This window comes from Colossoma macropomum, unplaced genomic scaffold (genome assembly GCF_904425465.1).
Source record: "Colossoma macropomum unplaced genomic scaffold, Colossoma_macropomum, whole genome shotgun sequence".
NCBI lineage: Eukaryota > Metazoa > Chordata > Actinopteri > Characiformes > Serrasalmidae > Colossoma > Colossoma macropomum.
This window is the reverse complement of record NW_023494799.1, coordinates 25,557,932-25,630,020: the sequence shown is the minus strand read 5'-3', so window position 1 is coordinate 25,630,020 and position 72,089 is coordinate 25,557,932. Positions and strand designations below refer to the sequence as shown.

General features: G+C 37.8%; 2 protein-coding genes across 2 annotated transcripts; one reads left to right on the top strand and one right to left on the bottom strand.

Moving 5' to 3' along the window:
• Positions 1 to 42,069: 42,069 nt before the first annotated feature.
• Positions 42,070 to 48,724, bottom strand: mrpl46 (mitochondrial ribosomal protein L46). Its single transcript, XM_036586662.1, has 4 exons — positions 48,236 to 48,724; positions 45,250 to 45,451; positions 44,667 to 44,837; positions 42,070 to 42,732 (listed from the first exon to the last, which is right to left on the bottom strand). Exons 1-4 carry the CDS (start codon positions 48,584 to 48,586, stop codon positions 42,485 to 42,487), a joined length of 972 nt encoding a protein of 323 aa, XP_036442555.1. The 5' UTR covers positions 48,587 to 48,724; the 3' UTR covers positions 42,070 to 42,484.
• Positions 48,725 to 48,750: 26 nt separating this feature from the next.
• Positions 48,751 to 66,275, top strand: mrps11 (mitochondrial ribosomal protein S11). Its single transcript, XM_036586663.1, has 6 exons — positions 48,751 to 48,932; positions 49,768 to 49,893; positions 50,576 to 50,674; positions 51,009 to 51,138; positions 53,488 to 53,553; positions 65,952 to 66,275. Exons 1-6 carry the CDS (start codon positions 48,844 to 48,846, stop codon positions 66,057 to 66,059), a joined length of 618 nt encoding a protein of 205 aa, XP_036442556.1. The 5' UTR covers positions 48,751 to 48,843; the 3' UTR covers positions 66,060 to 66,275.
• Positions 66,276 to 72,089: the final 5,814 nt, after the last annotated feature.

The following is a 72,089-nucleotide window of genomic DNA, read 5'->3' as shown; positions in this document are numbered from 1 at the left end:
GTTCGCCGAACAAAGTTAGCAGTTAAAAACGCATGTTCAACATGCTTTCAACAACCAGCTTTGGGGTGCGATCACGTTGGCCCCATGCTGAGAGAAGCCAATAAAAAATAATAAACTTACCTATGCCCAGACCTTTAGTAAACGTCGTTTAGGGTGTGGGCATCGCTACACAGCTAGCCCATCAGTTGTGTTAGCCACTCATAATAGCAAGACAATATAATGAGTCAAGTCGAAAACGTAATAAAAGTTAAAATGTGTGCCCTGCTATTACAGCGGAAATTAGAGATTAAACGAGATTGACAACACCAGCCAGAAGATTTTACCATGGCTAACTGCAAGTATAGCTAAAAACACTCTTCTGCTTTCCTTGTCTGCCCTTGCTATGCTATCACTTGAATTCATTCATGGATTGATTGACTTTGAGAGAAAATTTTTTGACAAGTTTGTCAAGGTGAAAGATCTTTGTGCATCTTTTCTTTTCGAGCAGTAACTGTGACGTCAGAGGTGAGTCTTTCTGCATTATTACAAGGCGTGTTATTTCTAATGCCCAGAAAGCAGTGTGTTTCCCTGCTCTGATATTCTGCTTTGGATATGTTGTTGCAAACCACAATGATCGTACACTGCTAGATAATTTTGGATTTGTAATCTGATGCTGTATAACAAAGTTTTGTAAAATCTAATGTCTTTATCATATCACTTATATTCCTGTCTCCACTTCCACCAACTTCTGCACCACATTACATTCATTTGTGAATTGTGATTACCTTTATAATACCTTTATCTATCAGTGTTGTTTAAAGAACACATATCTGTATGTCCAAATATCAGGGATAAAGATAGGTTGGAAAATGGTCATGTAAAAATAACCTTTGACCATTTTTGGTACACAAAACTTCATAAGAGAAGTTTAGAGACAAACAAAAAATGTTCTGGGCCCTTTAAAGCAGAGAAGTGAGATACAGTGTGAAGCAAAAGTGAATTCTATTCAGTACCTTGAAAACTTCCTCAAAAGCAAACTGCTGTTGTATCTCTCAGACGTTTGTCTATACTTTGTTTATCACATAGTTTATAGCAGTTAGTTGGAGAGCAAGTATTTCACAAAGCTGTTAAAATGTCAGTATAACCCACAGAAACATAAAGGAAGAAGAGGAAGGGAAATGGAGCCATAAAGCTGGAGGGCAGTGATGGAGGCTATGGGGAATGAAATGATGGCCGTCATTTGCCACCGGCGCCACGGCCAGTAGGACTGCCTTCGTAGTTTTTCATTTTTACGGTGTAACTGTCTAAATTATCTCCTGGCTCACAGCAAGTTCTCACCCTCCGCTCTCTTCCATCAAAACGTGTAAGATGCGCCTCCAGAGGGTATCGAGGAGAAGATCTCCTTCACAGCACCTACTGCACACTTCAATTAGAACCTGCAAGGAGGAGCACTACACCATCTGCAAGGCAGGTCAGAGCCTTGGCACAGATTAGTGCATGCACGCCAAACCGCAGTTCATCAGTGTCGAGAAGTGAATGAGATTATGATGGGGAAGTGCTGATTTGACAGAAATAAACCTCTGTCACTTGGATGTCAGAGAGCAGCACATTTCAGATACATCATGAACTTAGGGAGATATTAGGAAGCCCAGGTGCTGAGCTGGCCTGGAGATGATTATCATATTCCTGCATTAAGAGCCACGCCCAAATAAAGCCGCACCTAACCTTTAATGAATATCTAGACTCTCTTCAGTGTTTCTTTCTCTCTCACACCTAGGTTCTCTGAAGAATGCACTTAAATGGGCCGAATCATGCATCACACATTTCATTTAGTTTTTGTTTATGAGGTTTTATTTACCAAAAAAAGCCATAATTTATTTGTACGTGACAAGGTCAGTATTCAACAGGCTGTTTATGTTACTGTGCTTTTAAGACTGATATATGTAAATGAGTTCAGTTCTAATTGGCTGTCTTGTATTCTGCCTCATTCAAAAAGCAGTCCAGGCTGAAGTTGGAATAATCCTTATAACCAGGTTTATAACCAGTAATCCCTATGAATAGGCGGGGCTATATTGTTATAGGCTGAATGGAAATATTTGTTTCTATTTCCATCTATTCATCTATTCATCTATCTATCTATCTATCTATCTATCTATCTATCTATCTATCTATCTATCTATCTATCTATCTATCTATCTACTGAACAGCCATTGCAGTATTTTCTATCATGTTTTATGATGTTTGACAGTATCAGAGCAGTAATTCTGTGTGGTGAAACTCTGCTGTGGCTAAATAAAGTGCTGTTTTCAGTATAGAGGTGGTGTGGCTGATTTTAATATGTTAGATGAGGGGTCAGTCATTGCTCTGAGGGGAGCTAAGGTGCACAGGTGCAGTGCTGCAACACTGCTGAGGGCTGCTGACACTGCGCTGCGCTGCAGGCATGGGTCAAAGATAAACACACACAAACAGGTCTACTTTACCATCTGTGTGATTTATTTTGAGCGCCGCCTCTGTATGAGGAGAAGAGCTAGCTACAGAAAGCTTGTGTATTTGGATAAAGGACCAATGTTTCTTCACAACAGTGTGACAAAAAGCCCCAAAACATCAAGAAATTCATGAGCAAAGTGTCCATGATGCTGTCAAAGCTCCTGCCTCTCATGCAGCAACAAACACTTCAGACGTCTGGTTCCTATCGCCACCCTAGTGAACCACTCTGAACGGCTCTTAAGGGTTTAATTATGCAGAAATTTAGAAAAAATAGTGAAGAATTCCCCATTTTGTATACAGATCTATGTGATCTACTAGGCCAAACACAAGTCAGATGTGGTCTAGGGGCTACAGTGGGCACGTTGATGATATAGTGCATTGTGCAGCGTGCAAGGACTGGCAGTTTCAGTAGAAAGCCCTGCTGCTCCTCCCATTTCTAACAGCTGACCAAAACCAATTATGCTACTGATTCTCTACACAGTCAGTGATGAAAGGATTATGATTCATTAGGTTATGACGGTCACTAATGTCGCTGTGTCCTACACTGCATCCTATTTCAACCGAAACTGCTCCATGGGGACTCCAGCTCTTTAATGCATTGTAGCATCTTCCGCTGTTCAAGGTGACACAGATTTCACACAAGTCAGGGTGCTTTATTATCCAGCTGCAGTAGACCACAGCTAAAGCATACATACGCAAAGCTTTCATCTGTTCTAACAGCTTGTTCTCTCTATTGTCTGTTTCTGCTTACAGTGAAAGTACTGTTTACTTACTGAAATAGTTATTGCACACATAATAATTTATATTGTCACTGTCAGAAAACCTTGTTTCTCCAAAGTGGTAACTTTACAGCAGAAGGAAAAACATTCATAACTTTAAATGTAAATAAATATAAAGTGATTTTATTCCAGGCAGGTTTGGACTGTTTCTGTTGGTTCATTTATCCTAAAATTTGAATGCAATGTAAAGGGCTGCTGGTATTTTCAAATAATAAAATACAAGACTTTGTTCCAACAGTGATGATATGCAATTAATGGGTAACTTTCAGTACATGTATAGTTAATATGGACAATATAGAATATGCCTCTCAGGAATTACATTTTATTTACTTTTATTTATCAGTATTTTTTTTTTGCATTGTTTTACTTTGTCTTTCTGTATATTTTCCTTTATTTGTACACTTTTGACATATATAAGTATATACACATATCACCTATATATATTTATATATATATATATATATATATATGTATATATATATATATATATATATATATATATAAAAGTCTACAAATAAAGGACAGAGGACAGGAATGAAAAATTACTACTACTATTATTATTATTATTATTATTATTATTATTATTCATTTACATTCTTTAAGATCTCATGGGTGCCCTCTAAGACGTACAATAACATGCAATTAAACAGTAAAATGTAAAAAAAAAATTTCAGTTAACATTAAGAACAAAAACAATGTAACTTGATTAGAGCATATAAATTCTATAACACCAATAAATAAATAAAATATAAAAAATAAAAGAGGGCAGAAATGAAATAAAACAAAAATCCCACACAATTCTCATCTCTCAGATTAAATCGAAGCAAATAATTGAATTATTATTATAATTATATGTAAACTGAGATAGAATTCATTATTGTTTTGGATGTAGGTTTCCTAGATATGGCTGAGAGAAATGTCATATAGATAGCAAGAAATAAAAATGATGGATTCTATAGAGCGCAGAGAAACAAATAAGAGACTTTCTGACACGCTCATTAACTTTGATCCATAAACAAAGCTGTGCAATTTTCAAAGCTGTTCATTATCTAATGCACTACCTGGCCTTTTAAAAGCAGGCAGAACGACTTCTGGTGCTCAGCGAAGAACAATAGTGGCTTCGACTAATTGCGAAGCGCAAAAGGATCAAAGCCCCGCAAAAGTAATTATGAGACAACACAATACACAGCAGCGTCTGAGCGTCTGAGTGTGAGTGCAGCATAATGACAGCCGTCTGCTCTCCTGAAGCCCTGCTGTGTGTGTGTGTGTGAGAGAGAGAAAGAGTGTGGACAGAGAGGCCACAGCAGGGCTAAACACGTCCAAGCTTAACTTGCACATACCAGCTGTGTTTGACCTGAGGAGTGACATCCATGTGCTCAGCATTTAATCCCTCTCTCTCTCTCTCTCTCTCTCTCTCTCTCTCTCAGGTCAGTTCAGGTTAAGTTAGCTTCAGTTTGACAGTATCAAGTACAATATTGCCAAAATACAATATCAACATTAACAATACAAAATCAACAATAATGATTTTAGTATAAGCAAAACCACATCAATGATAGCAATATTATTATTATTATTATTATTATTATTATTATTATTATTAGTAGTAGTAGTAGTAGTAGTAGTATAAATGCATCTTTTTAAATCATAATAATAATAATAATAATAATAATAACAACAATAACTTACTCTCTCTCTTTCTCTCATTTCTCTCTCTTTCTCTTTCTACCTTGTCTCTCTCTTCCTCTGTCTTTATCTTTCTCTTGCTTTCTCTCTGTCTCTCTCACTCTCTCCCTCTCACTGTACTCCCTCTTTCTCCCTAGCTTTTCCTTCGTTCTCTCTCTGTCTCTCTGTTCTCTTTCTCCCTCTCTCTTTCTTACTGTTTCCCTCTCTGTCTCTCTCTTTACCTCATTCTCTCCCTCTTTCTCACTTTACCCCTTTATCTCTCTCTTTTTTCCTCATTCTCTCCCTTTCTGTCAGTCTCCATTCTCTGTCTCCCTCTCTCTTTCTTACTGTTCCCCTCTTTATCCTTCTCTTTACCTCATTCTCTCTCTCTCTCTCTTTCTGAGGTGACAGGTCACTGTGGGTCAGGCCAGTCAGGTCAGATCCCTCTGCCTGTCCAGCTGTGCTCTTTATTGGACGGAAGAGTGTGTAACAGTAAAAGAGAGAGTCTCATTAATTGAACATTAATTACAGATGGGAGAGTTAACTCCAGCAGCCCTCAGAGCTCCACTGCTGCATCACAGGCACACATTCAATTAATAAGGCTTTATCCAAACACTCACATGTTCAATTAATAAAGCATCATCCCAACTGCTGCTTTAAGGCTCTGGCTCATACAGGCACAGCGCTGATTAGTTAATAGCAGCCTATTAGGACACGTCAAAGAACATAACACTCTAAATGTGACATGTTTTCATTACAGTGCAGTGAACTGAATGACAAAGCGCGGTACAAATGATGAGGGAGCTTTAAGATATTAAATACTTTCTTTATTCAAATTAAAGGTGATTAACTCTTTAAATGGCCAAATCCAGCCAATGAGTCCCAAAGTCCATTCACCTTAAGACACCTTCTTCAGCTTAAGATTAACTTAATAACCAGTATGCACTGCAGTCCATGTAGTAGTATTATGAATAATCAACTTTATAAAACGGATAATTCCGGTCCTAAAAGCTGATTGGCTGAGCTGCGTTCAAAGCCATTGTGAAATCCATGACATACACATACCTATGACCGCCTCACAACAACCGAACTTTGTATTACTGCACCACAACATGTAAACAAACCCTTGTGCTATTGCTTGAATAATCTTTCTCTCATGTTGCTCGCATGGACCACAGAGTGCACTGATGAAGTAAGAACCCGTTTTTTGTTTAAACTGAGGGGCTGAAAACGTATGTTCTTAACTAGAACTAGGCTGGTCAGCTAGCTAACAGGCTAAAAGTTAGCTAACAGCCTAAACAACTCCATCATTAATATCACAGGCTTGAATTGAAGTACTTACTGTATGATTAACTGTAAAACGGCAGTGTAAAAGTCTAAGAAATGTCATTTGAATGTCTTGCATGCTTCAAATGTTTGTGTTTCAGTTAAAAGTAGTGTCAAACCGAGGCTCAATCCCAAATGGCTCTCTACTCCCTAAATAGTGAGCTAGCTAGTTTAGAAATTCTAGCCTCTACAGCCAAATGGATGACCAAACGTTCTCCTCATTCAGTGGTCCATGGTTGATTGACAAGATACCATACTCTAAAGGAACTACATTTCTTGGCGGAATACTTGTTTATGTCACTTATTAATAATAAGAACTTATTAATTAAATTACTTTCTGAAAAATTGTGTATTTTACCGTATTTTACGTTTGCCGCTGTTTTATAAAAGCAATAAGCCACTTGAGGCTGTGGCTTGCTGCAATTTTATCACGGTGAAGGGTGTTCTTAGAGATGACGTGAAGTGGAGTAACACACGGCCTCTCATATCTTATTGCTTTAAAGTCCATTATATTACCAAGTTTCAAATATCCATTGACAGTCCTAGCACCTAGAGTAATTTATCAGATAGAGGCATATTGTGTAACATATAGGGGGGCGACTGGAGGGGACAGCGATTGTATCAGGGTGCTTTGTATATCTTAACACCAGGGTTAAAGTCACTGAAAATTAGGGTGAATTTTGTTGCTGTCCAAAGAAAAACGTATCTTAATCTTTTTTGGCTACTTTAATTTTTCTGTATTATTTTAGCACAGTTGCTTTCCTTTACATTATGTGAAAATTTTATGATGAATGGACCAATAGAAATGCTCCAAAATTGTTTGGAATAAAATCTCCTTTCATTACCTTGCATTAAAAATAAAAACGTTTTTGCCTTCTCCTGTAAAGTTAGCATTTTGGAGATACTTGTTTTTCTTTGACAGTGACGATTTAATAGGTGTTTAGTTAAATGGAGGTTAATTGTAAGGTCAGCATCTAAAAAGCATTTACAGCAGGCTGTTTAAACAAGTTGTTACCTTTGTATACATATTGGCTTTTAAATTCCTAACACTATATGTTTACATGAAAAGCTGTAACCTCAAAGACCCAGAGAACCTAAATCGGTGTTTTCTTTCTAATTAGGTTAATCTTGTTCTTGCAGGAAAACAGTAAACATGCTAAGTAAGCTCTAAATAATGTTCCAATGACCAGAAAATGGCTTATATATTTCACCATATTTCTCTCCTCTCCATGTGAACTGGGTGTTTTGAATCTTGGGTAATGTTTTCGTGAGCATTCCCCCGACCAATCGCAAGGCTGACGTCTCTTGCCCCTCCCACACAGAACAGTTTCAGAGTCAGAGAAACTTAGCAGGCTAAAGCTAACCCAACATAACTAAAAGCTAGCAAGCTAGACCACCTTTCTGTAGCTGCCTGTCGCCCATTCATTCGTCTGTTCGTACACGGACATTGTCCGTTTGTTTGTTCCTTCATTCACATGTTGCTTCGCCCATCAGTTTGCTCGTTTGTCCATCCGTCCATCTGCACATCTGTTCCTCCGTCACTTTTTCATTCAGTTACCGTCACATAAAAGCTGGATAATGATTTTAGTTCTGTGTGAGGGGCAGAGATGACTAGAAGCTGCTTATTAGTCAAATTTTATCACATTTTTATCAAATTTTTCATTAAAGCTTTGCTGATTGTTTAATATAACATATAACATTTTTAATATTTTACTCTGTGTTTCATTGGACCATACTTTATTCTTTAGTTTTTCCTCAAACATGAACCCCTTATGAACTCTATACTCATGTGCAGCTCCAGCTCTGGTGAGCCTAAGCTGAAACCCCAAACCTAGAAAAGTTTTGGGCTGTTTTTTATCCCCTGACCACTGGGAGACCTGAAGAAGTGAGAAACTCAAAACTTTTAAAACAGCTTGAAATACCCTTTTTGGTCTTTTTTTGTCTCTTGAAAAACTTAAGCTAAACGGCATCATTAACCATTACGTGTCCTGCCAGAGCTGTCCACTGGGAGTGCTGAAAACCTTTCAACGCTGGTTTCTGCTGGAGCTGTCCACTTGACTTCAACCACTGGGAGACCAGAAAAACTTTTAGGGATGATGCTTTGCTGAGGTAAGGTGTGACACGGCTGGGTAAGCCCTGGAGGTGTGGCCCCTGGACTTCAATGGAAGTCTGGAGCTCCAGAATTAAAAGGAACAGAGTCTCATACTTTAGCCCACCTGATGTTAGATCCACTTGGCATGCGTAAATGACCTTTGGCCTTGTGATTCATACAAGGCGAAATGTCATTTAAATGTTACAACCTTTTAACACAAATAAAATGTTATATATGTCCAGAATGACAAATATAACTGATTGCAAAAGAGTGAATAACTTCCAGAGTGAACATAACTAGATAAAACGGTACAGCATAAAATTAACAGTATATAAAATCTCAAAATCCCTGAAATATTGAATAAACCATTTAAAATGTCTAGTATATGTAATTTCCATCCACCTTATACTATTATATATTTATTTATTTTGTATTAAAAAAAAAAACGTATATGCATGTATGTGTGTGTGGGTGTGTGTAACAGGTTAAGTGAGTAGAAGATGAAATGATCTCCAAAAGGCATAAATTTAATGACACATTCTTTTCAATATTTTGAGCAAGATTATTGTTTTGCACAATTTTAGCATGAAAAAAAGAAAGGAGCACCATGCAAAAGGTGGCACCCCAAGAGATTTGAGGTCTCAGATAACTTTTACCAAGTTTTCAGACCTTAATATGACCTTCATGGAAGAGTCTTCGGAAGAAACCGTTGCTACATCCACACCACAAGATGGAGCATCAGAAGTTTGCAGAGGAACATCAAAACAAGCCTGATGCATTTTGGAAACAAGTTGTGTGGATTGCTAAAGTTAAAATAAAACCTTTTGGCCAGAATGAGCAAAAGCATGTTTGGGGAAAAAAAGCTGAAGTAATGAAAAGAACACCGACTGTTAAGCAGAGAAGTGGATCGATCATGCTTTGGGCTTGTGTTGCAGCCAGTGGCATGGAGAACATTTCACTGGAAGAATTAATTCAATTAAATACCAGCAAATTCTGGAAGCAAACATCACGCCATCTGTTAAAAAGCTGAAGATGAAAAGAGAATGGTTTTTACAACATGATAATGATCCTAAACACACCACAAAATCCATAATGGACTACCTCAAGAGGGGCAAGCTGAAGGTTTTGTTGTGGCCGTCACAGTTCCCCAACCTAAACATCATCGAAAATCTGTGGATAGACCTCAAAACAGCAGAGCATTCAAGACAGCCCAGGAATCTCACCCAACTAGAAGGCGTTTGCAAGGGAGAATGGGTGAAAATCCCCCAAACAAGAACTGAAAGACTCTGGCTAGTGTTTACAAGCTGTGATACTTGCCAAAGGGGGGTTTTGCTAAGCACTGACCATAAGGATCCCCAACTTTTGCTTCAGGCGCTTTTTCCTTTTTTGGTTATTTTGAACTTGTAAAAGATGAAAACAAAAAAGAAATCTTGCTAAAAATATTAAAGAAATGTGTCATCTTTAATTTTATGCCTGTTTTAAAATTAAGCAATTTTTTACTCGCTTAGCCATTCACAGTAGCAAAAATTTTGACTGTGGTGCCCAAACTTTTGTATTCCACTGTGTGTGTATATCGTTACAGGTCACAGAGCATTTTGTTTGTACTACATAGAACCCTTTTTGCTAAGAGTGTAGATTAGTAACATGGAAATGATCTACACAATTTATTGAATGCATGACATTTTTCACTGTATGAAAGAATGGAATAGTATGAAGGGGTTTACCAGATTTTAAATGGGTCACTGGACATACATCAATGCGTGTAAAATCACAGAGGAATAAAAATTGTGAGCATTGCGAAGCACCAGCTCTGCTCCTGATAGCGCCTACGGTCTCTCACAAGCCGCATCCGCAGACCACTACAGAGAAACACACAGAGAGCGAGCGAGGGCGAGACGTGTGGGCAGTAGTACACTAATGAGACATCACATGGCGTGGGCGCCTGAGGGGAGAAATTACACTGCAAGGGTGTTCGGCACTGCTATAAATACAGCCCCCTGCTTCCACATCCTGAAGCATGTTGGAGACTGAACAATTTTTTTTTCCGGGGCTGACTCATCTATGCTGCTGTGATCCGGAGAATAATAGCTTGTTACAGGCGTTTAAAAATTCTAATATAATAATGTGTATTAAAGCTATAAGCCTCCACTTCATGTCGTGCCTAACAACACCCTGAATCACTAGAACTCACAGCTTTGAGTGCTTTACTGCTTCAATAAAATATACAACAGGGTTCAATAAATAATGTAAACTGTTGTTGATAACAATGACGATATAGAAGTGACCCCTCCATGCTCTTTCTTTATTTCTTAGCAACTGTTGTGAGGCTGGAAAAGCTTTTGACAAAAATCCCATTCAAACATTTGTAGCACACAACTCACCTAATCACCTAAATTTAGGGCATGTTATTATAGCTAGATTTTTGGATTTAGAACATATTATTAAGTCAGTTATTCCGCATTTTTTTGCTCTGAGCTGTTTGTGGTACTGTTTTCTGGGGTCACAGTTTTCAAGGTAGAATTTCGATCAAACATATTTTTTCCCATAAGAAATGAATGATGGAATGTTGAGAAAATTCAATACTGAAAATTCAACAACCCGTTACGTGGCCTAGCAACAGGGCCAAGGTTTTATCACACACTTCCATAACCTAAGAATAGCTCAACCAGTGTGCATTGAAGTCTCTGTAGTTACTGAATAATAAGCCTTAGTATGTTATAAGCCTGGGATTTTGAGGGATTAAGTTTGAGCTGTACGGTACAAAAATCAATGTGGGTAAATGAATGTATATCCCTGTTAGCTTGGTGCTAACATGACAATGCAAAGCCTAAAGAATCCTATAGCTATCTTAAATTAGCATCAGACACAAAGAAAAATTATACAAAATAAAAGTTTCTCCATTAGAGTCTGCTATATAATGACACATGTAAAAATCCTTAAAACTTATATGAATATTCCTTAGTTTATTTTATGTTGGACGGTCTCTGCTGGCTAAGCTAGCATGTTATTAGCTGGCTAGTGTTAGCTAACTAGGCTAAAGTCAAAGCTGCAATATGTACGTTTTTGGGAATCTGGAGACCTCTCTGGTGGAGTTGTGTAATTGCGTGCTGAACAAGTTGTGAAACTGCTAATTGCAAGCATGTTACTGTCGTGCTTATAATTTGCACAAACATGATAAAAACTCATGTCATTCACATTAATATGAAAAAAAAAACATTTTTGTCAACATCTCAGTGTTCCAGCATCAAAATAAAAACCTTTTTTTTTTTTTTTAATATTTTATGCCTCTGTTATATAATGTTATATAACCCATGATGCTATGGGGTAAAGCTCAATGTCAACCTCAGAGTAATTTGCTTACTACAGAGTAATTTGTTTTCAACAAATTCACAATAAAAACAGTGAATACAATATTTTACTGTGAAAATGTAGTATTAAATATTATAATATCCTGGCAATAATTAACTGTGTGGCCTGTGCAAAAGTTATGGCACATTTTATAGTTAGTTTTTTTCCAACATGTTAAACTTAGCAAATAAGTACAAGTTGTGCTCTAAAAATTGCAGGAGAAAATGTACGTGTGTTTTGTGCAGAGGATGTGTTCACTTATCGCCACTTAGAAAATCAACAAAACATTAATTTGTCCATATCAATGAATATGCAAGTCCTAGGAAAGCTACATGTTAAGAAAAGGAAGAAAAATGACAGGAAGAGGTGGAATTATGGCAGAATGTCTATGATATCCAAGACAGACCTTGGCCATCTCTCAAGAAAAAGAGTGAAAAAGAAGGCAAAGTGGTGCAGTGCATAATTAATGTTGAATTGCCTTGTCAGAATGTGACCCAAGGGGTCTGCCACATGAAGAAGCTGAAAAACACCCGACAGAGCACTAAATCTGCCAGGAGACAAATCCAGAGAGTTAGCATACGCTCACCGGCGCAGCGGTCAGCGAGGGATGAAAACTGAGCCTGTGTTTAAACTCGATTAGAAGATGAATCATGGTACTAATTTCTTTACCTCGCAAGAAGCACTCTGTGGTGGTCACACCAAATTGCTAATGGGTTTCCACCAGCAAGACACGCCACATCAGCACTTTTTTAGCCTAATCAAATACATTATTTGCAGTATTTCGCATGATTTATCGAGTGTGCCAGGAAGCACAAGACTTTTATCAGGTTATCTAGTGAAATCTGTTTGCTGGGAGTTTATTTGCTTCCCCCTATCTAAGGTAGGACGGCCACATTAAAGCACTTTAAAGTGCTGCGTCAATGTTTTCGGGTTTTAAGAGAGCCCTTAAACAGATTACAGCTCTGTTTTCTTGCCGTATACCAATTAGTGGTCATTGGTGAGAGGGCCACAACAGCTTCTGGTGAAATGTAAAATGTGGAGCTAAAGCAATGTCCAGGCAAGGACACTTCTAACAAGTTTATGTCATGAAATGTTGTGTAGTGCTATGTCTATTACTTGAAGTTGCATTTTATATGGGCCAAATTAGTTCAAACTGTGGTCCCACAGTAATATATATATATTTAAAACAATTATGTACTCATACCATAAATATTTACAAGGATTATGTTATGATCTATTTAAAACTAAGACATTAACTGAGATGGTAATAATCTAAATATATACAAAATCATCATTTAGGGTACTTTCTATTGGGGGGTGTCTGTCCCAGACCCTATCTAGCATGTTATTAGCTGGTTAGTGTTAGCTAACTAGGTTAATGTCAAAGCTGCACTATCTAAGTTCTTGGGGATTTGGAGACCTCTCTGGTGGAGTTTTGTAATTGCGCACTGAACAAGTTGTGAAACTGATAATGCAAGTAAATGTACACTCATGAAAATATTAATTACATTTTTTTAATTTTTAAAGGTATTTTTGATTTCTTTTAAAGTGTTAAAGTTAAAAGATTTAGTTTATCATGAGCTTAACTTTTAAATAAAAACATTTTATTAAAAAACACTGTTCCACATTTTCATGTCAGTACCGAAACACAAAGAGTTTTAGTCTGTAGGCGGAGCCTTATTTTAGCCATGCCCCTGCATTTTAGAGCAGGAAGTGAGGCTTTATCCCTGTCCCTCATGGCCACATGGTGAGCAGTTAGATCCCTGTTTTGAAGCAAATGTGTCTCAAAAGCTGAAACTCAGTGTGGAACATTAAGAATTGTCATATTTTCAGCAGTTAAGTAAACCTTTTTGTGTTTTGATGACAAATATGAAATGATTTTATGTGTTTACAGCTGTTCAAAGCTGTTTGGTAGTCATGTACTGGCTAGCATTTTTGAGTTTTGCTCAAAATTAAAAACAGTCACTACTGAAACAGTCACTACTGAAACATTTGTCAAAGAGTGTTGTGACTGTGTTGGTAGTGACAAAATGGAATCTTCAATCATTTGTTTTAGTCTAAAATCCAAGTGAGTCAAAAGTCCTAACTGTAAACCATTTCACTAGAATGGTTATCCATATACAAATCGTCTGAAATTTAAAAAATACAAAAACAAAAAAACAAAACAAACAGAAACGTCCCCATTTTTTCAATTTTTATTTTTCTACATCATTTTAGCTCTGGCTTTAAACCAATTAGGTAGAAAGATTCATATACGTGTCATTGCTGTCCAAAATAACTTGGAATTAAATCTCTTTACATTAACTTACCTTAAAAATAAGGTAAGTTAATGTAAAGAGATTTAATTCCATAAGGTTAAAAATTGTCCTTTCTCCTCTAAATGTGCTGTTTTGGAGACAGTTTTTGTGTTTTGTTTTGTTTTTTTTTTTGACAGTGATGATAAGTTTTGCACAAAATATAAAATATGCCATAACTTTTCCACAGGCCACATTTTCTGTTTTTTTTTTTTTAATAGTAAATTTAGCAGATACTCAGTAATTGTGTGTTGCGGATGTGAGCTTTTTTTCCCACTTAGAAACATGAAGTTTGACCAGGGGTGCACAAACATTTGCATACGACTGTATTACGCTCTGATTTGATGCAGGACACATTTATTGTAATTGACTAAGAGCGCTTCGTCTAGAATGAGAAGCGATTCTGATAATAACTTGGCTGCCTCGCATATTCGTTACAGTAACGCAGCAAAGTGCTGAGCAATCATAAATCTAATCAGTTCCACGATGACAACAACACACACCTAAGGCAGAGTGTCCAAAGAGGACTGATGTGGTGTGTGGAAATAAATAAATAAATAAATAAATAAATAAATAAATAAATAGAGTGCTGAAGTCTTTAAGAAATCCATATCGCTCCTCTGGTCAGTCCATAACTGCCCCATTTTAGAGCTTCAGTGTAATTTTCTCATAATAAGAGAAATGGTCCAATTCTGTGGCTTTGGGTTATTAGAAGAGTGAGTGATTCAAAATTGCACATTCACATCATGCACTTTCTTCCTGCCACTGCCGACTCAATCTACCATAGAAGAACAAAACTGGGGCTCAGATTATCACTCTATATTGCTCTCTGATTGATATCTCTCTAATATGTTCTCGTGCACGTCTCCTCTAGATAACAGGACCACCCCATACCTAAAACTCACCCTCAGAAAGCCCCCCTTAAGTCCATTTATTTGTGTGAGTTTTTGTACTAGAAAACATTTCTACAAAACCATTTTTCAACTTTATTTATTAGAACTATACAGACCATTTGTTACTGTGCCTTTAAAGGGTAATTCCACTGATCTTTCAAAATTTCAAAACTCAATAATTAAGATTCAGAGCGGTTTGATGTGAAATGCTCTATTCTAAAGAAAGTTACCAAATCAAAGTTGTTCACAGTGATGGTGATAGGAACCAGACGTTCAGAGCATTTAGTGTCTCTAAAACTACATCATAGAAAGTATATGCAATGGTTATGAATGCGCTGCCTTAAAGAAAGTGTGCTTTCTCTGACTGATCTCTATTTTACTATCATTAATATTCCATATAAAAACTCAGAAGGCATGTCCAGGTTCACTGGTGGTTCTGGATAGTAAATCAAATGGCTATATTTGTGTTGTAGACATCATGACTCCTGATTCCTATCACCACCACTGTAAAGAAATCAAAACTTGTAAGTTTCTCTACAATGAACCATTTTACATCAAGCCACTCTGAATGCCTGTTTACATCACTGAATTATGCAGAAATTTTGAAAAATGGTGACATTCCCCTTTAAGACTGATACATGAAAACGACCTCTGTTTTCTTTGACCGCTCTTCATTGGGCTTCATTCAAAAAGCAGTCTAGGCAAAAATGCTTCTTACAATGCTGCTTTCATGACCAAGTGAGAGGTGGGACGTTTCCGATTTCTAAGTAGGAAAAATCCATTTGAACAGCTTGTGATTCCCACTTGGAAAGTCAGTTTCTCAAGAGCTTCTGTGTAAGATACGCTATTTGTATCTGATATTCTTAAACACAGGTTGATACCTGTTAACTGCAAGCTTAGGGTGGAAGTCCAGAGCGGAATATATATGTTAATATGCAGTGTGTGAAATACTCCTTTTTTGGGGATCCCAGCGTTGGCTAACTGCAAATAAATTAATACATTTTCTACATTATATTAACAGTGAATTGCCATAGCCTACATTCACTTTTAAAATACGTGAGGCACTTATTAAACTGCTATTTAACTCAGTGTAAAAAGTGTAAAATCTTTTGTTAGGATCTTTTTAAGTGCCCACAGCAGCTGAATGAGGGCTAAATTACTATCAATTTTTCCCTGACCTCAGTCAGTTGTGTGAACGCTTTGAGGGGCTGAGAAGTGATGTTTTTAAACCTAAACAATGTTTATATATTATATCAACCGTTTATTTCAAATAAAGCGAGAGAGTTCATTTTTTCACGATATGGGCCCTTTAATCAATATACACTTAACAGCAAAAGTGCAGTGAAAATTCAAAAATAGTCAGTGTGAAAAGGCCGCAAATGTCCACTAACATCTGTGCAAGAGTACATTACTCAAACTCTGTCAGTGACCCAAGGTGAACCTGCTAATGAGTTCTCTGTAGAGAATAACAGAGACACTGACTGATTATCTAATCTGCTGTGCACATTTAAAGGAAACCTGCCCTACAGTAACACTGCTAAATAAATGCTAACATTTCTAGTAATGGAAGAAATCTAGTAAAGACCAGCTAATGTTATGCTAATAACATCACATTAATGCTGTAGATGCTTTGGAAATGCTCCCCGTTTTGTGAACTTCATATAACTAAATATCTGAAGCTAGCGGTGCAACATCTGTATGCACAGAGGGGGCCCAATGCTTGTTCAGTTATTTTGCAAATATCTCTGTATGGAAAGACCAGGCAACAGTAGCTGTAAGGTTTCTCTTTACTGTAAGCACTGTTGTGCGCAGGTTAATAACAGGACTGTGAGTCTGGGTTTTGGCCTTCTGAATGACGCCCTCAGATTCAACTAGAATGTTTTTGCAATCTGAAGCAACAGCATAGCAGAGTGTACAGAGATAACAATAATATTCAGCAATTATGAAGGACGTCTGTGCTGCCCTCCCAAGCATAACTGCAAGGTCACTGGTTCCCATTCCTGCAAGGTGCATCAAATAAATAAGATTAAAAGCCAGAGATCCATAGGTTGTAATATTCCTGTCCTTCCACTGTACCCTGCTATTGCATGCTTGAACGAAACATCAGTTTCTGAGCTGTGATCTAGCCAAAGAACTCTGAAATTCTGATGCCTCTTGCTTTTGAGAGAGTAAATTAAAGAGCCCATATACTATTATTTTCTTGTATTTTACTTTTTCCCCACTGAGGTCTATGTATGGCATTTGTGTGGGCTTATTTACTGGAACAGCCGTAATAGTGTTTAACAAGGCCATTTTCTAACCTCTTTTAATTCCTTAGGCTGTTTACATTATGACTGGTATATGTAAACGACCTTTGTTCTGATTGGCTGTCCCATATTGCGACTCATTGATAAAGCAGTATAAGCTAAAAAGCATTTATAACTTCATTGAAAGGGTGGGGCAAAACTGGAGTAGGCCGAATAGGAGGATGTATGTTGGTTTTTGTGACATCACAAAAACAATGAATTCAAAACAGGCGGTTTCGATTGCCAGATATGGACTGGGGTGTAAGTGCTATGTTTTAGAAAGTTGCGCAATGTTTACATACTATGTCAGATTCTTTTATTTCAATACAGTGACGGAAATTCAGTTTTCCTTGATATGGGCCCTTTAAATGTCCTCTTGAGACACAACATATGCTAAATAAGGTACAAAAGGGAAAAAGTATTGTGTTTCCTGCCTTTACAGCGACTTCGTCTCTTCGCAATCCTTGTTATGAAATATAGATCACTCATTTGGATTCACGTGGTTGACTCTCTCGCCCTGCGATAACGCGATTATGTCCAAAAAAAAGCGTCAGCAGGGGTGCAAACCAGCAATGACACTCAACAATGACATGCTTCAGTTATGGGAGTTTAGCATTTGCATAATGTCCTCCAGCATGGAGTGCTGGTGTCAGTTCAGTCATCAGAAAGAGCTGGGGGGGGTATAGGGGGGCATTAAGCTGCCACTCAGCAAGAGTTTTAGAGCGTCCGACTAGGCTGTTGTGAGTGCCGGATGAAGTCAAACATGCTGTGACATTTAAAGAAAGCTCTTATACAAGTGAAAAAGCACAAAGGATTTTTTGCAGCAAAAGAGATACAAATAGTACAGCTGGAATGAAAAGACAATAATTATTTGGTCAGTTCAGTACAGCAAAGCCTCAGAGTTGGGGGTGAGGCCAGTGAGCAGAGGAAGAGGAGGCACCTTTGACACTTTCATTAACTGCTTCATTAATTAGCACTGCTCAGGATGCAGTACAGGACGGCATGTGCTGCCTTCATACTAGTTACAGCATTTCATTATGTAATTTCTTTCTCAAATTTTACACAAACCAGCTGAAAGTACCTCAGCACTTGAATAATATATGACAATTTGACCTATTAATGCTCCGCCCATAAGTACATTTATTCACATCCATCGTAGATATGGTAGCTGTCAGAACAAGATCTTGTATCTCCATTTTTGATGTTGACATGATTGGGAAGCTTTTACATTACAACAAAATTTCATGGTGAATAGACCAAAAGAAATGGTCAAAAATGTACCATTTGTAACCATTTTGGAGATACAAAGTCCTGAAATTGAGTGTGTTTACATACACTTAATAATCCGATAACTGCAGAAAATCTGATTTTGCCAGATATCAGATAATGGGAATCTCTGAGTCAGGCAGTAATCAGATTTCTGCTTTGCAACCTGCCAATAAACTCACAGAAGAAGATGTTGAATTGAATATCAATAGACATGAAACAAAGCATGGACATTGCAATAAATATTAAGAAGAAAGTAGAGAGATTAACAAGCTACCTGGGTTTCACAGTACCAACTACTTATCAGAGCAAATTCAATAGTTCAGTAAAAAAACCTTTAAGTCCGAACAAAATGTGGCCATTCATGCTTTTTGATCTGCTCTTTTCATTTAATAAAGTGATTCTAGAATGCAGTTGTTGCTCTTATTTATCTGATATGTAAAGAACATGATCACTGAACACCGAAAACGTATGGATTTTTCTTTAGTCTTTCTCACAAATCATATTTTTGAACAAGTAAACAAACACTTTACTCCAAATTACTCCAAATGAGCAATCCAACTATAAATAAGCCTTGTGCGTCTTTTATACAGTAATAGGAAACATGGTAGCTCATGGAAAGCTCCAGTTCTACATGATGATGCGTTTTGCTGAACATGCACACGCTGTAACTCAGACTGTCAGTGTTTAAGAGGTCATTGCCAAATTCTCAGAATGGATTGCTAACAAGACACATGGTTTGAGTAATTGCTCTCCATGGTCGTATTTCACAACTAAAATAGCATAATCTAGGCTACCTGGTACATTATTTTGAAGAGGTAGATGTAGCTATTGTAATATGCTATGTGTGGCCTAGTACAGCAGAGAATGCTCAAAGTTTGCAGGCACAAATTGTGTACATGAAGTACAAACTCAATTCCAAAAAGGTATGTAAATGGCATTAAAATAAGAAAGCAGTGATTAGTAAATTCTTTGTTAACCTGTACTTAATTTAAAACAGTACAAAAACACAATATTTTGAAATTTACCTTTTGAACTTTTTTTTTTTTTTCATAAATATATCACTGTTGTCGGAAGAAAACCTTGTATCTCCAGTTTTGACTTTTTAATTTTTTGACATAATTTAAAAATACCTGTTACCCTTTGCATGATATGTAAATTTCATGATGAATGGACAAAAACAAATTACATAAATGACTTGGGAAAAAAGTCTGGTTCCATTGACTTACATTAAAAGTAAAGTAGGTTTTTTCCTTCTCCTGTAAAGTTACTATTTTAGAGATATGAGATTTTCTTCCAAGAACAGTGATATGTTCATTCCTAATATAATGCATACAACATGTTCCCAAAATGTTGGGACAGGCACATGTTGACTATTGTGTTGCATCACCTTTCCTTTAACAGCACTTAAACATTTGGGACTGACTACACAAAATGATTCAGGTTTGAAAGCAAAATCTTTCGCCCTACTTCTGTTATACGAGTCTTCAGCTGTACAACCATATGGGGCCTTAGTTGTCATATGTTGCACTTCGTAATGTACCACACACTTTCTATAGGAAACAGGCAGGCCAGTCAAGCAGGCCCACATTCTCTGATTACACAGCCTTATTGTTAAAACACATGCAGATTGTGGCTTGGTGTTGTCATGTTGAAATGCATGGACATCCCTGAAAAAGACAGAGTCTAAAAGGCAGCACATATTGCTCCAAAATGTGCTGTCTTTCACCGTTAATGGTGCTTTCACAGATTAGCCACCGTTATGTCCTCATACCATGACAGACGTACTGCCATAAGTAGTGTTAAAATCAGTGTGGAAAAGTGAATGTACACCACCTTTAGCTTGGCGGTAATAAACACAGCAAGCAGAAATAAGCATTGTTGTTGTGGTGGTAAGCAGAGAAACAAAAGTTTTTCAAAAGAAAGAAACATATTTAGAAAATCCAGGAGTTGTTCTTTGCAAAGAATACTTGCTTCCATGGAGGCGTTTGTGTTTTTGTCAGTTTGTAGCTCGAATCAAAAAGGTCGAAACTGATGTAATTCTGAGTTAAGTTGAATGTGGCATTAATTTAGCTAACTAGTTAATTTAGTTAGCTGCCAACGGGGGCTGCTGGGGAAAGAATCAGTGAGTCTAATCTGCATTCAGAAAATGCCAGTTTTTATGGTTGTTGTAGCGTCCCTGTCTGTTTGCCAAATAAATTTAAATGTGATTTCACTTTCATGGCTGTTTTTAGACTGTTCACTACCTTGTGTTTTTTCAAGCTTAGTGCTAGGATTGGAGGGAAACTGCCCAACCAACTTTTGAAAGGCCAATAACCTATGCATCCCCATCATACGCAAACAATAACAACAATACTAATACATTTTATTTATGTAGCACCTTTCTATAGTTCAAGATCACAAATGTATCTCTACATGCACACCTCCACACTACTGTATGTGCTATAATCTCTTATATGTGGGTGGAGCATGAATAGGTTAATTGTACACATATTGTTCTTCAGCATAAGCTCGCAAAGTCCACCACGAACCCTTTCATTCAGATGTGCTGTATGTTTAAAATTGTAAACATGAATGAAATACAATGCAAACAGCATTACTGAGTCGCCAGAGAATGGCCGTTTTTAAGGGCTAGTAATGCTATTCATAAGTGTTCTGGATAACGCTGAACCAATACGTAGCATTTGGTGAGGGTTTGATGGAGCAGTGGTGGTGGGGGACTCATGTACCACCCAGCTGCACAACAATCCCTCAGATCTACAGCAATCTATCGATCCACAAAGCCCGCCTAATCAATACAAGAATGGGGGAAAGAGAGGAAACAAAATTAGGAAAGAAAATGGGCAATTTCAGGAGGCAACAAGGAGAAAGGAAAAATCAGTGATTATGTTCTGATGGTTCTTACAGACCAACATTGCCCTTGTGGTAAATTTACTTGGGATGGAGCCAATTACGTGAGCAGCTCACACAAGAAACGATCTCCCAAGGACTTGGCACGAGCAGATAGAGAAGGCCAAAGCGGGTCAATGGACTTGATGATGCCTGAGGTGTCCGCTGGTTTTGTTAGCGCATTGGTAATAATAATGCAAAAGAGTTTTCCGTTGGTCTTAACGCACCCTAGAAAATGACCTTTCCTAGACCCTGTCACGATAAGTAGACTAATGCAGTACAATGCGCACTATACATTCAGAGAGTTCAATTTCGTCATCTCCCCCCATACCCTGCAGTTTTGCATCATTAAAATGAATCCTCTCCCATGAAATATTACAATATTGCAGAGCTTAAGGTTAGAAATATTATGCGCTTTGATGTCTAATGATCCATAAAGTGCCCATAATATCACCCTGCCCAGTAAAATGCATTAACATTTGAAAGCGCATGAGGGCTTAAATAAAAAATAAAAAATAAAAAAGGGCCAATTACTTGTACTAATACACACTGTCACATTGCTGATTATATGATACCTTTGTTAATGGCATAGTCATTTGAAGGAAGAATTAAAGCATTATTTCCTTTCATTTTTGAAGCTGTGACAGACTATTGTACGACATAAGATGATTATATTCTCTTTTTTTCATCAAATATGATCAAATAGCCTGTACCAAGAAAGAACAAACAGATGGGGGTGGCAGGTGTAGTAGTTACCCAGTGCCCACCAAAGTCTGAGGAGTTAGAGGAAGAAATAGAAATAGAGGTGCAAGTGTAGTTTGATCACATGTGCACATGTGCTATTGCATTAGAATAGGACTTGACTCAATTAAGCACCATTACCCAAGTAAAAGGTGTCACACAAGAGTACACCTTTACACATATAATGCTGCTATAGTGAAGGAGTAACAAAGATGCTGACTGTATATGGACTGCATTCTCTATGACACATCTCTGTACACAGGGATGTAAAAACAAACTTCTTTTTAAACCAAAGATCCTCTCTTTTTAAGCCATAGTTACTTACAAATGATATGATTTAAATTTATATTTTGGTCAAATTTAAAAACCAGCAGCAATCACAACACACTGTTAAATTCCGGATGCGCTTAGAATGAATTACTGGAGCAGACAAAATCATCTCCCCTACAAACACTGAAGAAGACATGCAACCCCCCCCACAGGCCTAGGTCTATGCCAATCATAACTTTATTTATAACATAAATAAAGCCTGTATAACTGGCTTTATTTAAGATATTCCCAATAAAATGTATTAATCATACTAATTTGCAAATAGTAACGAAGAAAAGAATGAAGGAAAAATAAAGCAATTGGAACATGAGTGCAAAATGAGTGATGACAAGTGCCATTTTGTCTTACACTCTGCTGAACCACCGGTGGGCCGCCAGGAAAACTCTGAGCAAAATCCACTGGGCCATCAGCCTTTGAAAGGGGCTATGCTTTAGCTATCTGGGAAGCTAGGAGAGCGAAGCTTTCCCCTAAGACATGTAAAGCCACGCCGCATCTTCAGACTTTTGAACGCTCCTGAAGGAGAAAGCTAGCTGCCAATTCTGTTACATCTGCTAACAGGTACCTGATTAGGCCAGCTTTTGCGCTGTGTGATGTGGGAGGGGAAAGACCATCCTCCCCACCCAGAGAGAGAGCTCAAAATCTTGTGGATTTTGGAATTTTTGAAAGTTCACTTCAGCTGTGGTGATATATTTACAAAGATGCTACCGGATATGATAATCCATTTTCCGTCTTCCATTAATGCCCCAGCTAACATCTACAGCTGTAAAATGATGGAACACTGATGTGCGCCCCAAACACAGGAGCAGCAGATAAACTATTTTGAGAAAGTAGGCTGTTTTGAATCAAGTCTTGTGATCCAATTTCAAGCTACTGGCCCTTAGCCTAGCCTAGCGAAAATCTTTGTTCTCATCCATCATATTCACACAGTAGTGCTCTCCAGCTGTCAGTCTGATGATTGATGCCTAGGTTGCCATCTCCCGGTGTTCACCAATAAAATCTGCCCTCCGAACACAGCTTTGTCCTGGGGAATGAGCCACACTGGAGCCACAGCGGAGCCGCCACAAAACAGGTGTGGATTTCACACACTATTTCATCTCCGTGTTTTCTAGCGCAGTCCACTGGTCATCATTAATAATAACCGTCTCCCAGGGTGCCTGGCACCCCTCGGTCAGCGCAGCGGTGGGTGATGGGGATGTACAGATGGCAGCAGGTGAAGAGGCCATGGATCATGAGGGATTCATGGTGCAATGCAGACGACTACATCAGTCCAGTGACCACTGAGGACGCTTACTCACTGACAAATGAAAAGGGAAGTGCACTGTGGCCAATAGTAATCATACTTTCTATGATTCTATACTTCTATGATGGACATTACTGTTAAAGTAAGTTTGGACTCACTTGTCATAACTGATTATTCTAATTGTACTCAAGAAACATATAGAAAATAGCAATACTATAAAGTAAACACCAGAGGTGTTCAGAAATCAAGTCTGTGAATAGTGTGGATAGAGTTTCGAGTTCAGTAGAGAATTTTAGTTTAGCTTTGTTATTAGCTGCAGGCGTTGCATTGTACAAAAGTAAACACTACTAAAATCCTGTCAGATTAAACACGACTTCAAATAATGAGATTTCATTACAGAAAAATCTTTCAGTCTGAAATAAATGTAGTGTTTAAAGAAAAGATTAAAAAAAACAACCCCCGATAGCAAGCACATAGCGGTCCGCTAGCTTGATTAGGTCGGCACCCCACTGACTGTTTGCCACTGCTGGTCCACCCTCGGACTACCCACATTACTGTCCTGCATACAAGCTCTAACTAGTTTTTAATCTCCCCAAGCAGATACCAAAGACAGAGAGTCTTTTATTTTAGAAAATAAACGAAGACAAATATTACAAACAGCTGAGAGTAAAAAAAAAAAGACTAGGCCTGATGTAAAGTGATTTAATGGAGAATGCTGTTACTGACACTGAGCTAGATTAAAATGATTTACCAAACTAATTTACAAAGTATAACTAAAGAAAGGAAGGAAGGAAAAAAGTAAATTGTACTGTAAGTGGAAACTGAGGGATGATAAGTGAAATTTTGTCTTGATACTGCTTAACCACCGGTGGGCCTCCCAGAAAACACTGAGCAAAACACCAGTGGACCACCAGCCTTGCCATTAGTGGACCAACAGCGGCCCACAATCCTCTTGCTATCAGGGAACTTGAACCAGTTGGTTGGTATATAGCATATGTAGCATGTATGCTAGCTAGCTAGGTATCATAACAGCTAATCCAGCTGAAGTTTTAGTAGGTTTTAAAGGAATATGATCTGTAACTGACTAAAATGTCAGCTAGATCAGTTGACAACTTCAGCTATAACAGCTATCGTGCTAGCTAGCACATTTGCTAACCAAACTTAATGTTAGCCATCAGTTTATATTGACAAGCATCTGTTTATTGTTGCATTATTGAAAACAGAAATTATTGTTTTAACTTTTGTTTAACATTGTTTTACCCTTGCATAATTAAATGTTTAAGATGCAAACAAAGTAATTCAGAGTGGTTTGGGGTGAAATGCTTTTTTTCTGGAGAAGCCAGATCAGAATTGTTCACAGTGGTGGTGATCAGATGTCCAAAGCAATAAAGCCTCTAAAAGCTCCCTCACAGGAAGCTACTACATGAAATAGTTATGAATACACTTCCTGATTCCAGAGATGTTGTTTTATGAATACAGTTTTAGTGTAAAGTGCTTTTTTAGCCTGTTCATGGCAGAGAGGTAGGCTACATGAGGGGTGTTGTAAGACAAAATATTTTTTTTTGCAGATTTATCACTATTTTACCATTATCAGTATTACATAAAATGGAATGTGATCTGTAATTTAATTAAACTCCAGCAAAATTACCTGACAGCTTTGCGCTAGCTAGCTTATTTACTTTTCAAATAGCCAACCATTTTAGGTTGGTATGCCTCTTTCCTTTAAACACTGCATTTACTACCCATAGTGCTTCAGTTTTGTGATCCGACTGAAGGTTCTTCTGTAACAAAGGCCTTATTATGTGATCTGTATCAAACCTGATGCTGCTGCGAGCTGCAGGAGAACTGCACTGCTGTAACAATTGTGCAGGACTGTAGCTAAACTGACCAGCAGAGTCACACATGCATAGTAAAGTTAGACACAAAATGTTTTATTCTTTTACTGCATTAAGGTGGTGGTCCTAATTGAATCAGTTTTGTTCATGTTTTTTCTCAGGCTAAAATTTCACAAGTCGTAAGTTTTGAGTGCCAGTTGATTCGCAAGTCATTTACAGGTGAATCCAAGTCAAGTGACGAGTCAAGTCAGTCAACATGCAACACAGGTCTTTTAGGAATGATCAGAAAGTTATTTATTGATAAATAATCCTGGAATTATCTATTTATAGTGATTTGTTGTTACTGCTTTAAACTTCAATTTGTTTCATACAAGGAATTCTGGATGTTATATTTATTGTAACTTCATTCTCAATATCATATTATACAACTCAGTCTTAATGGAGTCATCCATAGCTCGGTTTCTGGACACATCTAAGAATTCTTAACTATTTACAGCTTCCCACAAATGACTTGAAACTGTATAAGCTTAAGAGGATTCAGGGTTTTATAATTCTTCTTTTTGAAACTAAGACAATGAACAGCCCAGCCTTTTCTTCTTTAAGGCTGTGGATAACATAAGAGATGGATGATGTGTCACATGATAAATGGAAACAAGCCAAAAGCCACTGTAACAGATTTACTGCTTGTCCACGAAGCATGGACTCACTCAAACACACCAAATCCCACTTTTCCTCCACGCTGCCCTGAGATTTCACTTCAATTTCATCCAACCCAACCACCAAACTTGCGCCGGGTCAGCCACGAGGCTCAGCCCCCCAGACCCTCATGGCTCCCTGCAATAGGTGTAATTATGATGGATGGGGCAATTTCTGCTGGCTCTTTTTTGCCAAGAGGGTCATACCCATCCTGCTTCCTCACAGCTGTAATGACTTTTTAATGGACTTTTTTAACTCACAAAAGAGCAGCAACATTATAGCGCCTGTAAACGGACCTGTGGAGCCTCTATTATAACCGGTAATAGCACTCTGTGACATTTCCTGCTGTTTGTTTGTCTATTTATTTATTTATTTCTGCCACATGTGGGCTTAGTGGCTTGTGGCTGTCTGTACAACACTGACACACATCATGATCACCTACGTTCATGACATTTATATGTACCTATTACCACGTTAACATGGTCATACCTCCATACACTGTCCCCAGGTCATTTTGGGCCATTTCTTTTAGTCCATTCATCACGAAATTTACACACAATGTAAAGGGCAACAGGTGTTTTCAAATTATGTCAAAAGCTGAAAAATGACAAAAATGAGATACAAGGTTTTCTTCTGACAACAGCGATATGTATGTGTATGTGTATATTTCTATAGAATATTATATGTAGATAATATTCTCTTTGTAGGTAGATATTCACCCCATAATGCTTATATTCTTTATATTCTACTTCATATATATATATATATATATATATTTATATATATAAAATACAAAAACCATAAACAAATGCAAAATGTGACACTGCATACAAAACTATGCCGTGTCTTCTCAAAATTCAGGAAGCCAAAATCTACATGACTGTGGAGACGTGAAAAGTGGTGAAAAGCAGGCCTAGATCAGTAAAAAGCTAAATGTTTGGATAAAAGCCTGTATATAAAGTTGTCATCTGTCTTTAATCCCCTCCTACTTGCCACACTGCAGGACCAGACAGTCCTGCAGCACTTATTAACTTTAGGTCCAAGATACTGACCAAGCCAGAGTGCCAGAGAGGCCAGAGCGTGCCAACTCCCTGCTTCTTTCTGCAGCGGAAGACCACAAGAGCTGCATCCTTATTTGGCATCATTGCATTGAAAGGGCAGCGAAACTGGACTGGCTTATTTGTCATTTGACAAATTTTAACCTTTGTTTTCTGCCTCAAACTCATACTAATAGTGATGTTTACTTCTTTAGTCCTGAATAGTATGAATAGTGAGCCTCTGCTTGTTTTGTTTGTCTACATTTATTTAAGCTGTCACAGATTGTAGCACGGCCTGCGATACCCTGGGGTTTAGGAAGGGCGCTGGAGGCAGTAGAAATGTGTGCAGCAGCCATATTCTTTATTTTCACTCACAAAACACAACAAATTAAACTGAAACTGACCACCTCTCCGTGGTTACTACACTAGACTTTTCAGTCCTTTTCTCACTTGAGCTTTTCAGCTTTTAAATCTGTTGCTGCTTGTCCCTCTCCCGCTCTCTCAGTTCCCTCTCTGCTCTTTAAAGGCTGTTTTGAGCTCCGGAGCCAAGAGGGAAAGAGAGCTCGCCTCCCTGTCACTCCTTCCCCTACGCAGCTTGGCCATCAGGATCGAACGTGAGGCATAATCTATAGGCCTCACTGCAGAACAGGGCCCAGGAGGCAGAGTTTGGGACTCCTGTGCCACCTGCCTGTCTTTCTTGGCTGTTGTCATTCTCCTGCCCTCTCAAGGGGCGACTGGTACAATAATGATTCAAAATGTTTAAATAAGAGCTAGTCAACATCTAACTGTACTGTGTTTAAGGTCAATTCAAATTCAATTCAATCCACTTTTATTTGCGTAGCGCTTAGTGTATAATATAAGTACTATAATATAAGTTCAAGCATCTACTGAGCAAGCAAACAGCAACAGTGGCAAGGAAAAGCAAAAAGGAAGAAATCTTGAGAGACTCCAGTGTCTTGATATTATTTGATGTAAATCATTGAAACATTCACAGCTAGTCACAGGTGGCGAGCTGAATGATCATTCCTGTGCAGATACACAGAATAGGGCTGGCTCTTTGCAGGACTTTCTGGGCTCCCCATCTTGCTGGCTGAGGTACTGTAAAATTAGAGACTACCTGATAACAGTGACTATCAGAAGCTGTTTAAACTATGCATATTAACTGGCTAATTGTATTGTTGTATTGTATTGTATTGGTGGCTTGTTGTATTACATGATTGGCTGTTCATCATAAATGTTACGCTTTCATGTGCCTGAGTATCTAAATCTGGATTAATTACAGCCTGAGTATCGAAACCTGGATTAGTCACAGTCTGAGTATATAAATCTGCATTAATCACAGCCTGAGTGTCGAAACCTGGATTAGTCAAAGTCTGAGTATATAAATCTGCATTAATCACAGCCTGAGTGTCAAAACCTGGATTAGTCAAAGTCTGAGTATATAAATCTGCATTAATCACAGCCTGAGTGTCGAAACCTGGATTAGTCAAAGTCTGAGTATATAAATCTGCATTAATCACAGCCTGAGTGTCGAATGCTGGATTGATCACAATCTGAGTTTCTAAACCTGGATTAATCACAGTCTGAGTGTCTAAGCCTGGAATAATCACAGCCTGAGTATCTAAACCTGGATTAATTACAGTCTGAGTATCTAAACCTGGATTAAACACAGCCTGAGTATCTAAACCTGGACTAATCACAGTCTGTGCATCTAAACCTAGATTCATTCCAGCCTAAGCATATAAACCTGTATGAATCACAGCCTGAGTGTTTAAACCTGTATTAATCACAGTCTAAGAATCTAAACCTGGATTAATCACATTCTGAGTGTGAAAACCTGTATTAATCACAGCCAGAGTAAGTAAACCTGGACTAATCACAGCCTATTCTTTGTTACATTATTTTCTAGTTTAGCTTTTCCTTTGTTTGTTTGTTTTTTCATTTCCACTTTCAACACAGAAAACAATTAAACTCCTAGCTCACACTTGCATCCTGCTTGCTTGTCTGCTTCGTCTCCACCAAAGTTACAGCCAGTCTAAATATATTTCTAATAACAGTAGTAACAGTGATTTTTCTGTAGCTAAACAGGTTCCAGGGGAATGTGCTTTTGATCATCTTCTCATATTCACATAGCATCATCATAGCAACCCGAGAGATATGTTTTGGGATTCACTCCTACATTTTATTTGAATCACTCACTGGTGGCTGTAATATGGCACCATTTTGAAGAATAAATCCAACTCACAGTGAGAGCTAGCCAGGCTATAGTACAGCCTCCACACGATTGGGTTAGTTTAACACACTGTTACAACAAAGCTGCCCAAAGTAAACAATGACACAAGCCCATTTCTCCCCATATACGTTCACACATATACAAATGTTTTGTTTACACATTAATCAAAAATCCCTGATGTAAAATAACCATTCGAAACCTGTAGGATTAAAACCTAATGGTTTTCCTTTCTAGAGGGAATTGGCTTAATGGTTCTGAGAGAGACCACCAGTTTCCTGAACACATTTAGATGCCTTTAAGAAACCACTAAATGCATTCAGATTCAGCCATTGGTTACCTGTTAAACCATTAGGATCCTTTACACTGTGTTAATCAACCCATTAAAAACCCAAAACACATTACAATCAGGAACCAACAGAAACACTTTTTTTTAGCAGGGATGTCATATCAAGCCTTACCATTACAGCTAGTCCCCTTATCCTGCCTGTTAACATTTGCACTCACGGCTGAATTGTTTAGCTTAAAATCAGTTGTACATTTTCGCTTGTCTGTCACTTGTAAAAAGTGATTAATCTTATTCAAAGGAGAATACAATATGGGTTGGGTTGTGCCGGCTCTCCCTTCCTAATGAAACGAAAAAATGCATACACTCAAAAGTCTCTATCCACTGCAATTATAAGCAATTAATTGGTAGCATAATGTACATGTTCAACATTTCTCATCATATGCCTTTAAGTGACCCAGGTGTAACATAAAGGTAAACCCTCACTAACATTTAATGATATTTACCTATCAGGTATTAGTCTGTAAGTGAGATTTAAATGAATAAACGCTGCTGTGTCAGGCTCAATTAGGAAAAACAAGCTCTATGGAACTATCAACGCCAATATTGTGAAAGCGTGTGCAGTTCCCTGATACAACTGCGAGAAGCACGAGGATGCGAGAGTAGATAAAACAGAGGTTGTTGGTCAGCTAATTGCTGAAGACTCTCAGCAGCCCCACCTGATCTCATCCTGCTGACTTCAGCACTTGTGGTATCTAAAGGGGAGAGAGGTGCATCCTCACAACCCATTTATTACATTCTCGGCCCCATTTACACGTCTCCCAAGACCTATGAGGCCCTGGTTTAACTCTCAATTATAAATTAAGCTGTCGGGCTTTACCATGTTTATGAGTGGAGGCCGTCATCGAATTTAATTTGAAATGGGATTCAGGTTGAAGTGTCTGTTCAGCAAACACACAAAGTGCTCACTCTTTCACAGCAATTAGCATCTGACAAAGATGACTAGGGTGGGTTTAAGAAGCCCCTTAATGCTGATGCTGCACATATGCTGTTGGAAAAATAAAGGTTCCTTAATGGTTCCTGGCTTGGATGTACAGTTCTAAGAAGAGCTTATCATTGGCATAGAATAAGAATGTAACTGATATGTACTTTAGTGATTTCAATGCAGCACTAAACATTTGAAAAGAGACTTTTCTGGGGGTCTTTTTGTTGCCCCTTTTTGTGGAAATCACTGTTAAAGGACTGGCCACTCCAGAGGCCAAACATCATTGCATATATTTTGGATAACTTGGACTGTGCGAAGCAGAAAATGCAACCAACTTCTAAGACTGAACTTTGGAGGAGTGGAAGAATAATAAATCTGTAGAAAAGAATGGAACCTGTAATAAAGGCAAAGTGTGGACACAAGAAATATTGATTAAAGTTCTATTGAATTTAGCTGTTGACCCTGTGTAAATTTCTGTTGTATGTATGTTTTGTGAGATTAATGGCCATTTGATTGTCTTTGACACAGTTCTGTCCATAATGTTGAGGTTCTTTAAAGTTTTTCATACTCATACATCTCATGTACTAAAAGGTTCTTTGATGAACCAACCACCAAAAAGCTTTTTAGAGAACCAGACATGGTTCTTCTGTGGCATCACTATCACTGTAGATCACTGTAGGATTAGGATTTGACACCCCTGGAGTAGTTAATACATTGGCCAGCACTACCTTTAATAATAGTTCAGCTAAGATGGAAGAACACAGACTACTTGAAGAAGAGAGAAAGTGGCTATTTTTTGGCATCGCTCCAAAAAAACTTTATATTTAACACTTGATATGGCTTGAATGTCCATGAATTAATGGTTAAATATGGTCTTATTGTCTCAAAGAAATACTCCTTCCTCATTGTTCACGAGTCAGATGTAGAAATTCTTTGCACCAATCTCACCAGTTTCTCTAGGTCACATTAAGTCTATCAATACACATTCTCACTTTCATATAGTCTCACAAACCTCCTGTTCCACCTGTACTCAGTCTGGCCTACTTTGCACGTAATACAGTGTCAGAAACCACATCAGCAAGATTACTTAACAATAAAGCATGGTTTAAAGCAAGTCTGTGATGATTAAAGCAAGCAGTTAGCACAATGCTAATATGCAGCTTCCATTACTAGTTAGCTACATTAGCATCATAGCTCCAGTGCAAGACTAAAGAAACAAACTTGACATCAAACAACATATTTTGGGCGATCGATACAGTTGTATGCAAAAGTTTGGCATTTTTTGCAGATTTTAGTGCATAATTTCTGATTACTTTTTATTTATTTATTTAATTGCAGAGTTTAATATAAAATGTACAATATTAAATGTGCCAAAACCTTTGCACAGGCCACATTTTATGTTTTATGTACTTCAAAAACACACAAAATATTAAATGTTAACTCGTTTTCAACTTATGGTCAAATTACATGTTTTGTAATGTTTTAACCCTCATTAAAACTGGCATTGAAAGACCTGGTATAACCTATACAGAGTGGAAATGTGGAAAAGTTGGATCTCTTAAGAGGATAATGGTGTGCATGTTTGAGAAGTGTCTTGGTCTTTAAATAGGCTGGCCATTTCTTCTTAGTACTTGCTGGGTCAGTAAAGTGGACACCATTACTTACAATCAGGGATGGGCATGAAAAATCTATTATTCGTTTAATGGAAAGTGATGTAGAAGTCAAGTTGATATCAAAGTACTGATGGAACTCACACTGACATACTGTTTGTGTTAATAATGCACAATATCATCATAATCATATCGACATCAGCCTAAAAAATGATCAGCCCCAGAGAGATGTTAAGATTTAGCCAATGTTTCAAACCATGAGGTATTTACAGTCATGCAAAAGTTTTAGCACCCCAAATGACATGTTTTGTAGATTTTCCAAGTGAAAATAAGTTGCATTAAACTTAAAAATGTGCACTAAAATCTGCAGATTCGTTCATTTATTTTCACTTAGAACCTCAACAAAACATGACATCTGACCTGGGTCATCACTCTGGCAAATTACTGTATTTGTACATTGTCACAAAAATTATGTAAATGTTACTTTACACTGAGCTATTATAAAATGCCTAAATATGGTGACCAGCTACATCACTTTGGTGTTCCCACTTCTAAGCCAGGCTGTCAAGGTCATTCTTAACAATAAAACAGAGAAGCTGTCTGGACAAAGCCAGAGGCAGGTTAAGACACTGGCTGGCCTCCCAGCTAACCCAAACACACGCGCGCACACAGCTGTGCTGGCTTGGCAAAGAAGCTAAACAGCTTCTGCTGCAGGTTTGACTGGCATGATCTGACTCAGGAGAGAGAGGAGATGATCTCTGAACCACAGCGCAGGGATGTGGAAGCCGTCCAGAGGAGGATAAACCCAAACAAAGCACCTGCTCTTCACAGGATCCCCCCTCCAAAGCGAGGTCACAGCTGAGTGTGAGGCGCCTTCTCTCACCAAATCTCTTCAGCTACTTCTCAGAGTGTTTCTTCGTCGCCCAAGCCCCCCGAAATCTTCCATCATATGGACAGTATCCAAAAAATAACAGCGCAGTCTGTCAGAGTGAGTGCTGTTTATCATCCAGAGACGAATCTCTGGCTAAACAGAAAGCACTTGGAGCTGGATTGATAACTCTGTCCTGTGTTCTGCTACAGCGTGATCAATCCCCCCCCACCCCTGCCAGGAGAGACCCAAATCCAGAAAGCTTTGAAGCTTACCAGTTTCGATCAAAAACACAAGAAGTGAGGGTGATGAAGATGCAGCAGCAACCCCATACCTTCAAGATGGGTTAACTGTTCTGTAACTGATAATAATAATAATAATAATAATAATAATAATAATACAGCACTTTTCATGCATTTAAAATGCAACTCAAGGTGTTTTTTTTTTTTTAGGAGAAAAAGCAAATAAAAAACAGCATAATGAGACAGAAAAGAGAAAATAAAAGCATACAGAAGGAAAAATAAGAAAGTAATAAAATTCTAAAATAAAAAATGAAGTTAAAAAATACTACTACTACTACTAATAATAATAATAAAGCAACTTTGATAAAGTTGAAATGCAACTCAATTTACTTTACAAGGAGAAAAACTAAAAAGCGTAAGACAAAAAAAATAAAAATCTACAAAAGAAAAAAGTAATAAAGTAACATTAATAGTAATAAATAAACAAAATGAAATAAATAATTTTTTTTTTTGTATTTCTGATTTCTAAGTGAAAATAAGTGAACACATCCTTTACAAAGAACACACTTCTGCACATTATGATGCACAATTAATCTTTATTTGCTGAATTTAACATATTTAACAAACATAAAATGGGGCTTATATGAAAGTTATGACACATTTTATATTTAATTTTTTCCCCAATATGTTAAAATCAGCAAATACATAGAGATTATGCACTGAAATTTGCAGAAAAAATTCCACATTTAAGTATGTTCCCTGTATGTGAATGTGTAAACTTATTTTCTCTAAGAAAATCAACAAAACATGTTATTTGTCAAGGGCTGTTAAACTTTTGCATATGATGGTAAATAATATATAACAATCTGAGCATAATATAGATCTATATATGCTTCTTACAGTGTGAAGTCTTTATTTTTTGCAGCCTTCAGTCTGATATATGTAAATGAGCTCTGTTTAGAGTGGCTGTGCTGTACTGTGTCTCATTCAAGCACTCAAAGGTGAAACACTGCTTAGAACTTCAGTGTGAATGGGCGCTGTAGGCTGAATATGTGGATATTTGTAAATGAGTTGGTCCTTGTGACGTCACAAAAACAATGAATTTAAAATATGCTGTTTTGTAACAGTTTCCATATATGGAGTAAATTGTGGGGGAAGTGAATTGAACGTTTTAGAACTTTAACAATGTTTACATATGACTCCTTTTTTTTCAAAACACAAAACAAAGGAAAATTGGGCCCTTTAAAATGTGTGATCTGCATCAGGAATAATCATCAACCATACAGGAGTTAACTAGCAGTGTTTTTGACAAGGAAGCTAAACTTGTAGAGAGCCTTTGACACTCCCAAACACGCACACCTTCTTTATTCTTTTTTGACTGGCGTGGTCTCTCCCAGGAGAGCCAGCTCATCTCTGAACTGCAGCCCAGGGATGGGAATCCAGTCCAGAGAGGAAAACCCAAACAAAGCATCAAAGCCTCATACCTTCCAATCTCAGAGATACCAGTCCCAACATTCAGGACAATGAGGGCCGTATCTAGCTTCTAAAGATCCACTTTGATCACTTCAATGGCAATTCCACCCATTTTTCAAAACAGATCCCATTAGTAGACCATCAAATGCATTTGGAATTAGTCCCAGAACGCCTGTTAAACCATTAGAATCCTTTACATTGTGATATCAACCCATCAGGAAAACACAAAATACCATTAGTGACTATTCAACACTACCTGAAATCAACAGAAACATTTTATATTCTTTGGGTACACCCTGCACTCTGGATGGCTTTTAAAAGCCTAAAACCTTCGCAAAACTATTGTGAAACAGTGTCTCAATACACCAGGCAAAATGTTGATAACCATTACATGTACTAACTGTCAGTGATGTAGCTTTTAGAGGCATTAAATGCTTCAGACGTCTGGGGCATCATTTATAAAACATACATGAATTTTATTGTACTTTTCTAAGTTACGAATGATCTTAAACCATCATAAAATGATGTCTTATGCATTAGGCAACATATCGTGACCATTTCACGTATAACTGATTTATAAAAATGCAACATTCACAAATTGCACACTAATGCTTGTAGCACACTGGGGCTGCTAAGCAGTAGCAAGTGTTTTGAATTTGCTGAATTTGTAGGTGTATTGAAGCGTAAGGTCATACGGGTCTACCAGCAGTGGCAAAAATCCCAATCTACAGGAAATTCTCGTCAGAATTGTAGCCAAAAGACGAGACATGGCGGACAGGGACTGCTGGCATGTTTCACGGCTTGTGAATAAAAATCACTTTAATTCCAGGCAATAATTGCTTCTAGAAGTCAACGCAGGTCCTTCACAACCAATTTCTGAAAAAAACACTCCTCAGGAAAGCGATTCTTATTCTGAAGCCTTAAAACATGCCAGCAGTCCCTGTCTGTCAGTCTCGAGATAGACTTGTATACACCTGCAAATTCAGCTACTTCCTTCACATTATGGCCTTTGCCCGCCCAAATGCAATCACTCCTGTTTGCCAATCATTAACATCTGCTTTGTGACCCATTTTCCACACATCGAACGAGACATTCACTGCACTGTACCACCTCTTCTCAATCTATGAATCCTGTTGAACACCCTGCAGGTATTTATAGCGCGATCATCTTCATGCAAAGGCATCTGCAGGAGCCTAAAGTTACTACCACCTTAAACACGCAAGGTGACTAATTTTATGTCCGGGGAGCTATCCTCATCTGAGAACAAACTTACATATGTAAATTTTAATGCACAATTCAGTTAAACATCCTGAAAAAAAGTATGCCTTTGCACAGATCACGTTTTATTTTCCCCAATGTGTCAAATTCAGCAAATAAACAGTAATTTTGCTTTAAAATGTGTAGAAGTGTGTTGTCTATAAAGGATGTGTTCATTATTTTCACTTAGAAAATCAACAAAACATGTGAGCCAGGGGCACCCAAACTTTTGCATATGACTGTGTCAAGTTTGTCTTTGCACTCATGTTACATTCACTTTTTTCTAAATCATTTCTTAAACATGAATACTTTGTAAACAAGACCCCCGGTTCCGTTCACCACCATTGTGAACAATTCTAAACTGGCAAGTTTCTCTAAAACAGAGCATTTCACATCAAACCACTCTGAACGACTTTGTTTACATCTTGGCCATGTAATTAAATAGACATTTTGAAAAATTGGTGGGGTTCCCCTTTGAACCAATGAAGGGCTGACTTTATTGACTGAGACTTGAACGTGGACTTGAGCTGACCCAGTTAATTCTCCAGTATGGCTGTGTTTAAGCTGGACCCAGAGTGCACTGCATGTTTGCCTGCTGTCAACTGGCTGCTCCACTGTGTACACTGCTGTGGCTCGGGTAGCTTATGAATATGAAAATCCTCTGTGGAGAAGCGAGATATTGAGGTTGAATTAATATGTTCACACAGAGACACAGGTCCTTTATCAGGCCTGTCTGTCATACTCACACAAGCGCAGTCATCACCCATACCTTTCTGCTGCTTGTGAAAGGCTTGAAAAACGCATAGCTGATGTAGACACTGGAACAGGACGGTCTGTCCCAAAACACTCACAAAATACAGCTATGCCAACTTCCAATTTTCAGTCCAGTTGTCTAAATAATTCATAGTTTGGCTAATCCCCATTTGTGCACATTCAGCACAAAACCCATTGACTGTTAGACGCTTGAGCGAGAGGGAGACACAGAAAAAGTGCAGAGGCCAGTATTCCTCTGCATTTAAGTTTGACAAGAGAAGAATTTGCTGTCTTGGTGCTAAAGCATAATAGAACATCACTCTTATTCAGATTGTCCTTCATTCACCTGCTCTCAGTTCTGCATCTAGCTACTTCCCTCTAGTGGAGCTTTATGGAGAAGCATGTACAGCACCACTCACACACTGCCATCATTAACCCGTTTACACTGATCAGCCTTGTTTCTACACTCATTGTCCTTTTTATCAGCTTCACTTACCATAGAGGTGAACTTCTACAATTACAGACTGTAGTCCATCTGTTTCTCTGCATACTTTATTAGCCCCCTTTCATCCTGTTGTTCAAAGCTCAGGACCCCCACAGAACCACCACTGAGCAGGTATTATTTGGGTGATGGATCAGCCCTGCAGTGATATCGACGTGCTGGTACGAGTGGATCAGACACTCAGAGTTTTTGAACACCTCAGTGTCACTGCTGGACTGAGAATTGACTACCAAACAAAAATAACCAGCTGTGGGAAATGTCCTTTTACCACTGATGAAGGACTAGAGGATGACCAACATAAACTGTGCAGCGACAGATGACCTACAGTCTCTGACTTTATATCTACAAGGTGGACCGACAAGGTATGTCTAATAGAGTGGACAGTGGACACAATATTTAAAAACTCCAGCAGCACTGCTGTGTCTGATCCACTCATACCAGCGCAACACACACTAACACACCACCAACACGTCAGTGTCACTGCAGTGCTAAGAATGATTCACAAGCCAAATAATACACAAATAATAATAATGCAAATAAAAACACAAAAAAGTAACTCGATTAGATCAAAAACTTAAAAAGTACAGTAAGTAAATGGCTCTCGCACAAAAACTACAAGGAGCTGTAATAAATAAGTGGCTTATTCAGAACAATTAAAATTACAATAATATTTGGGCAACTTGTGGATATATGGGAGATTTATGACAAATTATTGTCCAAAGTTATTTTTGGAATTCTTTGTTTTTCCAAAACTCTAACTGCCAATAATATTAGAAAAATAAATATAAGTGTTATTAAAATTTTTAAATATTGGAAAGGCAGTGTCACAAAATGCCCTGACACTAAATCTGAGCTGTTTTTGTGAACTAAAAAACATCTATGGACAATTTCCTCATTGTACTTTCTAGGTCTTTGGATGTCAAAATAGGTTTTGCATTTTATTAACTAATAACTTAAATTGTAGACTATGCATATTTAATTAATTTATATATGTTAAGCATTTTTAGTTGTTTTAAGCAATTTTTTTCCATTACGTCAAGTATTATGGGAAGTTATTAAATCATATTAATACTGTACTCAATTAATACTTATTAAATGAAAAATAAAATTTATAAGATTTATTTTCTTAAAGAAAGCCAGGTCTCTGGCTTCAAATAGTAATTTAACAGAACAAGTGTACAAGCCTCAACTCCAAAAAAGTTGGGACAGTATGTGAAACACAAATAAAAACAGAAAGCAGTGAATTTGCAAATCCACTTTGACCTGTATTTAATCAAAAATAGTAGAAAGACAAGACATTTATTGTTTTACCTACAAGTTTTTTCTAAATACAAGCTCATTCTGGGACTAATGCCTGCAACACATTCCAAAAAAGTTGGGACAGGAGCAAATAAACTGACTCTGTGAAAATGCTGAATGCTGTGAAAAGTTCACAAAACATCAGGTAATGTAATCATGCTTGTAAAACAGGTAATATAATCATGCTTGGGTAGCCTTGGACAGCTTTAAATTAAAAAACGGCATGCTTGTGAGATGGATATCACCACATAGGCTTGGGAATACATGAACAAATCATTATCAATGATTTGTACTATGCACAGCGGCAGCCTTACAAAAAAATATTCAGAAACACTGCCGACTTCTCTGGGTTTAAGCTCCTATGAAATGGACTGATGCACAGTGGAAGCATGTATTGTGGTCTGATGAGTCAACCTTTCAGACTGTTTATGCAAAGAATGGACGTTGTGTTCTCTGGGCCAAAGAAGAAAAGGACCATCCAGATATACACATTTTGGAGCAACGTATACTGCCTTTTAGGTACAATCTTTTACTGGGATGTCCATATTTATTTCAACATGACAATGTCAAGCCACTTTCAGCATGTGTTATAACTGCATGGCTGCATAATCAGAGAGAGTAGGTGCTAGACTGGCCTGCTTGACTCCTATTGAAAATGTATGATGTGTGATGGAGCACAAAATATGACACTGAAAGCCCTTTGCAGTTGTACAGCTTAAGACTTGTATAATGAAAGAACAGCAAAAAACTGGATGAGTTTGTGCCTTCAGTCTCCGAAAGATTAATAAGTGCTGTTAAAAGGAAAGGTGATGCAACACAGTGGTAAACATCCTCCTGTCTGGACTTTTTTGGAACATATTTTAGACATCATATTTGGAATGAGCATAAATGTGTAAAACAAAATTCATAAGGTAAATATAAAATAGTGTTTTTGTACCATTTTCAATTGAATAAGAGTCAAATTGAACATAGTAATCACTGCTTTTTGTTTGTAATTTTTTCTTTGTAATATCTTATTATTTGAATCTCAATTTTGAACCAGCCTAGTTAAAATATCAAACCCTTTTTTCAGTATAACAATTTTCCACATTAAGATTTGATTACCACTTTGCAAATATGAGGCATTCTGAACATTAATTTTAACATCATGGTCAGTGTTATAACAGCTTTCTCAGTCATTAAGAGGTTGCTTAATGATGGAGAAAGCTGTGTTATAACATTGATCATGGTGTCAAAATTAAACAGAACTACAGTTCTGTTCATTATTCTGGACACACCTAATATTTCTTCACTTGTTATATCTTCCTACTAAATAGATGAAACCTGTGGCTATGCCTGTCACAATTATGAAATTTTACCTGATGATTAATTGGCATACAAATAAAATCATTTTTTTAAAAAGGCAATTAAATTGTATTAAAGTACAAGCCTAAAGTGGCCAAACTGGCTGATTAGCTATCTTGCTTCCCAGCTGTTGCTAGCTCCCAATTTGCATTCTGTTTGTTGTGAAGTAAACACAGGGTTATAAAAGCTAATTGCAGCGAGCTTAAATAATTGCGATCACCTCAAATAACTGCGATCAGGCAATTATGTAAAAATTGCAGTCAGGCCTACCTGTGAAGCTGGAGGCTGCAAATACTAGCATTTTATATAAATGTAAGATTTATTTCACTACTAAGACACCAAACTTTTAAGCACCAGTGTAAATGTTCAAGAAGAGCATCCACTTCGCTTTTGAGGTGTAATCTTGTAAAGATCAGAAGCAGATTGCATAAAAAGGCCAATTTGAAGAATAATTCCTTCCCAAAAATAACACCGCCAATAACGAATGACAGCTAGTTATCATGCTAGCATGAGATAATGCTAAAGTCTATTAAACTCACATCAGATTTGTTACATTTCCTTTGTTCTCACAGCATGCCTGGCCTACAAATCCTAAGAAATGTTTTCAAACTGAGATCATGAACAAAAAGTGAGTCATCACTTTCATTAAATCTAGTCTTTTGTTCGCATGGGATTATTAATGTGTATCAAATCCTAATCTGATTGTGAACAATTACATGTAATAAAAATATGTATGGTTAGATGTTCATCTGAGATATAACTTCAGTTATATTCAAAAGTCAGAGACCAAACTTCGATTTGTTTAACCCTTGTGTGGTGTTGGAGTCTGTGGGACCCATTTTCAATGTTCACCAAGATGCAATGTATTATTATTTCAACCTCAGATTTCTTGGCCTTTGCTTATTTTCTGTGAAGAACATACAAAATAACACATTTTCAGTGCCTTCACACTGTTCACCCCCTATACATTTATATTACACATGTGGTGTTGGGTGAACCCGTGAAGAATAAAAGTGAGGAGGTGCTGTGTCTCTTCACTCTGATCTCCTCCTACATGGCCTGCTGTTAGTCTGCGTGTGTCTGTGTTTGTATATGTGTGCGTGTGTGTGAGGGTGGACAGGCTGCTGACTGGCTACAGCTGCTAAAAGAGAACCCTACTCTGCCCACTTTGATATTTTAAACATTTGGCATTTTTACATAAATTGTTATGACTGTATTGATTTAAAAAAAAACAATGCGGTGGGTCCACCAGACCACTGAGTACCAAAAACATGAACACCACACAAGGGTTAATTTCCATCCAAAACAGAAATTAAGTGCAAGTTATTCCTTTTACAGCCTGCAGAAAAAAAAGCTAAAAGAAGGTCTTGACATGCAAAAGTCATTTTTTTAATTTCCAGTCAAAACTGAAATGGTTGTTAATTTTTCAGCATCAGAAAATATATTTAAAACAACGTTACATAAAAGCCTCAAGAACCTAAAATAATACCAATGTTTTCAGTATTAAGTGTGTACTCTTTATTTTATTACAGCTTCCATTATTTTCAGGAGACTCACTTTCAGCTTTTAAAGAAACCTACAGCCACACCTCCAAAGTTCAGTCTAAGATGTTGATGTCTGGACTCTGGGGTGGTCAGTTCATTGTTCTGAAAACACCAGCAACTTCTTTGCTTGATTTACAAGTCTTCTGATTCCTCTTATCGTCCTTTGTCTTTCTCCTTCTTTATGCAAGTGGATTACTGTATATCTAATCTATTCAGAAATATATGCTGAAAAATAAATAAACTTATACTGAATGGTGGCTTTACTAGAAATTACATAAATGAAGGGGGGGTCTCTGACTTTTGCACAGTAATGTATGCAACATTGCATCACTTTAAACCAAGTGGAACAAGTTCGGTGGTATTTTACCTCATCATATTAACTCTAGTCACTGGAGATTAAAGGGTCAACATACCCAATTCTTCAGAAACACCATCAGAATCAATTTAACTCTCATTGTGAGAGAACAGGAAAAAAACTCCAGACTGAACAGAAAGGATCAGGTTATTATCTTTAATGTTGTATAATAGACCCGTTCAGGCTGTGGTGGAATGGTGTGCTAAGTCAGGCCAAGCTAATATAATCCACAGTATTGTTCTGTAACAGAATTCAATCTAGCCCAAGATTTACCCCTTCATTATTACTCAGGCACACTCTGTCCGGTACACCTGATTCATTCAATCAACTAATCAACTCTGGACTTATTTAATCAGCTATGTCACGCTTGGTCACAGTGCCATAACTGATTAAGACAAGGGAGTGCCCAAGAAATGGATTGGGACGTTCTATTCCAAATCACGAGAGATGAGGTACACTCATTCGATTTCTTACCATCCCACTATGGGGAGAGAGCGAGTGTCCAAGACTGAATGACATTTCTACATGGAGTCCAGTTCCTTGGCCAGCTTCCATTATTACAGATTCATAATGAAGCGCTTGACCTGTTTCAGGTATTCCGGTTTGAGATAATCCTGCAGCTCATCCGTCCTCACCCACGCAAAAGTGTCCTTCTGTAGTGGCAAGTGGCCACCGCCAGACAGCATGGCTTTGAAGAAAAAAACCTTGGCTCCTACTCTGCTCTCGGTCTGAATGTTTTGGGGGAATTTGTATTTGTAAAATCCGCAGGGGGCATTGCCCAGAAACGTTGCCTTCAACTCAGCACCTAGATAAGAAGAATAAGTGTTACAATGCCCCATTACAATGAAAGGTTTAAATTTGAAATAAATGAATAAATTAATAAATAATCTACCAAAAATTAAACACTCTTGAAGACTATGTAAAGTTTTTTAAAAGGGATGTAAAAATACTACAGTTGTGTGATGCTGAATGGGATATAAATCTACTATTATAGCAAAAGCAAGGCCTTTTTTTATTTTACTTGGATATCACATTTCAGAAACTGTAGGATAAATGTTCATTGTTCTGTTTCCCAGACCTATTACACCCTAATGCTGATTTTTGTCCAATTTCAACTGAAATATATGTCTTTGTTTTAATAAACGACATCAGTGTTGTTCAAATTTCAACACTTCTTTTCAAAGTGTCAAAATAATGATTATTATCAGTTCCTCTGCAGCTCCCTCCCCTGGTTTAACTCTTCCATAGCACTGCATGATGTAGATCAGTACTGGAGTATGAATCTATGTCACAATATGCAAATCAGTCATTGCTACTGCCCCCTGATGACAACACTTGCCATGACTGCACTCAACAAATATGAGTTTACAATATAAGTAACAGACTGCAACGATGCATTTCAAAGTTAACCAAGTTTCCGTCACTCTTCTTTATTATGCTAGTTATGGTTAGACACTGCCACAGGAAATCGCTTGAACGATCTGGAAAAAAGGAGCCAATTTGTGTTCGTGTGCTGAGCCTATAAGAAAAATAAGGCAGTTTTTAAAGGCAGCCTGCGTTGTTGTTAACAGGCAATGTTTGGCTAAGTGTCCCAAAAGCAAGCAAGCATTCACAGTATCTCACTGCATCACAAAGTTTTGAAGGTGTCTACACTGGCAATGTCAAGTGTGCAAATAAGCAAAACACGGGCGTATCAGAAAATAGCTGTGCTGATTATACAGTGTGTATACGGTGTGTATAATGGATCATGTTTAATTCCTACATTTAACATCAGTTGTCTAAATAACCTTACAATAGCTTTATACTGCCCTTGTGTTGGCAACTCAGTTGTAGCTAGTATTCTTCTCAATCAGTGACAAAACAAATAGTATTCATTTACCTGCAATTCAAGTAATTTCTCTCCAAATACTTTTTCTTTCTGTTAACATCCTCATAATCTATACTGGACAGGTCACAGACCCTTCTTTTCTCTACCTCTTCCATCTTAAGGTGGAATGGCAGAGTGATACAATGGGTCAAAACAAAAACTGTCAAAAACATTGCTTCAATCACACCTCGTCACGCTCTGCCACTCGAAGCTGGTGTAGACAGCTTGACTGATTATAATAGGAGCGTTTTGGTTTTGTCATTGTTGCTTAGTTTGTTTTGCTTGCTGTTAGGACGCTGCGTTGCAGTGAAGTTAAGGTCAAAATGACAGATTTTTCTGTTTAGGTTTTTGCATTGCTGCGTCCACTCACTTCCCCCCCACAATTGGTCCAAAGTGTCCCTCATATTTTAAACATTTTTCTTTTTTTAAAAATGAACTAGGGGTAGAGTTATTACTGAAGGGGAGTCGATTTTCAATTGAGAAACATCACTGCTTCATTAACATTGCAGTTTAGACCAAGACTAGGCTTAATCCTTGTACACAAAACCAATTCAGTGTCACCGTCATAAAACCAAATAGCTATTTTTTCCTCCCCCACCCCCCCAACAACCTGCAAGCAAAAAGTGACTGTCCAGTAGAAATGGACCAAAATGACCATTTGTGGGCCAAAAATTATTCTTATTATTATATATATATATATATATATATATATATATATATATATATATATATATATATATATATATATATATATATATATATATAAAATTATTATTAATCTTGTTTATCGAACACACATTAAAGAACTTTTTTCCTTCTCCTATGAAGTTTCAATTTCAGTGATATACAGGAAAGGGTAGAGGAAGAGTTACCTGGCAGGGTGGCCAGGGCGCGCTCTGCTGTCTGTCTCAGCGTCTCTCCTGCCTCCCACGGCAGCTGAGGCAGGAGCCAGAGCCTCTGACTGCCAACATCCTGTTTCACCAGCAGCACCAAGCTGTCTCCCAGGCAGCGCTCTGACGAGCTCACATCTGTGGTGTCAGAAGCTACGAAATGTTCGGAGATCACTGACTCAGTATGTGGCACTTAGCATGTTTGAGTAGCTCGTTGCTGTGCATGCTAATATTTACCAGCTATATAGTTAGAGTGTGGGAAGAAGAAGCAACCTGCCTGAACTCAGTGACATCGCTGCTGTGGTCTAATATTACAATCAGGAAGAAAACTTTTTAGCCTTTACTCTTTTACCCAAAACATACTCATTCATTTGATTCTTCTATCTGAAGCTTCACTGACTGTAATTATGTCCATTTTTATAGACAATAGTATGATACAGTGTCAGGAACCACATAAGGAAGTGTATTAGTCACAAAACAACAACAGATTGTTACTTAACGCTGCCACTCTAAAGTACTTACTAGAATAAACCTCAGTAAAGCTATATCCCTACTAACCACACACCTTTTGTCCTTGAAGCAGGCTGGAACTGCTTCAGTTTCTGCTCCCATGCATCCTCCAAATCTTGTGCCATGACAATTTCTTGGCCTCCGTACTCCTCCTCTTCATCAGAGTCATAATCGGCCTCCTGTTTTCGGCTCATGCGCTCAGCATCCTCCAGCAGCCTCTGCTCATGATCTGACAGCAGGCTTTTCTCCAGCTCCATCTCCAACAACAAAAACCACAACAGATGGCTACAATTTGCTTAAACAAAACTCTGCAATATCACTTAAAACGGAGCCAGGTCGAGATCAAGCACTCCAAACTGGGTGATACCAATGATTTTCTTTTCGATCAGTACAAAGGCGAATATATTTGCACACACTTTCATTAGGTTAAGGCCCAATACCATTTCACCCCTTGCCCCTACCCCTCTGTTTTGTGTGTTCACATCTAGGGGTAGGATGTCCTGATTTTTGTTTACAGTAGGGCAAAGTGTTTGGGCTACATCAGAGGCAGACTCCAAACAGAGTGTTATGAGAAAAAGGGTGAATCGGCAAGATGACCGTGTGAGCGACCAAACAAATGTATTTTCTCAGTTAAAAAATTAGGACAACCATTGTATTATCTTAGTTTAATGACATTTCAGTGCATTATGGTCCTTTTCTTCATAACAAGCATAACAAATTGCTAGTAGTATGCTGATGGCTCAGGAGCTAGCTAAATATTCCGTTCCACCTTAAATGGTGCAGAATAAATTCTGGCCCCTCCGGCATCAAAACTGCCGCACCATTTAAGGTGGAACAGGAAAATTTGAAATTTCAGCCTCATATCACTGAAATATTAGGGGTGGGCGATAATAAATAACTGTCACGTCGTCCCACTTTAAAAGCATATGATGCCCAGCAGTGAGGTTGCTGAACTTTACCCTCCTCTGCCGTCACTGCAGACTGGCAGGGTCGCCTACAGAGCAGCGCTAGTAGCTGTTAATGAAGTAATGCTCTTTTTTATTTGAGGGTCCCATTTCATAGAGGAAGATTTCAACCACTACCCATTGTAACTCAGTTCCAAGGGGCAAGGTGACACTTGAAAACAAGGAGTAGGGGTAAAAATAAGAAATGGGATTGGGTCTTAATCTAAGTCTGTATGTGCCCAGTAGTGCTTGATATTTTTGTTATTTTTCAAATGTGTGTTGTTCTAGACTCGGGTGCAGATTTCACATTTGGGTTATCCCCAGTTTTTATTCAAAAAAAGCAATCCATGGCACTTTACTAATTACTTCTCTCAAACTGTACTTTGATTACTTGTTACTACCTGGGAAAAGTAATCACATTACTTGTTACTCTGGCGTTAAATTAAATCCATACAAATCTGTACCAGTTGGGGAAAACCCGATAGTCTTTTTCAGTGATTTATTTAAAAAGACATCGTCAAACACAGCAGACATAACTTAAAATATCATAATCCCTGCCTTTTCACACAGCCAGTTTTACACAATTGGAGACTGATTATTCTAAGCCAGTAGAAACTTTTCAAAAAAGCTTACTTGTAATAAAATCTTTACAAATAAAATGTAAAGCTTGCAGAACTGTCTAGCTTGTTTGATGAGGTTATCTTTCAGTTTCATATTAGCGTGACTGGATATTTCAACAGACTGTTCGTTTTGCTCACACTGTGCTGTTCATATTCACAGTTGAAATCACACAGTCAGCTGCCTCAGGTAGTGCACAGATACACAAGTTACATACAAGGACATACAGATCATATATAGAGACAAAATGTATGCTCTGAATGCAATGTGTGAAATTAACAGTTCTCTTAAAAATATAAGTATCAATTTATCCCATCCCTACTCCTTGACATCAACACTATCATCTAGGCCAGTGGTCTCCAACCCTCATTGTGGAGACTTACTTTCCTGCAGAGTTTAGTTCCAACCTGCATCTAACAGGCTGCCCCCACTTACCTCACACTAATGCATCTGATCAAGCCAATCAGGGACCTCTGGAAAAGATAATGAGCTGGAGCAGGTGTGGCAGATTGTAGTTCCCTTTATTAAAGATCACTTGAAGAACCATCTCTTTTAAGAGTGTAGGAATAACCTAGATCAGTGGTCACCATACCCAGTCCTGAAGATCTGTCTTCCTACAGACTGTGGTTGGATCTAGACGCTGCAGGACGACAGATCTCCAGGACCAGGGCTGGTGACCTCTGATTTAGGCCATTCCTACACTCTTAAAAGAGATGGTTCTTCAAGGCTTCTTTAGTAAAGGGAATGGTTCTATTTAGAACCATGAGTTCTACATAGAACCATTAAGCATGCCTAAATTGTTCCTTGCATGGTGAAATGGTCCTTCAGATCGATGGAAAATGCGTTGCATTAGAGGCGATACGGCAAAAATATAATATCAAAATTATAATATGTCACAATGTTTATTTTTTCAGACATCTGGTCAGTTGGAATGGAGAAAAAGTAACCTACATTTTGAAGAATACCATCAAAAACTGTGAATACAATGATTTGTAATTAATATTTGGCATCCTGTGCTGCAGTAAATCCATTTAAACTGGGTTAATTTTGCTCTCTTTATAATGAAACACAGCTGGTCAGTTTTTTTTTTACAAGTACGGACAGTATATATACAATATGTTCAGAAAAACATGCTGTACTTTGACAAAATCTAACAGGATTACGATATATATATATTGTCATACTGCCCAGCCCTATGTTGCTTATGTTTCTTTTGGAAAACGGTTCTATATAGTACCAAAAAGGGTTCTTCTTCCCTATTTCACTTTTTTAAGAGTGTACCAGAAACATAGCTGAAGTGGGCTTCTTATTGGAATGTTCCGTTCCACCTTAAATGGTTCAGCAGCTGCACCACTTAAGGTGGAACGGAACATTCCAATAAGAACTCTACTTCAGCCTCATTAGGAGGTGCCAGGGTGCTTGACATGAAAGTGTAGTGGCATTTATATAAACTCCCCAGTGCTTTTTGCTGCAGATTACCTGCTGCATCAGGTCCATGAACTGCTCCTCAATAGGGCTCCTGTCCTGAGAGATGACCGGCAGCCTCTGAAGGCAAACAGCTCCATGTAGAGCCCAGGGGGACGCAGCACTGACCGGGCTCAGCTTCTGTGCCCCCCGTGTCTGAGGAGTGGAGGAGACACTGCGCACAACAGACTTTACTGACGCTGAAAACTTTACTGAGCCTGAAATCTTCTGCCACAGAGGTCGAGCAGCGAATCTCCAACAGGGCGCCGCCATCCTGGCTTCGCACGTGTTTCCCACAATGCAGCGGGCAGGAGGCAGCGAGTCAGCCGTGTGGGCAGGACCATTAGGAAAATAGGGGGGTACCATCAACCAGTTTGGAAATAAGGGCTGGAATTGGCGGTGAATATGGTTGTAAACTGAAATGCAGTACGTGTAAATTAAATATATGGCCCTACTTTGTATCTGTGTGCTGCGTGCAGTTTGTAAAGACTACAGGAGGAAAACTAACCTTAACGTCCCCTCCAGTTTCAGCAAATGTAACATCCGGGATACACACGGAGCTCCAATGTCATGCAGCGCTGGTCGTAGTGACTTTTCGATGGGCAACACATGGCGTAAAAATCATGTATAAAATAAATTCTGCGTTGTCCAGCCTCGTCCGAGGCGTATGTCAGCAGCTGTTTGAGCCTTTGAATGCAGCCGGGAGGCCGACGTAAGTCATGTGATAGTGTTTTTATCAGACTGTCTCCATGTGTATTGCAACGTAGGATACAGTGATGATAACGACCTGAATTGCCTGTGTGTGTGTTGGTGAAGTTCCCCTAAATTTAAAACGCTTTTTCCAGTTTTCACTATCGATTCATTAACATGTCCCTTCAGGCAACCTAATTTACTGTGCATGAAACAGATATCAACTTTTATTTGTTAGAATTACAGTCAACACGGTCGTTAAAGGGGAACTCCACCGATTTTTCCAAAATTCTACTTAATTAAATGGTTAAGATGTAAACAAAGTGACCAAAGTGGTTTGGTGTGAACTGTTCTGTTCTAGATAAACTTACCAAAGTCAGAACTGTTCACAGTGGTGGTGATAGGAACCAGGCGTCCACCTCTAAAAGCTCCCTCACAGAAAATTATTACATAAAATGGTTAGATATATGCTGTAATGTCTGACACATTGTGTTATGATAGTTTTGTGATAATTTTCTGGCTTAAAATTTATTTTAGTCCATTCATTTTAGTCAGTTTATGGTGGGGAGGATTTTTCCCTTACTTTGTGTTGACCATCTTATATCTAATCTTCTCGGAAATATCTCCCAAGGAATAAATAACTTAATATACTTAATGTCTGTTAAAATAATTAAATAAATGAAAGCTGGTTTCTGAATTTTGCAGAGTACTGCAGTACTTTGGTGTTTTTATTGACAATCAGTGTTCATACATTTCACAAAAAATCATATAATAACATTCATTCATTGCTTGATTTTAGATTTAAATTGATCTATAAATTGAGACGGTCATAATTTGTCCCATTGTTCTTGATGCAGTGGAGGAAATGTGAGGGTGTTGCGGCTGCTGTCCACAAGCGTTGCCCGTTTACAAGAGGCTGAAGCTCAACCACAAGAGGTCGCAGCCACATCCACTACCCCTGCAAAAAGCTCAGAAGACTTCAGGTACATCATAAGCCCAATACATGTATTCACCAGTGTGCATGAATGGATTTATTAATGATGTTTTGCTTTATAATACGTGCTCATTAATTAGAATCACATAATTAGGAAACTCTCAGATTTCCTGTGTAAAATAAAGTAAAAATATTTATTGGATTTTTTTCATGAAGCAAGATTCACTGATGTTTTTTTAGTCATGTTGTGGTCCTCTTTTGGAACGCCCAATATTCTGTTGTTAGCAAATTAACACTAAACACCAGAAAACGTCCAGCATGGTGGAAAAACAATATTGCGAACAGTTCTGAAAATTTGTCTTCACATTATTAGGCATGCAAGAATGAGATGTCGTGTGTTATGGCGCAGTGGAAATATTCATCTTTCTTGGGTTTTTTCCACACAGTTGCATTACATTTTTTTCACATGCTATATTTTTCCATAGTCCTGTGTTTTTCTATCAGTATAGAGTGAAATTAATAGTATTGACAGTGACTTTGTGCAAGAAAAATGCTATATGAAATGCCTGTTCTTTGGCAGCCCTTAATTGCTCTGAAATGTCTTATGATATGCAGATAATTAAAAAAAAGATCTGCTCTAACTTTATGTCATCTCCAAAGTGTGGTTTTATACCTGTTTATTTCCCTTCACAGTCCTGGATCAGTGTTGTTTTCTTTTCTCTCCTCCATAGTTATTACCCTCCCTTTCCTGGCCAAGACAGCGCATTGAGATGGGGCGGCAAGAAGTTTGAGGAACTACCAGTAGTCCACATAAAAGCCACATATAACAAGTAAGATGATTTATTGTAAAGGAATAGTTTGACCAAACATGCTAATGTGGCTAACAGTGAAAGGAAGCCAGTGGCCACAGATGAGTATGATAGCATGATTGCATACCCTGCTGAATACTAAACTAAAGTGTTCAGTTTTTTGCCTTAAGACATTTCTTTCTTAATCTTGGTGCTGTTAAAACATCCATAAGTTCTTTTGCTCTCTAGTTGTTTGTGGGAGACAGGTTTTAAAATTAGGCCTCTGTATAGAAGCATTCATGCAATATTTAGACACAAGTGCATAGAGTCCAGATATGGAGTGGAGTTCTAAGAGGATATTCACTTTTCTCTGCAGCACTCACATCCAGGTAACAAACAGCGAGGGCCAGTCCATGGCCAGAACCTCCTGTGGGACAGAGGGCTTCCGCAATGTAAAGAAATCCACCCCCATCGCAGCCCAGACGGCCGGAATCTCTGCCGCTGCTGTAAGATACATTCAACTTTCACAATACTACTGAATTAGTATTCAGTTGAACCATTATGTATGTAAGGGTAGACAATAATGCAAGAATCTAATATCACAATAGTGATAAATTATCACATTATGTTACAGTAAGCTTTTCTGAGCGTATCATGGATGTCTTCAGTACTTAAAGAACACGGACCAACTGCATAGTTTATTACAGCGCATAATTGTCCGTTTGTATGTGAAATGTTGAATAAATATCACTGTAGTTATAGTTTTTGGTAGATTTTTAAAATGTGATATCTTTATTTTCGAGACTGGACGCTGAATCTCGGCTCCAAAGTGTGCAGCATTTAATATCTGCGCTCTCGTTTATATTTTTAGCCCATACTAGGACATTATCACATACTGAGACATACTGGGCATTAAATGTTGTGGCTCCTAAGGTGGTTTGACTTCCTTGAAAGGCAGAATGGCTCTTCTGAACATTTGTGTTGTGACTCCTGACCTAACCTGGCTTTAATGCAGAGGGAGCCGGTCGGATTTCTCACTCATCCAGTAGTGTTTTTGTTATGTGCCGCCACAGACTGTCCGGGCGCTGCACTTCCGCACTTCCAGTTCAGCCTTTTGCGTTCTGTCAACATTACGATATAAATTAAATATTTAGAAAAACGATTTTTGACGTTGAATGAATCCATTCAGAATCATTCACGTCCGTATCGCGATGCATCTAAGAATCGAGTTTTTCCCGCACCCCTATTATGCATCACAATATTTTGTTTTTCAGAGGTTTGATGAGTTGGAACAGAGAAAAAGGCCTGGTAGAGACCAAATTGAAAAACAACATGAAAGGCTATGAATATGATGATATTTAATCAACGTTTCACGCACTGCACTGCACCAAATCCAGCTAAACAGGACTGATTATGCGGTCTTTGTAATGAAACATGGAGTTGGTTAGTGTTCTTTAAGTGTGAGACAGTCGTATGCAAAAGTTTGACGTTATGTTGATTTTCTAATGCATCCTCTACAGGGAGCAAACCTAAAAATGGATATATTGCATTGCATATTTAAAAACAAACCTATATATTGCACAGCATATTTAAATGGATATATTGCACTGCATATTTGAAAAAAACAATTGATATTGTACTGCATATTTGAAAATATGGATATATTGCACTACATATTTTAGTGCACAATTTGTTTATTTAAAGTTTTTGGAAAAAATAAAGCATCAAATATGAGATATGCCATAGTTTTTGCACAACCCACATTTTAAGTTTTATTTTTTTCTAATATGTTAATTTCAGCAAACAAACAGTAATTGTACATTAAAATGTGCAGAAGTGTGTTCTCTGTAGAGGATGTGTTGACTCGATTAGATATTGTTGCATAATGTAACGTTATTTATCATTATAATGATAAATATCATCCCACTGCCCACCCACACCCAAGGAAAGAATACAGTAAAGGGAAAGAATCTGAGTCCGTTGCTCATATAATGGACACCTCACAGTAGACGTACATGAAATGGTCTAGTGAGGTTTGCGAAATATAACACTCTGTTGTAAATCTTTTTAGCAAAATCATTTCTTGCTTAACTTGCACACTTTCTGATGTGCTCCTTATATCACTTTCTTACCTTTCCTATGCGTCTATTCCATGCTCTTGTCCACTGGATGGCAGCACTGTCCCTTTGAGTAATGTTTTAGTAATGTATTAAGGTGGTACCGAGTGTCATTACAGTTATGCTTATAGCTTCAGAATTTTGGATGAAATAAATTACATATGGTTCTATGTAAACATCTAACTTATTGATGGCGGTAGGGATTAACCAAGCACTGCAAAACCATAATCAGCACTGGACTTGTTGTGCTATGCTTGTCCACCTCCCTTCTGCCTCCTTGTGCGAGGATGTGCTTCTCCACATATTAATGAAACTATCATCCTTGAGTCAAGTACATCAGGCAACCTTTGGTTTTCATAATTGGAGAAGCTTTCTGTACATTGAGTTTATTCACTCATATACTGGCAATTATGCCGAGGGACAGAGCTATCATTCAGATATTTAGGTCCATGTTTATCCTTCTCCTTCTAAGTTTCCTCTGCGCTGTGCTCCTAATTTCATCAGCGTTTGCCGTGGGGAAGTTAATGAGAACCCCGCGCAGTGGCACTGTGGATAATAACTGCATGACTTTATTCTTATAGCCATTCATTTATTGCGCGGACACAAGCAGTATCAACTAAATCAGTATTTTTCACAGAGTCCTCGCTAAATAACCCCCTGCGATTTTGTTTTGCTTCAGTTATTTATTAGCCTTTAATAGAACAAGTGCTGTACTTTGTGTCTGTCTCCTCTGAACAGAAGGCACAAGCAAAGGGGGTGACATTTGTCCGAGTACAAGTCAAAGGACTGGGGCCAGGACGCTTGGTAAGTATTGCTAATGCTCCACATCAATTTGATATATCCTGTATAATGGGTAACATAATTGCAATATTATACATATATTATAGTAGTACATGCATATCTGTAATATCAGCACGTGGTCCATAGACAATTACTGGTTCTTCATGAGATGTCTGAACACTAGAGAACTATAAACAAAGTAGCCAGTGGATACATTTATTTAGAATTACCTTTCTGCAGTGAGTTTGCTTAACTGACTTTGTTAACCATTTAGGGACATTTTCCTGGACATGTTTCTAGTCTTGGCCTAAATTGCAGTGCCAGTGATGAATTACCATGTGATTTTTTTTTAGTTTAGGCTTTGGTTTCTGGGATCTTTGATTTAGAAATTGGCCCATGTAATTTTAATACACATTTACACCACATTGTGGAATTTGCAACAGTGTTGTATAAAATGGATAAAAATTACAAGTCGTTATTGCTGTCATTTGAATGCATTTTAAGAAGGATTCTAAAAAGTGGTTGATGGAGTGGGTGAAATTATAGCCTATATACATGCAACAGATTGAACTGACAAATCTAACAGCATCCCGCGAAAGAGTTATGGCCTCTCAGCTTTGCATTCCTATTTCAAACTTCAAAATGTCTTTTGGATAAAATTGTCTGATATGAGCCTGTTGTAGATATTGACAATGTATTTCTTGGTTTTTATTTTTACCCCTTCCCATTGTTTTTGAGTGTCCCATTGCCCCTTGGAACTAAGTTACAAGGTTAGTAGTTGAAATCTTCCCCTATGAAATGGGACCCTCAAATAAAAAAGAGCATTACTTCATTATCAGACTACTAGTGCTGCTTTGTAGGTGACCCTGCCAGTCTGCAGTGATAGCAGAGGAGGGTAAAGTTCAGCAACCTTACTGCTGGGCTTTAGTTACATCCCATGCTTTCAAAGTGTGTGTGTGTGTGTGTGTGTGTGTGTGTGTGTGTGTTGAGACAATTATTTATTATCACCCACCCCTAATTCTTCAGTGATATGAGGCTGAAGTCAGTTATTCACCAGCTTCTTGTTTGAATTTTCCAGTTCCACCTTAAATGGAGCAGCAGTTGCATTCTGGCGCCTTATACGTCCTTCAAAGAGTCAATACTGCTGGACTATTTAGGGTGGAACGAAAAATTTAGCTAGCTAGCTACCGAGACATTAGCATACTATTAGCGATTTGTTTTGTGCTTGTTATAAAGAAAAGGACCAAAATATATTGATACGACATTAAACTAGGAAAATACTTTGGTTATCGTAAATTTTAACGAAGAAAATACTTACATTTGTTGGTCTCTCTGGTCACTTGTGCAGCCGTCTTGCTGATTTTTTTCTTATAACACTCCGTTTGGAGTGTGTCTCTGAGAAAGCTCTGTTTGGAGGGCCATGTAACCCTAACACTTTGCCCTACCCCTCCATTTCAACAAAAATCCGGACACCCTACCCCTAGACGTGAATGCACAAAAGGGAGTGCTAAGGGCTAAGTGTGATGCGGGAAGAGGGAGAACCATCTTAGTGATGGAGGGAGAGTGAGGCCACTTATGCTCTCTTGACTCCCGGCCATGGATGGCTGTGGTATCACTGCGGATCAAACTCACAGTCTCCTGATGACAGGGCCAATGCTTAGACAACCAACACTTGCACCACTCAGGAGCCCTGAAAGTGAAATTTACCCATGAAAAAAGCACCATTTTTGTTAACTTAGGTCCAGAATTCTCAGTTAACATTGTTGCCATAGTAAGCATGTTGTTGTAGTGAGATTATTTTTATCAATTGCAATGAATGCATTCATCGCTGGTATAGGCTTCACCCCATATATAGGTCATAGTCTCTGTTTTAGTCTGATCTGCCTTAAGTAGCATCGGACTCAGGCTTAATCTCCAAGGGCTTCTCCTTTCTTTTATAGTGCACTATGTAAGTTATGAAATTCTGGCTTCTACACCCAAATAGTGCACTATGTGTGCAGTATGGAGTAGTGTACACATGGCAAATTGTGTTTGGGTGCAGGAGCCAGTATTTTAACTCCTATGTAGTGCACTACCAAGGGAGCAAGAATCTATTTGAGATATAGCTACAGCATGGGAAAAGGGACATACAATCCTGTTAGCTTGGTGCTAAATAAGACTGGAAACCGGAAAGAGGCACGAATAGACATTAGCATTGTCTTTGTGGTGGTAATTTGGAGAGCAAATACTACTTATTAAGCGAAGGTTTTTGCATTAACCACTTAAATGGCCAGGGCCCAACGACGGGCCTTAAGATTTATTACACACTTCTATAACTTAAGAATAGCTCAGCCAGTTTGCATTGAAGTTCCTGTAGTTACTGAATAATAAGCCTTTGTTGATGTAATAATTGTGTATCTATATATTTTTGCAGATTTTATGTTGTCTGTCTTTTTTTTAAGTCAGTAAGCCACTTGAGGCCATGTTACATTGATTTTATCATGGATAATGGAGTTTTACTCTACAACCCCATTTCCAAAAAAGTTGGGACGCTGTGCAAAATGTAAGGAAAAACAAAATGCAATGATGTGCAAATCATTTAAACCCTATATTTCATTGAAATGCTTCAAAGACAACATATCAAATGTTGAAACTGAGAAATTTTATTGTCTTTTGAAAAATATGTGTCCTTTTTGAATTTGGGCGTATTTCAACACCACGTTCCAAAAAAGTGGGGATGGGGCAACGAAAGGCTGGTAAAGTTGTGTAATGCTTGAAAACACACATGGTGGTTGATTGTCAACAGGTCAGTAACATGATTGGGTATAAAAAGAGCACCCCAGAGAGGCTGAGTCTTTCAGAAGTTAAGATGAAGAGGGGTTCACCACTCTGTGAAAGACTGCACAATCAAATAGTGCAACAATTCAAGAATAAAGTTTCTCAATATAAACTAGCAAAGAATTTTTGCTTTTCATCATCTACAGTACATAGTATCATTAAAAGATTCAGAGAATCTGGAGAAATCTCTGTATGCAAGGGACAAGGCAAAAAACAGTATTTGTTGGCCATGACCTTTGGGCCCTCAGATGGCACTGCATTAAAAACAGACATGATTCTGTAGTGGAAATCATGGGCTCAGAAACACTGTCTATGAAAACAGTTCGTTGCTGCATCCACAAATGCTAACTAAAACTCTTAAACGCAAAGAAGAAACCATATATAAACAGGATCCAGGAAAAAGTGTCCTGTGGTCTGACGAATCAACATTTGAAATTCCTTTTGGAAATCATGGACACTGTGTCCTCCGGGCTAAAGACCACTCAGCTTGTTATCAGTGCACAGTTCAAAAGCCAGTATTCATGATGGTATAGGGGTGCATTAGTGCACATGGCATGAGTGACTGGCACATCTGTGAAGGCACCAATAATGCTGAACGATATATACATGTTTTGGCAACATATGCTGCCATTCAGACAACGTCTTTTTCAGGAAGGCCTTGCTTATTTCAGCAAGACAGTGTCAAACTACATTCTGCATGTATTACAACAGCATTGCTCTGTATTAAAAGTCCAGTCCAGACCTGTCGCCACTGATAACATTTGGGACATTATAAAAAAAGAAAAATAGTGTCCTTGGGTTTGTGAAAGGCGCTATATAAGATGAACTTATTATTAATATTATTATTATTAGTAGTAGTAGTATTATAAAATGAAAAATATGACAAAGGAGACTCCGAACTGTTTAGCAACTGAAATCCTATTTTAAGCAAAAATGGGAAAACATTTCACTTTTAAAACTACAGCAGTCGCTCTCTTCAGTTCCCAAACGCTTACAGAGTGTTGTTAAAAGAAGAGGTGATGAAACACAGAGGTAAACATGCCCCCATCTCAACTTTTTTGAAATGAGTTTTGGCATCAAATTCAAAATGGACATACATTTTTCAAAAAACAATAAAATTTCTCAGTTTCACAGTTATCACACAACTTTGACTTAGAATCAGACCTCAGTTAGTCACTGTACAACTTGGTAGCATCTTTCTGTCACCAGGTTGGTTTTTTTCTTGAGAACTCAAGGAGAAGTAAAAACCGGTTTACAGTTTGTTTTATTCAACATTAATAATTTTTGTCAGTTTTAAAAGGGTAAATTCAGCAAAACATCCACCCTGTCTCACAAAATAGACTCAGAAAAGAGTTTAATGAAATATTTAACCACATTCACAGTAAAGTCATATTAATTACTGTTGAAAAATCTACCTTAGTAGCTCTAACCTTGAAAAATGTGAGTGTAGTGGAATATGTACTTGAAGCTATGACAGAAATGTGACTTCTTGACATGAAAGAAATTCAAATTTAGCATGTCCACTTGGCATTGATCTCATAGAATGACTCTGAAATGGACAAAAGTGCATCATGTAACTTCAGAAATAGGCAGTAACTGCTTATATGTACTTAATTTCATGTACTTTGTTTGATCATTTCTTTGATGGTACATTTTTCTAGTATTTTATTTTTTCCTCAGAGGTTCACATATAACATTTGTGTGGTTTTATGTACCATAATTCATTTTTACATGATAATTTTCCAGCCTCTCTTTGTCCCTTAGAATTAAGCTTTGCTGGTTATATAAGATAAATGAGCTCTGTTTCTGAGCTGAGACCATGTTTAGATCTTCAGGATGAATATGCAGAGCTAAACTGCTGTAAGCTGAATATCAGGATATGTGTAAATGTGTTGGTTCTCATGATGTCACAGGAACACAGAGTTTCTATATATGGACTGTATGGACTGGGAAGTGATTTGGACATCTTGAAACTTTAACGTTTCAATACTATTTCAAACTCCTTTATTAAAAAAAAAGTGAGGTACTTTGCAAGCTTCATTTCCTGAGCTGATAGATGCTGGATGTTCTGTGAAGTTCCACTGCAGTTTTATAAGTTATTCAATACTTAAGTAATTTTTAAGTTTTAAGCTAAGTTTGTTCCACTCGAGTTGTTGTTTGAAAAGAAACTTGTACTTTTATTCAAGTCATTATTTCACCAAAGTAACACTTTTACCTGAATGTGGCTTTAGGCTAAGGATGTGCATGAGTACTCGAGTATTTGTTAGCCATTCAAGGTGGCAATATTCGAATGCTGAAATCACTATTCAGGCATTTGTTACATTTCGCAACAGAAGGGCGGAGAAAATATACGGCTAACAGTTCAGCAAAATGCTGATTTTATGTTTTAACAAAACTGTAAAACAAAGTTTTGCTCGTAAATACGTTAAACTTTGCTGCTCTGAAACGTGAGTGTCTAAATGTGAGCTCGTTGCCAAGGAACCGTTGTTTAGGACATGACGAAGATGCCATTGTTTCTATGGATAAATGGGCTAGGCTGATGTTAGCTAAATCTAGAAACAGTTCAAATACATTTCCTTGACTAACTAACAAGTCGGCACGCCGTTCACTGAGGAGGAAAAAAAGACAAGCAGCCTCCATTAGCATCCTGTGTTATTGGTTAGCTGTAGTTTTAGCTCATTAGTTCATCTAGGGCAGCTTCTGTCATGTTACTGTACGTGTCTACTTGCAACTTTGCCTCGCCTACTCATATTCAGTTCAAAGGTGTGGTGCATGATGGTTTGCAGTGTGCCGAAATCTGCCTCACTGCGCAGCCACGAAGTTCAGCAAATTTCAACTTTATGCAGATGAATGTGGCCGCTGCACTGCGTCTGGCCAATCAGGCAACTTTAAACTGGCCTTCGTCATGAATGGCAAACATAACTTTCTTGCTTGCTAAGGTAGTTAACGTTAGCTAGCTTGAGTTTGAGCTTTAGATTGAGCAAGCGAGCACTCTAGTTTGTGTGGAAGACGGATGCATTCTTTAAACTAGAAAAGCATAGAAAGTATATGTGTGCATTTTAGTCTTATTCGTTGGTTTTCCACTGCATGTCACAGCTCAACTCACTTTTGGTACCAGCTACTTCGTTTTCCACTGCAGAAATAGTACCCATTCAATGTAGCTGGTAAGCCAGGTTTGCCTAATGGAAAACCAAAAAAAAAAGTAGCGATGACTCGAGTCAAGCTGGTACCATGCAGTGGAAAAGTGTATCAGATCAGTATCAGATTGTTTACTGCCCTGGATATGTTCACTACGGCTCCTTTATTTCCGTAACGGCATAGAAACGCCTACCAGCGGCGAGCAGAGAGATCCGGTGCAGCAGACCGGCGGTGAGAAAAAGGGCAAGTGGACACATACTGTTAGTCATCCGACATGAAAAACCTACTGATTTTCCTTGGCTATTTTTGAATAATAAAACTTTTTTTTTTTAATGTGTTCCTCTGCATGATGCTGTCACTTGTAAAGGTAAGCGCAGCTGAAATGTATTCACCGTTTTCTTTTTTTGCCGTTGGGTTTTTTTTTCCTTCTCCGTGGTTAATCCTTAACCAGATATCAGTTCATGAACTCTTAGGCCCAAAAAACACCAAGCTGACCTTTTATAACTAGCACCAACTGTATCTGACTGATGATCGCCTTCTGTCAGCTCACCATCACCTCTCATGCCCTGTAATAATTTGGACTCGAACGCTACAGCTGACGGTCCACATGCTCATACTTAATGTGCCTGCACTGAAGGGAACAACTCTCTGTAGCAGGAGTTGACGGTAGCCTAAAATTGTAAACTGCAGCACACAAAGAAAGAATTGTTAAAATATATTGTTTTATAAGCTTCAAATATCTGTGTTTAAATCTATTGATTTAAATATTTGGACATTTGAATTGCAAGAATAGTTAAAATGCTCATTCCTAGTGCTAAAGCTTTGCCATTTACACTGGTGCTGAAAAATAAGGCTGTTCTGTGTGTCCTTTCGAGAGTGCTGTTACTTTTTCTTGTTTTCGTTTCTCTCCTCGTTGACCCACTCTCACAGCCGCTGCTGATTCAACACTCTCAGTCAGCTAAAAAAGACTAGAGCTAATGGTGCTGTACACAGCACTGTCCACAGGTGATGGTTGGCTATTGACTCACCAACAGCAAGAAGGTGCTCAATGGTGACCGAGCTGATTTGGTGTGTCCTAGGCCATATGGAGCAGTTTAGGCTACTCTGCCCACCTATACTGCCATCTTGAAGCCGGAATTGTGTCTGTATTTTTGTTCTTTTTAGATGCAAAGCACCTTATGCAAATAACCTGGCTTATAACTCACTCACTCACATTTAGCAGGTTGAAAATTCTCCACAAGGAGGGGCTGTTTGCTCTTAAATCTTTCGTTTCTTCATAAAAGTGGTGATTCGCATCAGTGATACTGTGTATCTTTTTTGTTTGTCATGCAGTTTTTTTGATTTGGGCCAAACCAGGAGTCTGTTCATTAAACAGATTCTTACAGATGGATGGATGTGTGCAAATTAATTTGTATTACAATGTACCAAACTGAAAGCGTACAGAGAAAAAAAGGAAACTTCCCCTGATCCGATGTCTACCACCATCTGTGAAACATTGCTTGGGCTTGTGTGGCTGCCACTAGAAGCGGCTTCTAACAGTGACAGCCGGGTGAATTCTGTAGTCTACAAAAAAAAAGGCTTGTGTGCTCATGCAGCAGGACAATGATCCAAAACACACTGCCCTGGCAACCGAAGAGGCTTTCAGACCTAACCCATCCAAATGAGCCGGAACTAAAGAAGGCTGCAGCACAAGCCAGGATGAGATGATGTCTGTGCATCAGCAATTTCTGAATGTCATTAAGTGCAAAATAATACAAATATTATAAATATTTATTTGAAAAATCATTCAGATACTTTAGATTTTAGTTTGATTTAACTGATATGGTTGAACACATTTGTGTATAGAAGCAGATGGGCTGTATTCATGTCCACTGAAGAACATAGCCAAAATTGCAAGAAGCATCACTTCTGGAGTTTACTGTAGTGAGATACAGGCAAGTTTGATGGCTGTAGCTTTAGTCCAGCAGCAACTCGATGAGTGGTTGGCAAATTTAGGGCTGAAAGAACGAAGTGGAGGGAATGCAGCATGAGAAATTAGCATGATAGTAAAATTACATTAATTTAGACTTAATCAAAATAAATGGGCAAAATGTAAGTCCATAATTCTGAAGCTTTATGCCATGTGTGGTGGTGCCAGCAAAGCACCAGTCTGGACTACTGCCTGCTGTAAGCTGGTAGGGAAAATACCCAGAGCAGAGATGATGAAGCAATTGGAGCATGTTAGGTTTCTTAGCTGGCATTACATGAAGCTTTTGCAGAACATGATGGCCAGTTTTTTTTAAGATGTAGGAAGACTCCGTGACTGATGAGTGCACTGCAAAGAAATGATGTCTTGGCAAGTGAAACATCTTAAATTTAGTCATTATATATTTATATAGATATACATAGTAATTATTATAAGATATTTCAACCCCAGTTGGGTCACCGGGGTGGAGGTATCTGATGTTGAAAGACCTGAAACACCTAGAAACTCCACTGATGATGTGTATAGTATATCAGAAGATGGATGTATCAGCTGATTATTCAAGTTATGTCTAGATGGTATTTGTTTTAATGTAAAACAGGGGTCGGCAGGCCAGATGTTAAGATGAGCCATTTAATCCTTTCAACAAAAATCAAACCACAACATTATGTCCATTTTACCATCTTGACTGTAGATATGTCTCAGTATGTCCTAATGTGCTACTGTAGGCTGAAAAATATGATATTAACAAAAACACAGACTTACTTTGCTCGGCTTAAAGTTTTAGCTCAGCTATAGCTGCTTTTCTCACATCTCCAGCAGGAAACTTTTCCTCAAAAGTAGAATAGTTTCTTGTAAAATGTCTCTCAACATTTGATTTTATACAAGGCTGGCTTCTCATTCACCAGCTTCTTGTTTGAATTTTCTCGTTCCACCTAAAAAGGTGTGTGAGGCGCCAGAACGTAACTGCTGCACCATTTAAGGTAAAACGGTAGAATTCAATTGAGAAGCTGGCAAATAAGAGTCACAACTTTTTATTGTTTGACAGTTTCTCATTGCAGATTAAACATATCAGAAAATGAGCTGGAGTTTGTCCCTAAATTATCAATGTTTGTATTAAATTTTTCTCTTTACGGTTTTGTTAGCTACTAGGTAGGCAAGACTGTTGTCTGTGTTGCTGTGACCAGCAGTCTGAGCGCCACCCTTGAGGGTTAAAGGGTGAAATAGCATTTTACGTTAACTACAGAGTTTAAGACCACTTATTGTTAAAACTGTGTTATAACGATCAGCAGCGCTTTATTTTACTGCAAAAAAAAAAACTTACTTTTTTTTTATTTTTACTTAAAAATTCTAATTCTGCTGTGGAGCTACAACGGGGCAGTAAAAGAGCCGCGTCTTGCCGACCACAATGTAGAAAAACTTATTCTGTTGGCAGATACTTTAATTGTTTCATAATTCTAATCGTGTCTTGTTTCATAAAGAATAATCGTGAGAGAAGTTAAATAAAATACAATGTTGAGTTAAATAAATATTACGCTATTGTATAATATATAATACTATGGTATTGTATTGGTAGAATTATTATTTAGAATTGTAGATCAAACTGCAGTCATAAGTAATGGAGAATTTAGACCTTTGTTGGCATAGTAATTACTATCCCAAGGTAATTAATTAATAATTAATAAAAAAATTAGTAATTAATAATAAGTAATTATAATAATAATATAATAGTAATAGTAATTAGATAAGCTAAATATATACAAAATCATCATCTCCTATTGAGAGGTGTTGGGAGGTGTCCCGACCCCTAACTCCTAAATTTACCCTTGTGAAAATAGTGCTTACATTTTTTAAATGTATTTTAAATGATATTTTTGATTTCTTTTAAACTTTTTTAAAAATGTTTTGTAACAAATTCCATCCCACATTTTCATGTCACTACAGAAACACAGTTTTAGTCCATAGGCAGAGCCTTATTTTAGCCACGCCCCTACATTTTAGAGCAGTGTGTTATGACTCAAAATCTCCTTCTGAATGAGTTCAGTAATTCAGTTTTTCCTATGAATTTTGCATCTGACACTGGTGCTGCTCCCTAATGCGCTTTGTCAACCAAAATCATATTTTGTTTGGCATAATCCATCCACTGGCATGACATCAATGCTTGTCTGTTTTACCCTTGTGTGCTTGCCTGTAAGGCAAAGCAGTTCTTATGAATGCAAATTTTACAATCAATAATATGAGGCTGACCGTTGACCCAGTGGCCCACAGCAGGATCTTATGCAGTGGAGTGTAAGCCGGGGGAGGACATTAAGGCAGGGTGAGAATATAATGAGCCACTCCAGAGCCGCGGGCAACGGGAGGCTTTTAAGACCTACATGACTCCTTTTTCTCACCCCAGCATATTCACAGAATGCAAGAAGCTTCTAGAATCGTGATGCATTCACGCTAATGTGGCCTTACAAGAACCAGTGTGAGTCCTCTGACTACAGTACCGGCTAATTTAGAGAATGGAGCTGCACCATGCAGGAGGTTAAGACAGAATGGCGATGGCAAGCTATTAGGTAGAATGTGGCAAGGAAGGTGCTTGAGGTCATGTTAAAAACTCAAAGTGAAAGAACATATACGTATAATATGCATAGAGACACATTCTGTCAAGTACGTTTATATCAGGTTTAGGGATTTTTACTTTTATTCTTAAAGATAGTTGCCTTGACATGCTAGGAATTTGCAACTTTTTTCTCCTGTCATGAGATAATGCATCATATTATATGGGTGTTTTTTAATCTATTATAAAAGTGATAGTTCAGCCAAAAATCAAATGAACACAATTTCACCCTTACCTCAAATGTAATCAGCCAAAACATGTTTGGTATCTGAACTTTGCTTTTTTAGTTGTGCACTGAGGCTAAAAGGCTAATGTAGCTAACAAGTAAAGGAAGCTTAAATCAGTTCAAGTCAGTTTTAGGCTGTGTTGGGGTCATTACTCAAAAAAGTAATGTATCACACATAACTTTTATAACAGGTAGTGCATTACTTTACTTATTTACTGTCTGTGGAAAGTAATTTTTTACACTATTTGTTATGTTACTTTTGCGTTTCTCCACAAAATTGCCTGAGATGCATCATCACGTAATGGCCAGTTAACCATAGCCTATAACATTTAACCGTACATATGCCAAGAAGCTGAAGTCGCCTTCTTATTGGCTAGTTTCTTGTTGGAATTTTCCAGTTCCACCTTAAATGGTGCAACAGTTGCATTCTGGTGCCAGAGGCTTTATATTAATAGCTGCTGCACCATTTAAGGTGGAACTGGAAAATTCCAACAAGAAGTTGTCTTCAGCCTCAGCACAAATCCCTATTCTAATAGGCAAAACATATACTAGTTCTTTCTTTTATGCTCTTTGTATAAAGTTCCACAAAGCCAACACCAAAGTTGGTGAAAACCAACCTAAAGCACAAAAATGAAAGCCATTTAATTGTTTTTTTACCTGTTAAAAATCAAGCTTTGGCTGGTTGGTTGGGGTTGGCATACGCTCAGCATGAGCATCACTCTGGCTACAGGGGTCTTTTGCTGCTAGATTCATGTTAGCATGTTGTCTTTGCAGGTTCTTGGGGAGATTTGGTGTTGTAGTAGCTTCTGGCCTGGGCACAGTTTGCACTTCACTGTTACATTCTTGTCCTTTTGCGTAAACATATGATTACTGGATTTATGAACAGTAACGCGTTACATTAATGCGTTACAGGCAAATGTAATGTGATTACTGTAGTACGTTTCCTTGTTATGTGCTACCCCAGCACTGCTTTTAGGTAAGTAATCTCAAGTCTTGCTTTATGTGCTTTCTGATGCGGTAGATAATGTTTTGTCATAGGTTATGGACATCAATGTGTAATACAGCGTCAAAAACCACATAAGCAAGACTATTTGAGGTTACATAACTTGACCTGGTAGGTATGCATTTTGCACAATGCTAAACTGGTGGCTATAAGGTTCTGTTACTTTTTAGCTACAATAGCCTTGAGGCTCTAGTTCAAAACTGAAGAAACAAACTTCTGACACCAAAGAATTTTTTTTTCAATAACATGGGGAAATGAATGGGGAAAGGTAGAAATTGTGTAAATTAGATCTTTGGCTAAACCATCTCTTTAACTAGTAATATTTGTGTCAGTAAAGCAAAGCTAATGACTTATGGCTTATTGGAGCTTTCCACTTCACTATCACTTTTGATAGTTTGCTGCTCATTGATTTATGATAGGTCAACTGGACAGTCCTATCATAGTAACAAACAGCATGCTGCAGCTAAGCTTACGCCTGCACCACTATGGATGGTTTGAAGGGTCAAACTAGGAAAATGCATTAACGGCGTTAAAAAATAGTGGCATTAATAATTTAGCGGATTAACTTTAGCACCACTAATTAAAATATTGTTCATAATATGAAAACTGTTGATTTTCTATGAACGATGGCAAACATTCAGTTTCTGTTTTCCTGTTTCTCTGTGTTCAGTCTGCCATTAAAGGGTTAAGCATGGGAGGACTGGAGATTGTGTCAATCACCGACAACACCCCGGTTCCACACAATGGCTGCCGTCCGCGTAAAGCTCGGAGGTTGTAAACCCCAATAATCCAATCTGTCTGTGTGGAAATCATCGGCTGAGCCTGAGGAGCTAAACATCCAATCGCTTTGGGATTCTGCCAGTTTAATATGCTTGGATCAAAAGGCTTAATCATTTTCACCTGTACTGTATGATGCTTCACCTGCAATGTATTTTGGTTGTTTTTTTTGTTTTTTTTTTGGTCTTAATTTTGAATTAAACTTTGGGAATTAGAACCTTTTTTTCCATTTTTCTTTTGCATTAAAGCTTATAGTTTGGGTGGTTCTTGTGCACCATAAAGACATTAATCACTGCCATATGAAGGTGCTAGTTAGAGAAAATTGGGCCTTTTTAAAGAAAGCTTTTGATGCTAGTTGAGGTTGAACAATGAAAGAGTGTCAGTCTAATGTACACTTTAAAATGTGTCATTTTTTATCATCACTGGTATTAGATGTGTCAGTTCCACCTTCTGAGTCCGTTTCCAAGTCCGACGTGACAGGCACAGTACGGAATAGCTCCCTATAAATAAATGGACTCTTGTAAGGTTATTGCCCTTTCCTAGCATTACATCAGGTGCTTCGTTGCCATGACGACGGCAATTAGCAGGAACTCAGGCAGGCGGTTGAATACGAGTCCGTCCTTAGTACCCATAGCAACCAAGGTCAGGCCTGCAATGCACATCTGCTTTCATGCTAGCCCTCTTTCAGCGTGTACACTAAGGCTGCACGGATAAGAGAGCATAGCAGGCTATATAGGGGGCTGTTTCCAAAACCTTGTGTTGCAGTGCAGTGTATGGCTGTTAGCGAGACTGTTAAGAAGCGATTAGCTAATGTAGAACAACAATGTGTTACTAGTAACCTCACTGAAGGAAGGAATTAAGAGCAGACTGCCATTGTCAAATTGATAAAAGGCAGGAACAACAGACTATGACCTAAATAACCACATTAAAACTCCAATTGTGCATTTATGCATATTGTTTTTGACACAGCAGAATAAAAAAATTGGCATGTTTTTTATATAACAGCATTCAGTGATGTGGTCTTTGGGGGATTGCTCAAAAATATGCTGAAAATGATAGTTATACAGTCAGGTCCATAAATATTTGGACATTGACAGTGTTATTATTTTAGCTGTCTACCACTATATACAGGAGATGAAATTAAGTGCAGACTTTCAGCTTTAACTTGATTTAACAAATTTGCTGAACAGTGTAGGAATTATTCATCATAAATGACTGAATAACAGGGTTGAACACATCATAATTCCCATTTCATTCCCATTCAAAAATACTTTCAATACTGACAAGGTTGCACATTTAGCTTAACATAAGCAGCATTCAGGAGCGCTTAGCTTAACAGGGTGAACATGCTGCATGCTAATTATTAATAACCACATAGTTTGCATAAATTAATAAATATAAATTCTTGATTTTAACAATAATTTTGGTAAAAGATTGAATGATGAAACCTTACCCATGCTGCCAAATCATTTTTTTGTGTGTAAACTGAGAAATTAAAATGAGAATACTTGCTTATCTAATGCTCTGCTGAAAACAAGATGAATGCAACTTACTGTATATGTCATCTTAAATGGAATGTTCCATTTTTTTGCAGGGGGAACAGGTTTGGGGAACAAGGTTGTGCATGAAAAGTTAAAATGTTTTTGTTAAATTAAATAAATAATTGGGAGAAAATCATTATTTTAACCTTAAAATCACCATTTTAAATGTAGATGCAGACATTTTATGTGTTTTTGTAATCATTTAAATGCTCATTTTAATAATTTTATTTTAAGTCAAAGTACAGATCCCCTTTTACAAAGAACAACAGTCACTTTATTGCCTTTAAAAAAAGTAGTGGAACATAAATTTAACTCTATTCATGGAAAGTGCCATATAAATCTTTCACGTAGCATTAGCTTACTTGCAATAACCCAGCCTGTTCCAGCCCACTCACATAGCATTCACCTCCTTACCATGCTAACTGTGTTCTCCATGTAATTCGTTGAAATTGTTTTCAGTCAAGACTTCAGACAACAGTGGTTGGCTGAGGATGGAAGGATCTGAAAGTGGAAGCGTCTCAGCCATGCTGCTGTGTGCTCATCCCTCATAATTACTGCTTTCAGCCCTTGCTGGTCTCGGTGTCAGCAAGCTCCAGATGACCTTTTCATAACCTTCCGCTGTGCAGAGTACATTTCCAGATGACCTAACTGTTTCAGGCTCTTGTGCCTTGTATCTATATTCTCTGAAGAGCATATTGGTCACAAACCCTTTGAAAATACACCCTGTAACATGTAGCTTGCGGCTAATGAGAAGTAGTCTGCATCTTTTATCTGAAATTTTTAAGACTATCTCTCATTAACAACAAGCTACATGTTATATCACATATATCTTATATTTGTCTGATATAATATTGATCTTGCATACCCAGTGGTGGACAGTAACGAAGTAAATGTAATTCGTTACTGTACTTGAGTAGTTTTTTGTGTATCTGTACTTTACTGAAGTATTTCCATTTTTGGTAACTTTTTACTTTTAATCCACTACATTTCAGGGTCTGATGTCTTACTTTTTACTCCACTACATTATGCGAAATCTGTTGTTCCTTTTGGCTTATGCGTGCATAAAAACGTAACAAGCACACCAATCATGCAGAGCGCACTTTGTTTTGAACTTGTTTTGACCTGTTGGACAGTGCAAGCATACGGTTCAACATCAGTGCAACATCATAACATTTTGGGAGTGCCTATTCCTACATAAATGATGGAAGAAACTCCTAACTCTAACCAAACTTTGTGTAAATAGACCACAATATAGAAATATGTACACATGCAGTTGCGACTGGCATGTGTCTTTTTTCTGAATTTATTAAAAAAAAAACACTTTCATTTAATAGTAAATTCGTTTTGGCTAGTTTATGTTTATGAACAGAGACCTACAGATGCAATATAGTAAAGGAAAACTCATTTGTGAACCTGTGTTTAAAGCAGGTTTTTATTAAATTTAAACTTGTTTAAATATACACAAATTCTTATCTAAACTAAGTTGCAAATACATCTTAAACTGAAACTTTGCTTGTTCGCAAAAGGTTATTTCATATCCACTTGGTTCTACCTAATGGAAATTGTTTGCCTTTAGTGTTTTGTGCTTATGATCATTTTAATAGACATCAGTGACATCAAACTAATTAATGACATTGTATTAAAAGATTGGTTTACCAAGAGTGACACTAGAATATTTTCACCTAAAACGAGTTGATGAAGCAAGAGTCTTGTTACAAAAATAATAATAGGACATAATTATTCTTTTAGTACTTAAATACATTTGAAGGCAAACACTTTTGTACTTTTACTCAAGTGGAGGTCTAAAGGGAGGACTTCTACTTTTACTGGAGTAATATTTTACCTTAGGTATCTCTACTTTAACTCATGTACATGGTGTGTGTAATTCGTCCACCACTGTGCATACCTATATAAAGTGTGGAACTGTTAGCAGTTTGTCAGATTAGCCCTGGGTGAGGGTGTGTAGTAAATAATTAACAAATTAGCAGTAGCATGTGCGTATGCCTTAAAATTAGTGCAAAGACTATATATAGTCACAAAAAATCATTTATTTCATTAATAACTCAGAGAAACAGAAAAAAATAACATTGAAGAAACTATATACGTTATATATATGACTGGGGTTATAACTCGTTTCATTTTAAGCCTTGAAATCTAGCAGAGCAAGCATTGCTAACAGTGTGCTCTTGGTTCCTGCATTCTGGCACAAAGAAATTAAATTCATTAAAGAGAATTACCCAGGAGGAAAAGCTGATGAATTTGAAGCTGAGGCTACACAGTCTCAGCCACTGTTCTAGGCTTGGCTTCTTCTAGCTAAGTTGATAGCTTCATCCATTTAGGCAGAAAGTACTGAACTGGTCTCCGATCAGCAGGCAAAGGCAGCTTTTACCAGCATCAGGTGTTCGCCCAGATGGCCAACCATCTCAGATGTCCTCAGTTAGCTTTATATCCGGGGGAAAAGCAGACATGGACCTGCTGGGCTTTTGCAGATGTCACTTTAGTCACTGTTCCTTCACTTAGATGAGATACTGATATGATACAATACTTTTATGTACATGTCAGTGAGCATGTTACCTTTGTGTCACTAATGACAAACCTTTCCTTAATAAAGCCCAGTATTTACAGTTGTCATCCAATACCTTGCGTGACTGACCACACTTTTTTCCACATCTCTGTAGACTAGTGCGTACTGAACTCTCAAGTGATCATTTGTCTTTGTAACAAGGGGTTAACACTCTGTAGCCCTATTATAATGTCCCTCTCTAAGTAGTTGTTGCTGACTCTTCTTGCTGGCAGTCTGCTCACGTCCTGCATTCACAGTCACCTGAGAAACAGCTGCTCTTCTGTTGTTCCTTACATTTCGCACTAGCTTCACACTCACTGAACGTGTGCTTTTGGCAGTTTCCAGCCATGTTTACTGAAGTCTTTCCCACAGATCTAAATGCAGATGTCACTTTAGCCACTGTTCCTATTGAAACACTAGCCAGTTGAGCAGTCTTTGTGACTGAAGTTCCTGCCATCTGTGTTCCTCTAATGAGCCCTCTATCAAAGTCACTTAGATATTTTCCTCTGGCCATCTTGATCTGAACTCAAGGTCAACTTCGCCTGCTCATCATTTTTATGCATGCCATCAAGCATGGTAGGATTGCTTAAATGTATCATGCAGTACATGATACATTTAAGCAATGGGGAAACATCTGCAATAGTTTTGTTTCTCCACTCATTCATGCAAATCCAATCACAAATCTCCTTTTTCTTACATCATTTGAACTAATTAGCTGCCATGCGGAAGTCCAGAGAGGTAGATATAATTTTCCGGACTGTTTTCTTGTGATCATGACTTTGTCTTGTGATCTCAAGATAACAAAAGTTGTCTTCTCGATTTCCGTGCTGTCCGTATGGTCCTACTAGACCAAGAGAAATGCTCCAAAATAACCTGGAATAAAATCCCTTACATTAAATTACATTAAAGTTAAGAAACTTACTTACAACAAATTATAATGACATCATAAAACGTGAAGTTTTAGAGATTCAGGGTTGTTTTTTTCAGGACAGCGATGATATGTAATATGACTCATGTCATTTTCAACTCAAAACTTTACTTTTCTTAACTTTGTTTCTTAACAGTGTTCCATTTGCCTCATGCCTGAGTGCACTAGGTGCACATTGAAGACCAGTCACTAATGAACTGTGGTGAAAATCAAAAATACAATTAGAAAGATTTAATTACTTGGATTTGGTTTAAAAAAAAATAGAAAAAGAGGTTATTCTCAGCTCAAGAAATGCATTTGGTATACGGCTTGAGGGAAACTTTTGAAAGGTTATTATGCAATTACAGTGTGAGGCCCTCTTTAGTTCATAATTGAAGTACCACACAAATATCGCTTTCCTGCATTGTGGAAAAAGGCTAAGTGATTGCATGGAAATTATAACTGCCTTTGAGTATTTTGTTTTAATTCGGTCATTTTTGGCCACGGTAGATTAAGGCAGATGGGGAGAGGAAAAAATTTATATAAGACCAGGCTCTCAGGTAGAAGCCTTGACTAATGTTGTCAGTCAGAGGCCAGCTTTCTTTAGATTAATATATATTATCTAATAGACATCTAGAGTCATTACTGTCATTCACTATACTATTTAAATGTAATTGCATAATTGAGTAATTGCGTACTTAGTACATAGTAACATATGATTTACATTCTGTATTGATGAGTTCAAGTCTGCACTTTTTTTACATTAGACAAAATTACAATGGAATCCTAAAAACTTATTTATGTTTCTTTCTGTGAAATTAAAATCATAATAACACAAATATAGTGTTAAAACCTACACTTTCAGCAGAACTGACTTCTTATTTACCACCTTCTTATTTGAACTTTCCATTCCATCTTAAAGTGGTTTGATACTGTACTTATTTGGTTTTACAATATTGTGTTTAAGATTTTCTATACCAGGGGTCAGCAACATGTGGCTCTGTTACTGCCCTGTTGCGG

What these genes read in the sequence shown, in the direction of transcription:
- mrpl46 (XM_036586662.1), bottom strand. Translation starts at nt 48,586, where the DNA reads ATGGTACCCCCCTATTTTCCTAATGGTCCTGCCCACACGGCTGACTCG. An exon ending in TCATGGACCTGATGCAGCAG is followed by an intron (nt 45,452 to 48,235) that starts GTAATCTGCAGC and finishes TTGTTGTTGGAG; the next exon opens with ATGGAGCTGGAGAAAAGCCT. An exon ending in CGCCCTGGCCACCCTGCCAG is followed by an intron (nt 42,733 to 44,666) that starts GTAACTCTTCCT and finishes CTTCTTATCTAG; the next exon opens with GTGCTGAGTTGAAGGCAACG.
- mrps11 (XM_036586663.1), top strand. Translation starts at nt 48,844, where the DNA reads ATGTATAAAATAAATTCTGCGTTGTCCAGCCTCGTCCGAGGCGTATGT. An exon ending in ATAAAAGCCACATATAACAA is followed by an intron (nt 50,675 to 51,008) that starts GTAAGATGATTT and finishes TTTTCTCTGCAG; the next exon opens with CACTCACATCCAGGTAACAA. An exon ending in CCGGAATCTCTGCCGCTGCT is followed by an intron (nt 51,139 to 53,487) that starts GTAAGATACATT and finishes TCCTCTGAACAG; the next exon opens with AAGGCACAAGCAAAGGGGGT.